Source organism: Chiloscyllium punctatum, chromosome 7 (genome assembly GCF_047496795.1).
Source record: "Chiloscyllium punctatum isolate Juve2018m chromosome 7, sChiPun1.3, whole genome shotgun sequence".
Classification (NCBI taxonomy): Eukaryota; Metazoa; Chordata; class Chondrichthyes; order Orectolobiformes; family Hemiscylliidae; genus Chiloscyllium; species Chiloscyllium punctatum.
In genome coordinates this window covers 55,322,104-55,394,192 of record NC_092745.1, presented here as the reverse complement: position 1 = coordinate 55,394,192, position 72,089 = coordinate 55,322,104, and the positions used below count along the sequence as shown (strand labels likewise).

Below are 72,089 nucleotides of genomic sequence, written 5' to 3'. Positions count from 1 at the left end.
GGTACGGTCTCACCAGGGCCCTGTACAGCTGCAGAAGGAACTCTTTGCTTCTATACTCAATTCCTCTTGTTATGAAGGCCAGTGTGCTATTAGCTTTCTTCACTGCATGCTTGCTTTCATTGACTGATGTACATGAACACCTAGATCTCATTGTACTGCCCCTTTACCTAACTTGACTGCATTTAGGTAGTAATCTGCCTTCCTGTTCTTGCCACCAAAGTGGATAATCACACAATTATCCACATTAAACTGTATCTGCATGGCAACAGTTGTAATGTGGAAAGCATGATCCTGAATTTGTGCATAGCAATCGTCTCCACTTCATCCGTGGTTATTTACATAGGATTATGAGGACTGAAGTGGGTAAAAGCTTCTAACATTGAGCATATGAACAAATGTGCTTGATTGACAGCTTTCTGTGAGATCATGAGAGCCAATATAATTCAATCGGAAATTGAATGCTTTTCGTTGTCGAGTTGACAGCTTTGGACTAAGCTTGCCCTATGGTTCACAGCTCATCTGAGAGGCTGGCAGACAAACCTACTGAGAGAGTGGGACTGACCACACAAAAGTGCATGGGAGTTTGAACTGACCATCCCACGCTGGAGCCAATTTAGGGTGAAGTGCAACATATGAGTTGGTTAACCACACTCTGATTTCTGCTCCAGTAAAAATTGCTGGAAAAGGGAATGGGAAAAGAATACCAAAGCTCAGGCCCTTTCGCTTTGTTTGAAATTGTAAGGGTTTTCGTGGTTATTACATCATTTCAAAGTTTATGGGATTCAATAAGAATTATTCATCCACCAGTGTGGGATGTTAGAAATAGATTTTCTAAGATATTGCGCTGCTGTTTTTGTTCAGAGTGGGAAGTTTAGAAAGGCAAAACAATTATTACATTGAAGAGATTTGGAAACCAAGCAAGAGAACCTAGTACATAAAGGGTTCAGAGCCTCCAGCTTTCTTTGGCTTTTCCAAATGGTCATGCTCTGAATGTCCAGTTTGGGCTGAGAGCGATAAATTGTGGGATTATTTTGTTGAAGCAGTTCTCACCAGTGTTTAGTCCCACAGGGCTTTTATCTAGTCAAGGGTAGATGGTAAATAATAATAAACACTCCAGAACCTGAAGACAGCAAAAAAGAGAAAAGTCAATGAGCATATGCAGACCAGTGGGTGCACTAATTATAACATTTTACATGATAGTCAATCCAAGCTACATTTAACTCCACAGCTTCAGGAGTTAATACTACAGTGTTTCCTCAAAACATTACTAATCAAGGTTTCATTATCATCTTATGATTTCCCGTTCTCTGCGCTTCTGGTAGTGTTAAAATACTCCCTTTCTGCACATAAAAGAATCTGACTGCAGGGATTTAACACTGTGCTTTAGTCATTTATTTCCATGAGTTTTGGCACATCTTCCTCTCTCAACTGTATCAATAAACCATTTCAGCAGTCTCAGAGAATTGCAGTGACCTTTTCACAATGATTGAATCGGTTTAGTTTACTACTGCAATAAATATCCTAAATGTCATACCTACGTCTATTTTGCACACACACATCACGCGGCGGCTCATGATGCTCTCACAGTAAACCAGGAGGAATAAATCAATAAAGGAATTGTCTTTCATTCCGTTTGGGTTTTTTTTCTTCAGAATTAGCCAGCTGTTCACTTTCTGAAAACGCAAATTTCCATTTGTGATGACATGTTTTATCAGTTTGAGTCAAAAAATGACACATTGATAACTAAGAACTTGACAATGAGGTACTGATGGTTTGGAGGGAGCCTAGACCCAGCATGAAGAATAACACAAAGGCTTAAGCTTCATGAAAGAGCTTAACTACAGTTGTTTTCATTAGTGCATGGAAAATTGAGATGGTACAAATTGATAGAAATGGTGAAAACAAATATTACAGACTCCAGTAGCTCAGTGGTTAGCACACCTACCTTCCAGCACCAGGGACCCGGGTTCAGTTCTACCTTTGGGTTACTGTGTGCTGTTTGAACATCCTCCCTGTGTCTGTGTGGGCACCTTCACACAGTCCAAAGGTGTGCAGGTTATGTGGATCAGCCACGGGAAATTGTCTAGGGAGGTGCAGGCAGGTAGAGTTCTCCATGGGAAATGCAGCGGTAGGCGTTTGGGTCTGAATAGGATATCCTTTGGAGGGTTGGTGTGGACTTGATGGGTTAAATGGCCTGCTTCCACACTGTAGGGATTCTACAAGAATTATACTGTAGAACGAAAGGAATAAAATCCACAAAAGCTGATATTTCCAAAACCGAAGGTGGTAAAGGACATGGACAGCTAAGTGGACTATACAGCAGCAGATTATATTGACTTCAATAGAACTGACTATCAGTCGGGGTGTAGAATTGGTCATTTTTCGTTTGCTTTTATGTCATCGCTATTACTTTTACCACAGGCAAGATAGCCACATGCCAGACATCTTGAGAGAGAGTTATATTCTGTGTTTATTAACATCTTTAAAAATGAGAGCTGTGATTACTTACTCTTCAGCTGGCATGAGTGTTATAAGTGAGAATTTATGTACAGCAATACCACGGGTGGTTTGGTGATGGGAAAAAAGAACAACTGTGCCGTTGCGTGCGAGAATTCTGAATAGAGAAAAAAACAATAAACATCAAGGGAAGTGGGTCAGTAATGGTGCAGTGGCAGTGTCCCTTCCTCTAATCCAAAACTAGGTTCAAGTTCCACTGCCCCAGAAAGTGTGTCATAGCATCTAATATACAGGGGGTGTTTCTCAATGATTAAATTTAAAAATTCTTCATTCTGTTTAATATCAGTTGTTTGTGCTGTTTGACCAATGCAGCAGAACTTGGTTTCATTAAATTATATGATAGGTGTTGCAGTCATTCCCCATCCTGCCATCTCAACGAAGCCATGCTGGTTGTTAGTGACAGCAATTCAGCCTGTCCCATACTCTCACCTTTTCACAATGGCCTTGCAATCCTCAGGTGTTCATCTAATTCATTTTTGAAAACGACATGTAAATCTGTGCTCACTCCACTTTCAGGCAGCGGATACATGATTCTAGTTACTTGCTACATTAAAACAAATGATTTCCCTTGTAGCCTTTGTTTTTTTTGCCAATTACTTTAAATCTGTTCCTTCTGTTTCTCAGCATCTCTGCCAAAGGGAATGACTTCTCTGTCTACACTGTCTACATGGTATAGTACACGTTCCTTCCCACGGTACTCCCTTGGCTCATGTGTTAAACATCTAGCACATCCTCAATCATCGTCCCTGATCCCCAACTATCTTCCAGACTATCTCTCAGGCCTCTATCACCAACTATCCCCTAGACCTCCAAAGGCTATCGTCCTCACCTTGACTACCACCGCAATGCCCTAACTTGCTTCCCTGAGCTCTGGCATGTCTTATTTGTATAGTTTTTTCCCTTTTTCTACAAACCCAGTCTCTAGAAGTGACATACACTTTTAAACATTTAACATTTGTTTGATCAAGCTGGTTATTTTTTGTTACTCTAAGGCTTTTTTGTTTCACAATGTTGACATTGAGTCTTAGTATCTGCAGTTTTGCCTAATCTTTATGTTGGCTTGTCACATGAGCCTACACAGTGTTGGCTGGTCTGCTGTGGCTAGGTTGCTCTTCACTGCTCAGGATTTGGCTATGAGTCTTACAGATTTCTGTTTTGATTATAATTTGTATTGCTTTCGCCAAAATCAAAGCTTCCTTTAAAAAGTAAATCTGGAAAAAGCTTGTCATTGTACCATCAACAATTTTGTCTTTTATGAATTCTGATTTCAAAAATTCACAGTCACATTCTCTGCTACTCTGTGAAAATTATTAATCATCAATGAATTTCCCTGAATGTTGTACACTTCTTTTTATACTTAACTGTTGAAGCATTTTATTTGTTCTCAGGTTAAAGTAATCTGCTATAACATTGTCAAAACTACCTGTCTTCTTTTAAATGTTCATGAGTTTCTAAAGTTATCTGTTGTAGAACCTATTAACCATAATAGTGTATTTGCTAGCTCTGCTTAGTATTTTGATTTGAAACAGTTCTATATTTTAATAACAGTTTTCTCCAAGATGTCCAATCTTGTGTTCTGTTTGGCCCCTTTCTGTCAACAAATCTAAATAAGAAATATCATTTTTCCTTTCATTTTGTCTTGGGTGGTTATCTATTCTTATTGCTTTAAAGATATTTTAAAATCTATAGCAACTCAACGTTGTTTGTCTCATTTTCCACCAATATAGAATGATTTTACAACAGATAAACGCTGATAGCTTTAAGGATCTTTTTTATTAGTCATTCTTGGAATGTGGAAATTACTGGCAGGCCTGTATTTTCTGCCCATCCATAATTGATCTGGAGGTGGTATTGAACTGTCCTTTTGACCTGTCACAGTCCTTGGACCATACGACTTTTAGGAAGAGTGAGCCTGGATTTTATGACAATGAGGGAATAATGGCATAATTTGAAATCAGAATGGTGTGTGGCTTGGATGGTGTTTTGCTAGTGGTGCCATTTCCATGTATCTGCTGCCCGTGTCCTTCTAGGTAGGAGAGGTTATAGTCCAGAAGGTGCAGTTGAAGGACCTTGGTGAGTTGTTGCAGTGCATTATTCAGAAGATAGACAACATTATCACTGAGCATCAGTGTGGAGAGAGTGAATGTTGAGGGTGGTGGATGAAGTGTTATTCAAGCAGGTTGCTTTGATATGGAAGGTGGTTAACTCCATGAGTTTTTTTGGAAGCTGGTGGAGAGAATTGCATGCCACTCCTCTCACACATCATGGGGAGACTTTGGGGAGATATAATGGATTGCCTTTCACCAGCTCTTATTGCTCTTGTATTTCTATGGTATAGGTCACTACTTTGCAAGTGTCACTTGATAGCACTGCCAATGACCCCTTCCATTGCGTAGTTGCTGATCAAGAGTAGTCTGATGGGTGGAACATGACCAGGGCATGCTGGGCAAAGCATTAATGGAATGTTGCCAGGGTGCATTGCCTTTGCAGTATCCAATGTCTTTAGGTGGTTTTTGATATAACATGGAGTGAATTGAATAGGTTGTCATCTGTGATGCAGGGAGCATCAGGAGGGGTCAAGATGTATCATCCATTCAGCACTTCTAGCTGACAATGGATGCTGAGCTACTGGACACCCCATCATTGAGAATGGGAGTCTTTGTGGACCGTCTATCTTCAGTCCATCCTTTGATTGTGCACCATCTTTCATAAATCAATGTGGCAGTAATGCTGAGCTTGGATCCATTGGTTGTGGAGTCATTTAACTCTGCTTACTGTATGCTGCTTTTACTGTTTGGCACGCAAGTAGTCCTGTGTTGTAGCTACTGAGGGTTGAAACTGTTCGGTATGTCTGGAATTACTCCTGGCATGTCTTCATTGGACTCTTCATTGAACCAGCTTGATAATAATGGTAGAGTAGGAGATATGGTAAGAGGTTGTGGGCTACAATTGAATTCAACTCTTTTGCTACTGATGGCCCAGAAATATCTCATGGATGCCCAGCTTTGTGTTGCTTATATTCAATCTATACCCAGATATTATGTACACTTGTTATCTTGTGTGCTTGCTCCAATTCACCAGCCAAGGAGGTTGGTAGGTAGCAATCAGCATGATGAATTTTTGTTCATGTTAAACCTGATGCTATGAAATTTCATGGGATCTGGATTCCCACGGCAACTGTGTCCCGCTTCTTTACCTCCGTGTCGCCACCTCTGCTGGGTCTGGTCTGCCAGTGGGACAGCACATATACAGAGATAGTGATGGTGCTATTTGTGCCATTGTCTGTGAAGTATTATTCTATGAGTATGACTATGAACAAAGAACAAAGAAAATTTACAGCCCAGAAACAGGCCCTTCGGCCCTCCAAGCCTGAGCCAATTGAAATCCACTGTCTAAACATGTCACCCAATTCCGAAGCATCTGTATCCCTCTGTTCCCCACATACTCATTCCTCTGTCTAGATGCATCTTAAATGAACCTACTGTGCCTGTCTCTACTACCTCTACTGGTAACGTGTTCCAGGCACCTACCACCCTCTGTGTAAAGTACTTGCCGCATGTATTCCCCTTAAACTTTTCACCTCTCACCCTTAAAGCATGACCTCTCGTTATTGAACCCTTCACCTCTATCTACCCTGTCTATACTCTTCATGATTTTGTAGAACTCAATCAGGTTCCCCTTCAATCTCCTTTTTTCTAATGAAAACAATCCTAACCTACATGGCCTCTCTTCATAGCTAGCACCTTCTATACCAGACAACATCCTTATAAACCTTCTCTGCACCCTCTCTAAAGCTTCCACATCCTTTTGGTAATGTGGCAACTAGAACTGTACACAGTATTCTAAATGCGACCAAACCAATGTCTTGTACAATTTTGTCATGACCTACCAGCTCTTATACTCAATACCCTGTCCGATGAAGACAAGCATACCATATGCCTTCTTGACCACTCTATCCACCTGTGCAGCAACCTTCATAGTACACTGGACCTGAACTCCCAGATCTCTCTGCTCATCAACTTTTCCCAAGGATCTTCTGTTTACTGTATAATTCGCTCTAGAATTAGACTTCCCAAAATGCAGCACCTCACATTTGCCTGGATTGAACTCCATTTGCCACTTCTCTGCCCAACTCTCCAGTCTATCTATATCCTCCTGTATTCTTTGACAGTCCCCTATGATTTCTGCTACTCCACCAATCTTTGTGTCATCTGCAAACTTGCTGATAATACCAACAGCGTCCTCTTCCAGATCATTTATGTATATCACAAACAACAGTGGCCCCAGCACTAATCCCTATGGAACACCACTGGTCACCTTTTTCCATTTTGAGAAACTCCCTTCAACTATGGACAAGACTGTGGTGCTGGAAAAACACAGCAGGTCAAGCAGCATCCGAGGAGCAGGAAAATTGATGTTTTGGGCATAAGCCCTTCATCAGGAATTCCTGATGAAGGGCTTATGCCCAAAATGTTGATCCTCCTGTTCCTCGGATGCTGCCTGACCTGCTGTGCTTTTCAGCACCACACTCTCAACTCTGATCTTCAGCATCTGCAATCCTCACTTTCTCCCTGTGCGCATGACTATGTCAGGCTATTTGCTTGGTTGATCTGTGCATGGGCGAAGATGTCTTCAATATCTATGCAGTCGTGAGTGGTACTGAACACTGTACATTCTTTGGTAAGCATCCCCACTTTAGACTATCTGACGGAGAGGAGGTCATTAATGAAGCCATGATTTCCACCAGTGGAAATTACCCCTCTAAACATTTCCTGTCCATATACCCATCCAGGTGCCTTTTAAATGCTGTAATTGTACCAGCCTCTACCACTTCCTCTGGCTGCACATTCCATACTCACACCACCCTCTCCGCAAAAGTTACCCCTTAGGTTCTTTTATGGGTGGCATGGTGGCACAGTGGTTAGCATTGCTGCCTCACAGTGCCAGAAACCCGAGTTCAATTCCTGCCTCAGGCAACTGTCTGTGTGGAGTTTGCTCATTCTCCCCGTGTCTGTGCGGGTTTCCTCTGGGTGCTCCGGTTTCCTCCCACAGTCCAAAAATGTGCAAGTTAGGTGAATCGGCCATGCTAAATTGCCCATAGTGTTAGGTGAAGGGGTAAATGGGTCTGGGTGGGTTACTCTTCGGAGGGTCGGTGTGGACTTGTTGGGCCGAAAGGCCTGTTTCCACACTGTAAGTAATCTAATCTAAATCTTTTCCCCTCACCCTAAACCTATGCTCTCTAAATTTGGATTCGCCTTCCCTGGGAAAAGCTCTTGTCTATCTATCCTATCCATACGTCTCATGATTTTGTCAACCTCTATAAGATCATCCTGCAGCTGCCAACTCTCCAGGGAAAACAGCCCTAGCCTATTCAGCCTCTCCTTATAGCTTAAACCCTCCAACCCTCGCAACTTCCTTGTAAATCGTTTCCAAACCCTTTCAAGTTTCACAACATCCTTTCTTTCGCAGAGAGACTAGATTTGCATGCAGTATTCCAAAAGTGGCTGAACCAATATCCTGTACAGCTCCAATATGACCTCCCAACTCCTATACGTAATGCACCGACCAATAAAAGCAAGCATACTAAATACTTTCTTCTCTATCCCATCTACCTTCAACTCCACTTTCAGGGAACTATGAACCTGGACCTCCAGGTTTCTTTTTGTCAGCAACACTACCCCAACCTCACCCCAGGTCCTGCTCAAATTTGCCTCACCAAAATGTCGCACCTCACATCTGTCTAAATTAAACTCCATCTGCCTCTCCTCAGCCCATCGGCCTATCTGAGGTATCCTATTTCACTGTCCATTACACTTCCAATTTTGGTGTCATCTACAAATTACGAGCCAAACATAGCCCTGGGTTGTTGCTGGGTACCTAGTCCATACTTGACTGGTTGCTAGGAGTACACAGAACCCTCCAGTGATGGCTGTCTTGAATTTTTCTTTTCTTTCTCTAGGTGAAGATGTGTTTGCCAACAATACACTTAGGATTTGAGTTTTTTGATGAGGTAACAGAGAAGGTTGATGAGGATCATGTGGTGAGAAAATTCGTAAAGCCAAAGTACAAAGGGATCTGGGAGTGCTAGTTGAGGATTCTCTAAAGGTAAACATGCAGGTTGAGTCTGTGATTAAGAAAGCGAATGCAATGTTGTCATTTATCTCAAGAGGGTTGAAATATAAAAGCATCGTTGTGCTACTGAGACTTTATAAAGCTCTGGTTAGGCCCCATTTGGAGTACTGTGTCCAGTTTTGGTCCCCACACCTCAGGAAGGACATACTGGCACTGGAGCGTGTCCAGCAGAGATTCACACGGATGATCCCTGGAATGGTAGGTCAAACATATGAGGAACGGCTGAGGATCCTGGGATTGTATTCATTGGAGTTTAGAAGATAAGGGGAGATCTAATAGAAACTTACAAGATAATACATGGCTTGGAGAGGGTGGATGCTAGGAAATTGTTTCCGTTAGGCGAGGAGACTAGGACCCGTGAACACAGCCTTAGAATTAGAGGAGGTAAATTCAGAACAGAAATGCAGAGACATTTCTTCAGCCAGAGAGTGGTGGGCCTGTGGAATTCAGTGCCGCAGAGTGCAGTGGAGGCTGGGACACTAAATGTCTTCAAGGCAGAGATTGATAAATTCTTGATGTCACAAGGAATTAAGGGCTACGGGGAGAATGCAGGTAAGTGGGGTTGAAATGCCCATCAGCCATGATTGAATGGCAGAGTGGACTCGATCGGCCAAATGGCCTTACTTCCGCTCCTATGTCTTATGGTCTTATGATGCAGTGTCCATGGAATTTCAAAAGGCAGTTAAGAAAACGTCACGTAATCAGTGTGTCAGCAAAGCTAAAGCTCATGGAATAAAAGGGTCAGTGCAACATTAAAATAGCGTTGACTGAATGGCAGGAATGGAAGACATGTTTTTTGAACTGGAGGAAACTGAGTAATTGTATTTTCCAAGGATTGGTGTTCAGGCCATTGTTTTTCTGGATTTGTTTTATTGACCTAGAACTGGACATAAAGGGCACAGTTGCAGGCAACACTAAACTTGGAAAATTGTGGGGACAATAGTGAAAGACTTTGAAAAGAAACAGGCAGAAGACAACTTTTTATACCGTTAAGTGGTTGGGATTTGCAATGCACCACTCTGGTGTATGATAGAGACAGTTTCAAACCTTGCTTCCAAAGCAACATTTGATCATTTTCTGAAGCAGAGAAAAGTTACAGGCCTACTGGGAAAGGGCAGGGAATAGGACTTGCCTGCTAAATTGCCCTTATAGAAAGTAAACTCTGACTCAATGAATTACTTGCAATTGTTCTGTCAAGGTTTTAAGGCATGTTTGAGTGATCAGGTTCTTAAACACAAAATCATTGGCTGCTTTCCCCCCTGTTCTTGTCCTTCAGTTTCCAAGTGTTCCCCAGTTTTAGACCACTTGAGGTAGATTTCTATGCAATGGTTTACAAACAAAAAGCAAGATTTCATAGGGTTACATAAATGCTTTTGATTTTACAATGCTCATTTAATTCTTTACTGAATACCACTGATTCATAATGGATTCAATTTCTGTCTTTGTTCTTTGTCCCAAGGGGTGAAGTGCCTGGAAACAGAAGATTGTGGGTCAGAATAAATCTAAAAGAAAGCTTTATACGTTACACTTGACATTGGAAGAAATATATTTCTTGCTGTGTGACTTCAATTCTTTATTTTCCATTCAAACACAAGGAAAGCCAATCTTGTCCTTTGAGATTACATCATAACTTAAGCTTTATTTCTAAAAATAACAGTTGTTTGTAAACTTGTTTAACTTTTGGGTATGCCAGACCTGATAGAGGCAGTGGGGTCGATTTGTCAACCTTTCAGAAAAGGCTCCTCAGTGAGTGAGTGCAATTGGTGATTTGTGTATTGAAAATATTGACAGAACCAACAACATCATATAAAGCCCGAATATCTGTTACTTCTCAATGTGTCATCAGTGTGTTGTTTATAAACCCACCATATTATTTGAAGTGTGTAGAAAATAATACAAAGTGATAGTTATGTAATGTAGGGAGTGGGGAAAACTAACCTTACCCCCTACCCTCTGTACAAAACAGATAGAGCGGCAACTAGAATTGCTCAGGCTTAATTACCTTGTTCAGGAGATTGCCAGGGTGAACAGTTGCCAATTTTGATCACAGCTACGGAGCAGATAGCAAAGATTGAAACCTGACTTGTCAGTGACCTACTTTTCCACATGGATGCTGGATTTCTGGTGACACCATTTGGAGCTAAATGCAATTTTGACTCAAAGGTCTTCCCAGGAAAACCCTCAGCCTTTCCTAAATCCTAAAGGTGGTTGCATTATTGGCCTCAAAGAGAGGTTCAAGGAGTTTACAAGGCTAAATTGTTTCTCTCCTTTGTGAACCCTTTCCAAGGTGTCCCCTTGGATATATTCCTCACTTGTGGACTGTGTTCAGGCTGACATGCTCGAATTTGCAGCAATTGATGTATGCTGTGTGGCCCCCATCAAGTATTCAGCTGCTTGTCACCTGAATAGTTGGGAAGACTTAAGTGAAGGGGTTACAACAGACAGATTTCATTGCTGGATTATGCGGCATAATTTCAAACTCACCTGGCAACCATTGGCCACTGAGGCAAAACTGGGCTCCATGATTTTTAGTTCCCTTAAGAAACTCACTCTTCATTTTTCCTCCCTCCTGAATTTTAAAATGCACCACCGTTTTGTTGGGATACTGACACTGTCTTACTCAAGAAATCTTGCTTCTTGTTTTAACTCTCCAAGCAGTGTTACCATCACAACATCCTGGTGCCCATCCGCTCATAACCTTCCAGCACAGGACAGTGGATTGTGATCAGTGGTCGGAATCATGGCTGAGTTCCCTCCCTTTACAACCCACCAATGTCCACCTTTCCAATCAAAATATTGCCTCTCCATGAGCTTCTGTTGTAAATATTGTCAGCATGAGAAAACCACACAAGAATATGGACTCATTTAGTGACTGTTTGAACCCATATGGAGCTGTTTATGAGAACATCCATCAAGTTATGCAGAAAAGAAATAGGCGAACTTTGGTAGAGTGATACATATTTACTTCATTCGGTTCCTAACTCTTCCAGGATAAGACAGTATGCACGAAAAGGCCACTGCAGTCATTTTTTTTAGCTTTACCAGTACATTAATGTTCTGATAACAAAAGAAGGAAAAAATGCAACACCCATATTACTGCAGATGTTTCACTCCCGATGGCACACTTTATAAAATCAACATGATGGTTTTGATAGTTAATGGTTAAATGCTTGCTTCTGAGTTGGATTAAGATTGAAATAAAGCATTGTTTGCATTATTGCAGTTGCTGGGTTTAAAATCACCATTTAAAATCATTGCTAAGATGATATAATGCCTTGAGTAACATGTATGCAGTAGAGGGCTGCATTTCTCATCATGTTATGAATAAAATTTTGGCTCTCTATAAATGAAGATGTTGATGCTATTTTTGTTCAGTTGGTTACTCAGATCAACAATTCCTCCATTTTTAGGGAAGAAAAGTATTATAAGGAGGAGAAGGGGCAATGATAGTATCAGTTTGGTCTTAATCACATTTGGACAAGCTCCAACCTCTTCCCCTTGAGCAAGCCAGTCATGGCATCATATCATCGATAGCAGCTGTCAGATCATGAAGAGTTCAAACCATTGGAAAGAATATATGTTATGCACAAAGCAGAATAATAATGAAAATGTTCACTTTCAATAACGAACAACACTTTGAATTTCAGTATCTGCTTCATTTCAGTGTTGAATTGAAATAGCACTTTGGTAACAACTTGACCTTTACCATTTGGTACCACAACCTCCAAACATGATTATTTTATGATTTTGCCTTCAGAAAAAAATTCTGTTAGTTAAAATGTTAAAAGTTAATGCACTAATTTTGAAAGGCATAAGTTTCTGGTTTGACTGATCCAGCCCAGAACAACCTTTAAGTGTCAAGCTAAATAATCGATCTGTAGAATAATCAGTTAAAGTTATTTGTGACAAGGTGGCATCCATATTGAGTCAATTTATTCTTATTTCGCCATGGCAAGACAAATGGAGAGAATAAAACTGGCTTACAGTTGCATTAGATAGAGCTTGGCACGATCTTTTGACCAAGAAAGGGAGTAATTAATACAGTTTAATCAGAAATGGAATTGCTTTCCTCAGGCAGGAATGACAGTATTTTGTATTAACGGCAAACCTTTAACTTGGCATTACTTAGTCACTGTTTCTCCATTGGATCCTCTCTGTTTAACCTTGGTAGTGTCCTGCACTGTGGGCTTTAGCCCTCACCTAGGTTTCTCACTGATTTCTTATGATAACAATAGAAGTCATGAAGCATTTACTGAGACTCTTGGTATGAAATTGTCTTTCAAGATAAGACTATGCAAGCTCAACTAAGACTATTAACACTCATGCATTACATGGAATATATTTAATAATGTGCATGCACTGGTTATACAATTGGCAGTACAGGAACAATTCTTAAGCACTTACTTTAAATGTTTTGACTAATTTTAGAGACATGGTTTATGAGATGGGCAAGGAATACAATTCAGACAAATCATTCCATTTCAATTGTTTGAGCAAACAATTTTTCTAGGATTTTCGTTTATGTTTTAAGTATGTGTTTATGGTTTATCTTTTCTGTGACACTATATCATATGTTTTCATTATCAGGATTACACGAGGACAGTATAGAACCTCATTAGTACAGTGTATAAGCCTATATTAACTTGCAACAAAGGAAATTTAAGTCATTGTTAAGAAATTCATAGTTCTATATTGAAGCTCATCTAAGCATAATACTCCTTATCATGACAGTACAGTCCCTCTTAAATTCAATCGACTTAGACAAATGATTGATGCACAAATTGAAATCGTTCTATCAGACAGTTCTTGATAAGTGCTGCTATGTGGGCTAAGCAGCATTTCTATCAGATTGTTTGACTTCCTTCAGACATTTCCTTTCTTAAAATGCTTCACTTATTCCAGCAAAATACAATACGTATCAAATTGGTAAGTGCTACTCTCTATGGCTGTTTCACCTCCATCCTCTTTTGTTTTCCTTCAAGTCATCCAACACATTCCAGCCATTCTGTGACAGAGTTGGTTTAATCTTGGCATCGCTAGCAGATGCCCATCATCTGATGGAGAAATACCAATATTTCCAGGTAGAAAAGTGTAAGTTTAGAATAAGTGTCACAAGTCTCTGAGATGATGTTGAGGCTATTCTGTTTCATGCTTATTGTCTGCTGACACCAGTAAATGACAAAAACAACATTCTTGTATAACTTTAAATGATATTTGGAAACTTTGACACAAAACCGTGTGGATCTATTGCATTATGTCTAACCTGCATTTGTTAGTCAAAATTATAATTGGATATATCTCAGCATGAACTGTTTGGATCTTTTACAGCAGTGGAAAAACCATGAATTCAGGCACTTTCTGGTTTACTAAGTTACTTAATTTGAGTGTAAAGTGTTAAAAAGGCCTTGTCTTTATGTTGAGTTAACTGATTATAATAATTATCATTTAGACATATTGTCCAAAATGTGTCTCAAGGTTCATCTTCCTTGCTTTCACATATGTTTGAACTAAATCTATTTGACATGATATGGTTAAAAATCCACTACAGTAAAGTGCCTATGATCAGCCTGCTTCTGTCAGTGAAATATCTGTGATACAATGCCGTGTTGCCACTGAAATATCGTTAATTATTGAGGAATTAATTTGCACACTCTCACTGAACAATGTGCTAGTTATTGGAAGTTATTTTTCAGGTAAAAAAGGGAGATTTGTTTTTTATACCTAATTGCTTTCGTGGAATTAGATGAATGATTGTATGAACTTGTGCCAGTCTTCATCCGAGTGTACAGTGCAGTCTACAATTTAGTTGGAATAACCACACCTCACCACAGTAAAGATGATGATCTGTATGAGCAACATAAACTGCCTGAATGAATGGTTTATAAAGACCCGTATCTACGTAAAGCTATGAAAATGTATGGGCTGCATCTGCTGATATATGCATTGCATACTCTGCCCATTGGCGTGCTTCTGTGGGTTAAAGTAAACTCTCAAAATATTTACTGTAGATTAAAAGCATACCCTTAGTGAAGTGTGATATATTCATAGTGGGCTTCAATAGTAAGTATACAAACTTTGATAAATCCAATTAAAAACCTTCCTTAACATTTGTTCTCTAAACTGTTACAGAGATTCTGTTTTCTCAATATAGGAATGATGAAAGGTGCTTGCTTAGAGAAAGGTCTAGGATCTCTTTACTTTCTGTCTTTTATCTACAGTTGTTTTTTTTTTCCCCAATTCTTGCCCTGATGGTGACAGTAATACTGAAGGAATGATTTGAATTGCCCAAAAATGTATTTGAAGCCACATGGTCATTTATCATTGGATATAATCTTTGGAAAAATAAAGAAAAAAAAGCACACATGAAAGACAAGCACAACATTAAAAGGTACACTTTCCCATAGATGGTACCTGTTTATTTCAGGGCTATGCAAAGACAAGTGTTAGATTTAATTGATGTCAGCATGGTGCCCAAAGCTTTAAAGAAATAACACTTGGAATATTTTGTTTTAGCTAACAGCAGTGAGAGAATATTCAGTTAGCAACTATGTAGAGATATCAATGATTTTATTCCACCCTCCCTTTGCACAGCCCAGCTACATTGTTACTTTATCAGCTCCAGATACAGTTCAGATTTCAGAAACCTGCTGAATGAATCCTTCTCCATCAAATTCAGCACTCTCTTCTGAGCCAGTTGAAAGGTTGAAGGTGAAGGATCAACAAGGCTCTTCATGGTCATCTCCTTGGTGTAGTGATCAACATTGATCTGCAGAACAGGAGGCGAAAACTCAAGATGTGTACTTGTTAGATTGTGAAGTATCATTTTTGGAACAGGATTGTTCATTAAGAATCTTTGGGTTAAAGTCAGATTTTTTTGTTGTGGTATTATTTTGTTTGATGCAGTGCTTTTGCCTGAAACATCAATTCTCCTGCTCCTCGGATGCTGCCCGACCACCAGATGATATCTGCCACCTCTGCCAGTGTGTGGCACAGACTATAAAAATTATTTGTGAAAGTTTACTCCCATGATTCCTCCTTTGTCTATATTGTGTCAAGCTGCTATCTAAAAATCAGTGGTCAAGCACAGACCACTAGTGAGTGAGTCTAAATAGAAAAGGTACATGGTTAATTAACAAGATGGATTGCTAAATGATATCAATCAGTACAGTTTACATTACTAGTCAGGCACTTTTGGGAATGGTACAGAATTACAAAGGACTTTTGGGAATGGTACAGAATACATCTGCTCCCTGCAAAGGCGAGCATAGAATTCCTGTCTTCATCCAAAGACTGGTCAGTTAGATTGGTCAGTTACTGATCAGCCATGACTTTAGAGACTGATGGAGCAGGCTCAAAGAGTTGAAAGGCTACTCCTGCTCCTAAATTTTACTTGGACAGTGCAACTTTAACATTCAGGACCGTTACTCTATGGAACACTTGCTTTAAAATCAAGTACATTTGGAAATTCAGCATGGTTAAAAACTGAACGTTTCATGTGATCTTTGCATTCAGAGTATTTCTGAAGACATAGCACTATAAGCAAACCTATAAATGGAAAGTACTTCATGCACACTATCAACATTATCATGAGGATTATTTATTTCATGATAAGAAAGTTTATGGATGTTTATAAAGGCTATTCTGAAGTGGAATAAGGATTATATTTTGTCAAGTTTTCCTATAAAGTATGAATTAATCATGTTATGAAAACATGTCCTGTATTCTTATTTGTAAGTAGAGAATTATTTTGTGAGCAGAGTTTACAATGGAGATCTTCATAATAACTGACCTCAAACTTACAATATGTCAACAACTGTCCCTTACACTGCCACTATGTTTCATAACTCTATCAATGTGGAGTCCCAATACATTCCAGATGTTATGATGTGCATGGTGTCTGATCACCATTGACTAATCTTCTCTGGGGTTATGATATAATTTTAACATTACCTCTTGCAGAAAGGCCTTATTGTTTCCCAAAGTAAATAAAACATTTTGGTCTTGGATCACTACAGATGGAAACAGTACTTTAATAATGTCTAGTCTCTGTTACTGCTTTTCATGTTAGAACCAACTGATTTTTAGATTAGATTACTTACAGTGTGGAAACAGGCCCTTCGGCCCAACAAGTCCACACCACCCCGCCGAAGCGCAACCCACCCATACCCCTACATCTACCCCTTACCTAATGCTACGGGCAATTTAGCATGGCCAATTCACCTGACCTGCACATCTTTGGACTGTGGGAGGAAACCGGAGCACCCAGAGGAAACCCACACAGACACGGGAGGACGTGCAAACTCCACACAGTCAGTCACCTGAGGTGGGAATTGAACCCAGGTCTCTGGCGCTGTGAGGCAGCAGTGCTAACCACTGTGCCACCGTGCCAGTTTTTGATAGTTTTATAATGAACCAGCTCAATCACTGCAATGCCTAGAAAAATGACATGAGTGTTCTGATTTCAAATCTGAAGCACAAAGCTATTAAATGCTGATTAAATTGTATTCTTCACTAAAATGACTTCCTTGATGAAGTGAAAGCCAGCAATAACTGTGTGAAGGGAAATAATAATAGATTCCCCATGTTCAGTTAGAAAGAGAGTAGTTCCAACCATCCAGCTCAGTAACGTCCTCATGACCCAGCCCATACCATCTGTCCACACCTTCCTTCCCACCTTCCACCATCCCCTCTGACCTATTACCTTCCCCCTACCTCCATCCACCTATTGCACTCTCAGCTATCTTTCCCCCAGCCCTACCCCCCTCCCATTTATCTCTCTACCCCCGAGGCTCCCAGCCTCATTCCTGATGAAGGGCTTTTGTCTGAAACGTCAATTTTCATGCTCCTCAGATGCTGCCTGACCTGCTGGGCTTTCTTAGCACCACACTCTCGACTGCTATATTTCCATGTCAAACAAAGGCACATTTGCACCTTCTCCTCTGTGGATTGACCAACCTCTTTTGGAGCCTCTTTTTCAATGAAATCCTCATAGATCTTCTTTGCCTTGGAAGCCAGCTTAATGGGTGATTTGGTTGCTTTGTAGTCCTCACAGGCCATCCAGAACTCAATGTTCTCCTCGCTATGTTCTGACTGGAGGAAAGCTTTGAAGGCAGCCTGCCCATCTGGAAACAAATCAGTGGAAAATATCTTTCTAAGTTTATCATGTTCACCACAGCCATCAGCTGGAATAGATTAAATGAGAAAAGTTCATGATTTAATCACAAACACTTTCATTCTACTGTCGATTAAATCTGGCTACGGTGTTTGACATTCTTGGCCATATGTGGTTGATACCATATATGAGAAAGTTTGGTAACTGTTTTGATATGGACCACTGCGGTGAAAAACATTGTCCAGATGTCAGCAAAGGGCAAACAACACAAGAGATGACCAACCAGCATCCCCTGATGTGAGCAACATTTGTGTTCAACTCTGCAGTTCAGATAACCACAGATTAAAATCTGCTTTTTGCGTTCAAAACTTTTTATAAGACACATCATAAAATGTAATTTCAACAAATGCCAATGTTTTGACATGTCTAGTTTCAGAGATCTTTTGAGCGCCAGAATGTTATCAATGAAAAATTAGGTGGAGGAATTCCATAAACCTGGATGGCAGGCAATTTTTTTAATGAGGTTTAATGGTCTGGGTGCCGTAGCTGAAGAAATAGCATAACCCTCTCGGCACTACAATGTGCCTGCCACTGCACCTCATTGAAGGCAATGGGAAGGAGCTACTGCTTGGCAGATAGGAGTAAAATGTCAGTGACAGGATGCTATCGAAGAGAACCTCAGGAATGATCTCCATCTGTCTGTTTCCAAGAGGAGGGTATTTCAGAAGGGGCTTGCAATTGGCCAGGGTGAGCTTGTCTCAAGGAAGATCTGCGTGGTCTTCCCAGAATTTACCCTTTCTGACCTAATTGCTCACTTTAGGCTGTCATCACCCGGTGCACTCAAACCACTACTTAAAACAACAGTGGGGTGATTTGTTTTTCATTGCTAGAAATGCTGAATATGACTTTGTTAAGCTTTTCTAAAAATTATGTACATTTACATAGAATTTACAGCACAGAAATAGACAATCTGGCTCAATAGTTTTATTTCAACAACCTAAACGAGCCTTGGAGTACCTTATTTATGAACCCCTCTCAGTATACCATTCTTTTCCTTTTTCTGATATGTATTTGCCTATCTTCCCAAATATATTTATACTATGCATGTCAACAGTGGTAGGACGTTCCACATTCTAACTGAGCAAATGCACTTTCCCCTTTCTTCTGTACCAACTTATTAGTGGCTATTTTATATTTGTGGCCCCTGGTTTTACACAATTCACAAGTGGAAACATCTTTGCAACATCCATCAACCCTCCATATAATTATATGGAGCTCCATCAGATCATTCCCCCAGTCTTCCATTTTCTAGAGAAATTAGCCTGCTCATCTTTCCTGCTAATTATAAATCCTTAGTTGTGGTACAATTTATGTAAATTATTTTTACTTCTTCTGCAATGTCTCTATATTTTGTAACAAGAGGAGAAACACTGTGTACAGTATGCCATGTGATCTAACTAAGGTTCTTTATGTATTTCCCATAACATTTAAACTTTATCCCTATAAGCGTGAACCTGAGTCCTTTGCATTTTGGGGAGCTAATGATTTTTGCGAATTGTGAATATGTACCCTCAAATTCCATTTGCTCCTTTGACCCATTTGGAAACTTATTTTACAAGGGATATGTGATCTCCTTAATCTTCCTATCAAAATGCACCACTACACTTGTTTATAATAAAATGCATTTATTATTTACATAGTCATCCCACAAGATTATTAGTACCTTAATTTATGAAAATGGTTTCCAAAACATGAATTATGGCTCCCCAATTTATTATCATCCACATATTAAAATTGTACTTCCAAATACAGAAGATTCACATGTTCCTTTTAAATGGTAGAATGAATTTGGGGAGTCAGGCACGTAGTTAGGTTCAGCAGAATTTCCAGCTTCTGATTTGCTCTCGTAGCCATAGTAACTGTACAGGTGGTCTACTTAATTTTCTGGTCAATGACGAAAATGTTTTTAATGGGGCATTTGATGGCAGTTGTCGAATGTTATGGGAAGAAAGTTAGACATATACTTGCCTGGCAGATGCTTGCCTCGCATGAATATTAGATGCCAATTACCTCCTCAAACTCAACTCTGGGTCTTGAACTGCTTCATTATCTGAGGAGTTGCCAGTGATATTAAACAATGTGCAATTATCAACAGGCAACCCCAATTCTGAATTTAAGGTGGAAGGTAGGTCATTGGTGAAGCAGCCAAAAATAGTTTGGCACAGGACACTAGCTTTATGGACTCACATCATTGTGACCTGGGGTTGAAACCTCCAGCAGTGAACTTTGTGTAAGTTATTACTCCAGCTAGTGGAGGGTTTCTCCACACAGTCTCCATTAACTTTAATTTGACTAGGGCTCCTTGACATCACTTAGGAGAAAGTGAGGGCTGCAGATGCTGAGATCAGAATCAAAAACTGTGGCGCTGGAAAAGCACAGTGGGTCAGGCAGCATCCAAGGAGAAGGAGAGTCAACATTTTGAGTATAAGCTCTTCAACAGGAATGTGGGGGGTCCCAAGCGGGGTGAGAGATAAATGATAAATGGGAGGAGCTGGGGCTGGGGGGGTGGGGGTGGGGGTGGGGGAAGGTACCTAGGAATATGATAGCTAGGAATGGATGAAGGTGGGGTGGGGGGTGAGGTGTGATGGTGATAGGTTGGAGTGGAAGGTGGAGTGGATAGGTGGGAAGGAAGATGCACAGGTAGGACAGGTGGTGTTGAATTGGCGGGTTGGATCTGGGATAAGGAGGGGGAAGGGAGATGAGGAAATTGATGAAATCAACATTGATTCGGTATGGTTGGAGGGTCTCAAGGTGGAGGATGAGGTGTTCTTTCTCCAGTTGTCATTTGGCAAGGATTTGGCAGTGGAGGAGGCCCGTGACTTGCCTGTCCTTTGCAGAGTGGGATGGGGAGTTGAAGTGATCAGCCACAGGGCAGTGGGGTTGTTTAATACCCCAAAGATGTTCTTGAAACATTTCGCAAGTTGGTGTCCTGTCTCCCCAATGTAGAGGAGACCACATCGACAGCAATGGACACAGTAGAGGAGGCATTTGGAGGTGCAAGAAAATCTCTGCCAGATGTGAAAGCATCCTTTGGGGCCTTGGATGGAGGTGTGGGTGCACCTTGACATCACACTTAGTCAAATGTTGCCTTGATGTTAGTTACTCTCATCTCACCTTGGGATTTCAGCTCTCGTGCCTATATTTGGACTAAGGCTATGATAACATCTAGAACTGAATGGTTCTTGTGGACTATTCAAACCTGAGCATTCATGAGTGGTTTAGATTAGATTACCTACAGTATGGAAACAGGCCCCTTGGCCCAACAAGTCCACACTGACCTGCCGAAGAGTAACCCACCCAGACCCATTCCCCTACCCTATATTCACCCCTGACACTATGGGCAATTTAGCATGGCCAATTCACCTGACCTGCATATCTTTGGATTGTGGGAGGAAACTGGAGCACCCGGAGGAAACCCACACAGACACGGGGGGAGTGTGTAAACTCTACACAGACAGTCGCCCGAGGCTGGAATTGAACCTGGGTCTCTGGTGCTGTGAGGCAGCACTGCTAACCACTGAGCTAGCGTGCCGCCCCTAAGTAAGTATTCCTATTCAACTGTCCAATTATTGCACCATGAATCTGCTAATGATTGAGAACAGATTGGTGGTACAGTAATTGGTCAAATTGAATTTATCCTACTGTTTGCAGACAGGATTCAGATGGGCAATTTTCCACTCTGGGTCAATGTCATTGTTGTCGCTGTACTGGAACAGCTTGATTAGGGGATTGCCCAGTTCAGGAGCCTAGGCCATTGGCACTGCAATCCGGTTATTAGCAGGCTCATACTGTCTACAGCCACTTCTTGATACCATGTAGAGTGAATTAAATCAGCTGAAGAGTGGATTCAGCTCTGGTGGAGCCTTTAGTCGTGAGTCAAGCCAGCTCATCCGATGGGCACTTCAGACTGAATGTGGTAACCTTGTCTTTTGCACTGATAGGCTGAGTTCTGCAATCATTGAAGATGAACATATCCAAATCCATCCCCCTCCTCCTGTGGGTTGTACAATCGTCTGTTGTCTTTCACAACTGGATGTGACAGTGCAAAGCTTTGATCTGATCTGTTTGTTATGTGATCATTTATCTCTGTCGACAGAGTGAGGCTTCCCTTTGAACGTGCATGCAACCCAGAGCTGGAGCTTCACCAGATTAGCGCCTTCTATTTAGATATGCCTGATGTTATGTCTGACATAGTCTGCTGCCACCCTCATTGAACCAGGGTTGCCGCTTGGCTTGAGGGTCATGGTGGGGTGAAAGATATATAACCAGACCACGAAATTACAGATTGTGGTGGAATGTAATTCTGCTACTGGGTCATTTCGCTATCATAAAAGTGCTAAATGAAGACAAGATGTTGTTATTATGCTACACCAGGAAATCTATGTTCTGAAAGAAACAAAGTGACTACATGTTTTGAGATTTTTAAAACGGATTATCAATAAGATTTCTTACAGTTGTTCATCAGAAGTTTCTCCAGAGATTCACGCCACTTCAGTGCCTCTAGTTGGGAAGGCCTACAAAACAAAACAATGTATTATTTTAAGAAAGTAAGGACTTACATGTTCAACCCACTTTCAAAAGGCTGTCATTAGATAAACAGTATGACTGAATAAATGTAGAGATAAATTTGCAAAATAGCTGTTGTGGTTTATTGGATATTATGAATACCAGCAGGTGATGAATTTTATTTCCATATCTTGATATTATACTTCCCATAACAATGGAGAGTGTCTCCCTCAAAAGAGCAGCTTGTATCTATACAGCTCTAGCAACATTCTCCTGGAGTGATTCACAGAGGCATACATCAAAATGGTTGCTAAGCTAAATACTAAAGAGGCATTTGGCTCACCTTATTTGGGTTTTGTGTATCACCACAGATATTAATGAAGTTGTTTTTTTGGCTTCTCTGTGCAGTTAAAATATACTTAGTATGTCTTGGTTTGGTTTAATTGAGCAGTTCTACCCACCAGGAATTTCATACGCAGCAAGCTTTAAAATTAGTTTCACTGCCTTCATTACAACATCTTTAGCATCTGTTTAACCATCAAAAATAACTGAAAGAACTGGGCATGCTGTAAATCAGAAACAAAAGCAGAAATTGCTGGAAAAGCTCTAGCAGGTCTGGTAGCATCTGTAGAGAGAAAGCAGTGGTAATATTCTGGATCAAGTAACCCTCCCTTAGAACTGATGGTAGCCAGGAAAATGTCATTTTATGTACAGAGGATAGGGGCAAACGGGTAAAGAGGAAACAATAGGTGAGAATAAAGCCCAAAGAGAGAGAAGAGTTGGAGTAGATAACAATCTGGCACAAGAGGGTGAATTATTAGTGTCAACAGTGTATTGTGTCTAATAGCAGACTATGTGATAACAAGGCCTGGTGTGTGGGGATTGGGGGGTGGGGGGTTGGGGGGGGGGGGTGGGGGGGAAGGACATGGGCGGGTTTAAGCACTAAAGTTATTGAACTTGATATTGAGTCCAGAAGGCTGCAGGGTCTCCAAGAGGAAAATGATGTGCTATTTGTCCAGCTTGAGTTTCACTTTGCTGGAGCACTGCAGCAAGCCCGAGATAGAGATCGTCAAACCATAAACCATAACCATCAAAAATATTGGGTTTGTGAGTGTTCCACACAGCAGTATTGAACAAGACAAATATTTTATGACATTACATAACAACCCCATTTCTCCAAACGAGACGGGCGAGGACTATTTTGTTTAGGTAACTGATCATTTGGATAACTGATCTGATTGTAAACAAAGAAAGCATTTATGAGATCATGTTCGGATAATCCGAAATTCAGATAATTGATGTTTGGATAACTGAGGTTGTTCTGTATAATGCTCTTTCCTATCAGATTCTGATCATACTGTTTAATCTTACCAAAGTTCCAGCTTTCTAATTGTGAAATTCATAGCAAATGTTTATGGACCTGGAATTCTTCCGCCAGGAGCTAAAAGTAAGCTATAGTTAAATTCTTGCAGGGCAGTTTGCTTAATTTTTGAATTCATAATTTAGGTGGAACTGAAAAGAGAGCCATTTCTTGCTTACAAGAATTTGACTCTACAGTACGTTTTGTCGGGTAGGTGAATTTATTTGTTCAAGATAGTCCTTTTCCCGGTCTAGATATTGTGTCACACACCTGTAAAAGTCATGGTGATTATTAACACATGATAAATGGGAATATCCTTTATACAAGGACTGCCAATGAAATCACCAGCATTTTTCTCTGCATTGTTGTTATTTATTTTATTCATATGCTCTGAATCTTTCCACACTTAGGCAAACAGGAATACTACCAGTTACCAAACATACAGAATGGGCGGTATAGTGGTTAGTACTACTGCCTCACAGCACAGGGACCCAGGTTCGACTCCAGGCTCAGGTAACTGTCTGTGTGGAGTTTGCACATTCTTCCTGTGACTGCATGGGTTTCCTCGGGGTGCTCTGGTTTCCACCAACAATCTAAAGATGTACAGGTTAGGTGGATTGGCCATGCTAAATTGCCCATAGTGTTCAGGGATGTGTAGGTTAGGTACATTAGTTAGAGGTAAAGGTAGAGTAATAGGGTAAGGGAATGGTTCTGGGTGGGTTACTCTTCGGAGGGTTGGTGTGGATTTGTTGGGCCGAAAGGCCTGTTTCCACACTGTAGGGATCCTATTTCACTTGCTCCAATGGTATGTAAACCAGAAAGCAAACAGCTTTCTCTCAATAATGATCTGGGAACCACTGGGAATGCATTCACAATTTTTATAGTTTGTTCCCAAGATTTTCTATTTCCTGCATCTTATCATGTCATCAATATTACTGCCACTGAGATTAAAGGAATGGTCTTCACATCCTAGCGATTAATTTAACCCACTTTTTGCCTTTAGCTGAGAAAGTTATGGGTTTAAATCCAGCGCCAGAACTTGAATGTAAAAATCTCTACTGAAAAGTCTCTAGCTACATTGTTGAAATACAGTGGTTTAGATCAGACATGAAACTGGAGCATTAGTCAAATGAATCTAAAAAGGTCTAATGTATGATTTGAAGAAGAATTACTGGCTAATGTGCCTTCCGTAATATCATCAAAAAGAGACTAGAAGGTCACTTATTGGAGATCTGTAGGATTTTGCAGACATAATGCACTGTAACATCCAATTTTTCATTCTTATGTAAATTACTTTCAAAGATGACATGTTGTATTTGGCGTTTTGCACACATTTAACACAGAAGAAATGCAAACAGTCAGAAATGAATTATCTTTATTTACATGAAATCTGTCAGCAGATAGCAGTCAATACTAAATCAGGGTTACAAAGTGTCTTTTTATGTGTCGAGCAGGATTGAATTATTCATTATTAAGGGCAGGTCAGTATTCCAAATATAAGGAGGCTTGAGATAATCTTTTCCTCTCAACTGCTGTTGTATTTTGATTGAAACTGTGTTTTATCCAGAATCAATTTTACATGAAATACTGTCTCGCCTTAGCATCCAGATTAAGTGGCATTCAGGTTAATTTAGCAGGAAGTTGCTGCCTAGTTATTGCGGAGAGAAACACTCACTTCATGATCACCCACAGAGTGATTTCCAAAGGCCCAAGTGCACAATTCATATTTTTTTTCCCCTCAAAGAATCACAGTCTCACGCAACTTTGATTTTTGGATCATTAATCAGGACTATCCATTTAATAGACGAGCAATTCTCAACAGTCCAAAATTTACTGTTCCAGACCAATGAACAGCGCACACTTAGGCTTGCCCATGTCTCTAATGTTGACAATATTTGGTGCCACAAGTTATTGGAAGTGGGACAGGGAAATGGTGCACTCCCTTTACAGGAAATCTGGAACTTGAGTGATCCAGACAACCCACTGTGGAGCTCATTAAATAATGAGATTGTAGGACTGTGAAGTTATCAGCACATGGACAAAGGAGGAAACGTAAATCAGAGTGTTGAATTCAATATCGAATCCAAGTACAGAAAATGGAAAAAAAAAGAGGAAAAACAGATTAGATTAAGACAAGCAAGGAAAAAGACAGTATAAAAATGTTTTTTAAAAAACATTTTCAGTGAATAAAATCTAAAAGAGCACGATTCTACACTTACCTTGGTTTTATTTTACTTATTTAACAGAAAAGCAACACATTTTTAAGCTCTGATCCCCAGCATCTGCAGTCCTCACTTTCTCCTCGTGGTTATTAATACATGTCACAAGATTAAAACAGTACTTAACTGAAAATGAACAAGCCATGTGGTAAGTTTCGTTTGTATCTCCCATACATTTCATTATATTTTGATGCCTCATCAGACTGCACAATGTTACTTTCATAATGTTAATTACACATCAGCCCCTCTTCAAAACTTGCTGTGAAACACTATTAACCTCACCATTATTTTGGCAGCAATTTCTGGCCCATTATCTACCCAGTGATCAACAAAATCCATTTAGTGAACTTATTTTGACCTGTTATGAGAAGGCTCAATCACATGAAGATAATGTGAGTGTTTAATTCCAGAAAAAAACTCTGCTGATGTCAGATTCAGTGATGTGTCATGTGTGCAGATGTGATCAACAAAATGCTTGCTGATGATACAAACTATAACCATGACGGAGATTTAAATATTCACTTGCAATGTTTTGTCTCATTTGTTTGGGCTGAAGCCTCTATAATTATCATTTATCCCATATGAAAAATAAACCAGAAATTAGCATTTTAAAAACTGGAAAAATTCAGTGGTCAATGTGTTACTAGATGTAGATGAAAGTTTAGAATTCCTCATTTAAAAAAAGTGGCTGATCCTTTACATGTGAAATTTCTTTGAAAAAGAAGTATACATTTTATAATGGGAGAGTGAGTATCAAAATGAGTTTGAGGAGTGTGTTTCTTTCCCTGGAATCTGGTTCCAAATGTAACTGTCAATGGAGGAGGAGAAATTCCTCCATAAAGTTTCAGTTGTTACCGACCCTGAATGTGATAAGGCAACGAAAATACACCCTGCTTTCTCCTTAACTTTGACAACAAAAGCATAAAGTGCTTAACTTGCTTTGGCTCCAAAGCTATCCAGATTTTTAAAAAATCTACACCCAAAGATTGTATTTTATTCTGTAGCTAACTCTCAAGTTGTACATGTGTGATCAGAAGCTTGAATATAAGAACAACTAAAACACGTTATGACACCAGATAACCACAGTGTAAGAAAAGACCAAAAAAAACCAAGTTCTCATTCAATTTTTTGAACTTTTCTCTTTCTCACTATTCTATTTTATTTTCTGTTTCTTCATGTATCTTTTGTTTAATATGCTATTTTGTCTCTCCCTGGCATCATTACTACAGTGTTTCCCTTTTTTTTGTGTTGCATTCTTTTCTATATCCCACTTAACTATCTGTTTTTGCCCTTCATTCTCCAGCTTTGTTTTTCCTATATTTCTCATTTGCCTAGATTCAATGATCTCTGAGCTAATAGACTCCATGCTACCCTGAAATAGATGCTCATCTGATGCATCAATGGTAACTGAGGTGGTGATGGTCGAGAGTGTCAAGTTCCTGGGAGTGATGTTCATCAACAATCTGTCCTGATCCACCCCCATCGATGTGATGGTCAAGAAAGCACAACAATGCCTCTACTTCATCAGGAGGCTAAGGAAATTCGACATACCCACAAGGACTCCTACCAATTTTTATAGTTGTACCACAGAAAGCATTCTATCTGGATCTATCAGTGTGGTATGGCAACTACTCTTCCCAAGACCATAAGAAACTACAGAGAGGAGTTGTGAATACAACCCAGTCCATCACACAAACCAACCTTCCATCCATTGACTCCATCTACAATTCTTGTTGCCTTAGGAAAGCAGCAAATATAATCAAAGACCCCTCCCAATGTGGTTAATACTCTCTTCCACCCTCTTCCATCAGGGAGAATGTATAAAAGTTTGAACATACCTTTACACAGTTTCAAGAACAACTTCTTCTCCACTACTATCAGACTTTTGAAAGGACCTCTCAAATGTTAATTCTGATCTCCTCTCTCTCGTGTGTACCTTCTCTGCAGTTGTATTCTGTACTCTGTTCTGCTACTAGATAACTTTTTAATGGAATAATCTACCTGTATAGTACGCAAAAAGTCACTTTCCACTGTTACTCAGTATATGCAACAACATTAAATCAACCAAAGCACCAACAGAATTAGGAATGGGAGTTCTTCATAATACCAAAAATGTAATTGCGTTTTTCCCTCTGAAATCTGTGACATTCCTTTGGCAATCTGGAAGTGAAAAATGCTTTCAGAAATGGATTGCCAAAAAAAAATGCATTCAGTTCAGGGTTACCTTAGAACATTGGTATACCTCTGGACATGGGTAAGTTGTTCCCTTAGATGGGAATAAGCAAAAGTACATTTATTTACATTATAGCAAATTTGCAGTTGTCATTTCGAAAATAAATTGGGCAAATGTTCACGTTCATTGGTCTTTCTGATCAACAAATATTTAGTAATTAGAACAATCTGGTTAAGGATTGTACAAAATCTGGAAATGAGAAAAGCAAACTACAGTTATGAAGTACTTGTTAACTGAAAGAAATAAACTTTATGGTCTTGTGGTTTTCTAAAATGCAAACAGCTGTTACCAGCAACCAACACTGCAATTTTGCTCAGAATTGCAACGTATTTGTAACATTGTCATAATATGTTTTCCCTGTGGAAATAAGGAATATTTCCACTGCATGTAAGTCAGTATTAATTAATTATACTTGTTGCTGGCTCCTCCAAACTGGCTTTATCTGTCTGAAAGTCTTTACAACCAATTAATGGGGAGGGATGGAGATTACCAGTGGGAAGGAAGAAAACAGATATTAAAAACAGAACACCTCTAATGGACTTGAATCAGTTGCACCACATAACTCAAAAAACTAGGTATGCAACTAATCTTCAAAAAAACAGACAGCCAAAGCACAAGTGACATAATTGCATTTTAGAAGGGTTTTACAAGAAATTATGTTCTAAGTCCAATTGGCCCAAATACTTGCATCTTCCATTGATGTCTCTCATTCACCCTTTTTCTTAAAAATAAAATGATCTTTTTCTTTGCTTTAACTAACTCCAATTTGCTGCTTATCGCCTTTTTCTTACTTTTAGGTATTCCAGCTTGTTTGTTCCATGATAATTGCTGATTACTGTAATGGCATGGATTGTTCTTGCTAATAAAGGTACATCATGCATAATGCTGTATACAGCAACAATGCAGCCTGCTTCCATGTTCAAGCAACAGAGAAACAGGTTCATTAAAAAGGTGCAGATACAGAACTGTAGTTCTTTGGAAAGATCCTTAACTATTTTACTACATGTCATTAGATATTCATAAATGCTAAAAGATTGTAATCACTTTTTATAACTTTAACAAGGATTATTTAAATTAGATGCCAATTTCATAGAATTGACAGAAAGGTAGAAACAATGAGTATGGAAAACTGCAAATTTGTCTGAGGAGTTAGAAAGTAGTCCCTAATCAGGGAAAATCCATTTCACAAACTGGGGCTGATGCTGTTGACACTACCATCCCAATATAGTATAAACCACATCTGTGAGGCAGTAAAAGATTTTCAATTGTTCATTCAACATGGTTCAATCCTAAAAGAAGTTACTTGCCTTATACAACAGCACAGCATGGGCCTCCCTCCCTCACACCCTAACCCTAACCCTAAAGACTTTCAGAAACCACAGAATATATCTGCTTTCTTCAGGTATTTGTACAGAACTCAACTGTCCTCACCAAAGACTGTGTGATGCCAACGGTTTGGCTGAAGCTCAATGTAACATGAACATTAACTCCTTCAGAATCAATAACTTATTTGTGTGTCTTATTAGTGGAATAAAAGAAATGAACTTATTCGTTTGAAGACAAGGCAAATGTCATTCCATGCAAAGGAGCAGATAGAAAAAAAACAATTGTTGGGCTCTTACTCAAATTCACTATTATTTCTTCTTGTTGATTGTATTTGTAGCATTCTAACAACCATGATGCTTGCTTATGCCTTCTAGTTATATATACGGGTTTATGTAAGCTCTTTGTAATGATCTAGGAGACAGATCTGTGGTATTCTCTGTAATTTGCAGCTTTATCTCCATGTGACCTCCATCTAGCATCAATAAATCATGTTAAATCATTGTCATTTGTTTTTCCATTATTTTGTATATGGAATAATCCATCACAGCAATGCCTAACCATTTAGAAAAAAACAGGAGATGCAGCTCAGCAGTAATTCACTTATGCAAGTTGCTTCAGGGGATTGTTGTGAAAGCATTGTGGTTTTATTTGCTGTAATCTGTTAAAACACAAAGTGTTCCCTTCAGGCAACAGTGTTCGTGCCAAGCAACTGAAGACATCTGAATTTGTTTCGCTGCATCTCAGTCATTTTATTTACATGTGTCAGGTTTGCTCACTGGGTTATACTCTCTCTTCTAAGCCAGAAATTCCTGGGTTCAAACCCCATTCTCAGACTTGAGTGACACTTCTGTTGTACAGAGGAAGTATAGACTCAACAGGGGAACCAATCATAGGTGCAAGTTATATTTGAGGAAGGGCAAGAGCCTTTACCACGAAATTCTCAACTAAAACCAAAGAACCAAATATCTCTTCCCTCCTCTCCCATCTTTCCCTATCATTGCACTTGTTCAAGTCTCCAACCTTTCCTGAGTTCTGATGGATGGTCATCGACCTGAAACGTGGGTGGAATTAAACGTGGTCAGCAAGGGGCTCATAATCCACAATAAAATCTTGTGCTGCCTAAGCTGACCTGACCTCTGAATATCCAGATTTAAGGCTTCAGAGAGCTGCCAGCATTACTGCAGTGTCAGTATCACCACTGAAGAAGTGGCCACTGCCAACACTCTACTGGGATCTGGACAGAGAATTAGTCTTGGATCCCTCTGGAGAGAGGTAAGGTGGAATGGGATGGAGTTTCCAAGGATCGACATGCTGACTGAGTTGGGGAGGGAGATCTAAAACAAAGCAGACAATTGACTTCCTTCAGTAACCTCTCTGCACTGCACTCCCTTCCCCTCTTCTAGGGGTGTGGTTTCTTAAGTGGGCACAGAGCACATTTCAACCAGGGCTACCACCACCACCACCAGGTGGCCTCCATGGATAAAGTGACCTTCTCCCAGCCCAGCAAGATGAGGCCAGGAATGGGCCTCCAGGCAGGAAAGTGCCGAAAAGTTTTTTTGCCCAGAATTAATTGCAGTGAAGCTGGATGGCTGTGAGATCTCCACCATACCTTCCTACATAGATCAAACAGACCACTACCTCCGAACCTGCCTTTTGTGGTGCATTTAAGTTCTGCCTGTTCAATTTTTTTTCTTGCTCCATCAATGATACCTGAGCATTTCCAGTTTATAGATTATACAGCTGTCTATTTTATTGCCATTTTGCCATGGCTCTGTGCCATGTTTGCTGGCAAGTTTTCTTCACAAGTAACCCATTGGCTACGATTGTGAAATGTTAATGTGGTGAAGCTAATCAGCTTGTCTCAAAATGTTGTGTTATTGGGCATGAGTTTCCACATGATTGTTTAAAAGAGAGATCACGTAACATGCTCAATAAATATTTCATCAAAAGTAGACTTCCTGATTTTGTTACGGCAACAATGGTGTGGCCAGGTGTTGAGAGAGTTTTCCTGGTGGAATAGAAGAAACCTGGAGAACTTTCCTGTGGCTCACTTTGGTTTGACTGACGAAAACTGCTTTCTTAAGACTCTAGTCTATAGGAACATTCCAGAAGACCTGCAGTTTCTGGATTGCATACTCCTGGCATATTATTCACCAAACACTAGATGACTGCTAATGGATTTAACACGTCATATGCAACAACACTGCTTTGAACGGTTTCTGGTATTCTTTAATGGAATGTTCCAGAGTTCCTTAACGTTAAAGTAGCTAATTATTGCCATGCCAGCATTAGTTTTTGTTTGGCTAGTGAAGAAATCACACATGGCAAGGACAGATTATGTTCTGATTTTCGGATAAAGCTTGAAGTTGAATTTGCATGATTCTTGGCAAAGTCCAAAACATCTCATTTCAGATTTCTGATAATCTAATCATCCGGAAAACATGCTCCATTCTGGATGTTATTCAGGAGGACATTAAAGTTCTTGGAAACCAAAAAAAAACTGTTCTAAACAGTAACATTAAGACAAAGATAGATAGATTTTTGAACAGTAAAGGAATTAAGGGTTATGGCATGCAGATTGGTAAGTGGAGCTGAGTCCACGAGAAGATCAGCCATGACCTTATTGAATGGTGCAGCAGGCTTGATGGGCCAAATAGCCAACTCCTGCTCTTATTCCTTATGTACTTACGTTCTTATTATTTACTGTCATTCTGAATGATCCAAATTGGCATGGTTAATAAAATTTAGTCAAGAATGGGTAAATTAAACAGACTACTTGGGGGTTAAATCCACCTAAAGTCTAAATAGATGTACTAAGCAACTGAAATATTTATAGGACAACATTTCCTGGCATTTATCTAGATAGGCCTGCAGTTACACTTCCAATTTTCAGCATTTTTTACCATAATTTGTTTCTGGCGACAGTCTAGGATGGAATGCTAAAGAAATGATTGTTGACTTCAAGACGGTGTCTATTAGCAAAATCAGATATAATCCACTTCAAAGCAGCCAATGTCCCAAATCTCAAATTCAACATTCTTTTCGTAAATAATGGTGTATTCCTTGCACTCTGATCTTCATCCACTTACAAAAAAAAAGAGTGAGCTTCATGGTGGAGTTTCATGCACTTGGAGGGATCTTCTATTAGGAGAGGCTGGCAAGGTTGGAATATCTTTTCCCTGAAGTATAGGGCATGGACAGATGGCTTCATTGAGATTTATAAAATCATGAGAGGCATAGAAAAGCTGAACAGCCAATGACTTTTTGGCAGGGTTAGGGAGTCCAAAACTAGACGGCATAGATTTAAAAAAAGCAGAGAGGGGAAAGATTTAAAAAAGCAAAAACAGAAATTATGGAAAAGCTCAGTAGGTCTAACAGCATCTGTGAAGAAAAATCAAAAGTCAATGTTTTAGGTCCAGGGACCCTTCCTCCGAACCAGTGGGGGCTTGCTCTGTACCACATTTGTAGACAATTCGGAGGAAGGGTCACTGGACCTAAAACATTAACTTTGATTTCTCTCCACAGACGCTGCAAGACCTGCTGAGCTTATCCAGCAATCTGTTTTTGTTTCTGATTTCCAGCATCCATGGTTCTTTCAGTTTTTATTTAAGATTTAAAAGGCGCCTGATCAGCAATTTTTTCAGCCAGGTTGGATGTATATAGAACGAGCTGCCCGAGGAATTGAGAAAGGTGGATTCAATCACAACATTTAAAAGACATTTGGACAGGTACATGGATAAGAAAGGTTTAGAGGGATATGGGGGCCAAATGCAGGCAAATGGGACTAGTTCTGTTTAGTAAACCTGGTTAGCGCATTAGTGTTGGGCCGAAAGGTCTGTTTCCATGCTATAAAACTCTTAAGTGCATGTATGTATCTCAATAATCCTGTCTTTGTGTGAAACCTGGGAACAAAATTGGAGTTAGAATAAAGGCCTTGCTGTTGGAGGTCCATAATTCTGGTTTTCAGTTGACCTTCAGTTTACATAGCTCATCTCAAAAATAAACAGGGTCTTAAAATGCTTCCAAGTAATGGTTAAGTAACATCAGAACCCCAGCACTACTTTTTGTTTGAACCTATCATATTCCTCATTCTGCTCATGGATGATGGTGAGATAGGTTTAGCAGGGTTGAAATGGTGATCTGGAAGCAGATCTCGCAATTATGTTTTCCTTGTTTTGGAGAGTCAGGCAATATGCACGCTGATGCCTTCTGTTACTTTATAACTTTGCTACCGAGAGCTGTTGTGTCATTCCCTTTGCACTGCTGGTATGTGACGATTGTTGGATTTCAATCCAACCCCAAGTGGTCGGCTGCCTATTAGAAGTATGTTTAATGCTGACAGTTTGCCTAGTCCGAACAAGTGAAAGCCAAGCAATAAAATGGTTTGCATCTCCTTTCACCAAATAGGTTGACAACTCATCGTCTCACTGACTCAAAATGTACCTTAAAGATGAAAAATGCCCCAAAATTTCCAATGGTGAGAGAGTCAGGGCCTGAATGGACCCAAAATCAGAAACAATATTTTGCAAAATAGACAGGGAGAGGTACTCCTGAACTTTATGCATGCTGTCCACCACAATAGCTAATCTGTTAAAATTGCATTCAAATACCTTGGTAGTTTTTTGGAAAGAATTAAACATCTTGTTTAAATCCTTAAATGGCCTGAGTAGGAACAATAACACTGAGCTTTTTAAATCAAGTTACCCTGTCTATTTTTTATTGCTCCTGTTACCTTAATGCCACCTACCAGCCGTAGTTTCACAGTAGTGTGAGAGGGAACTCATATTGATTGCTTCAGTTTGTCATGATGGAATCGGATAAGTCTAAGTTTGGTGCTTAAACATTGATATCTGTACACACCCTGTGACAGTTCATAAAATTGTTCATGACTTTGACATAGAGTTTAGCTCTCTCCAAATACCAGTCGTTTGGTAGATCACTAGAGTTTAAGTGTAACTTCTAGAAAATGTTTCAATTGAGTTTTATACTATTTTGCATAATCATCAGTTCAAGACTAACCCTTCTGCATTTTGTAATAGCAATAATTTTTCTATGTACTTAAACTTTTTAACCAGTACACTGCATTATCATCACCACAGTGTTAACATTATCAGTGGTGTTAAGGAAATAGCCAAATCTCTTCTAACCATGAGACTTGTTGATAGCAGTCTCAGAATAATTAGGCTTTGAAATTTTGACATTGTTTGCTCACAATAATAAGTGTAATAAGTCAACTGCTTATTAGACCTGTTCAGAACAGAATAGTCTAAAATCAACAAGAAGCTCTAGCCTTTCAGCTTCCTGTGGAAAAGTTATCAAATTCACTTTTTAGCAAATGGTTTTGTTTTGGCAAAAAATGAATACAATGAGCAATTGTTTCAACAACGTTTGAAGAGATTCAATACAAGATGACAAATGTGGATTTATCAAACAATAACAATTATACACCCATATTTAATGGATACAAGAGTGTCTACTTGCTGATAATAATAAATGAGCTTGATTATCATCTATTACCTGTGGGGCTTGGCTGATTTCTCAGCTTTATCTGAGTACGGGATGATGTACTCAGAGATCATCTCCGGCTTCTGCAGCAATATGCCTAACTTTGATTTTATTTCTTTGGCCCTGAAAGATAAAACAGAAAAATTAATGTTGTTGGTTGTTTACTTCATGAAAGATTAGATTTCCAAATATTATAATCAAACAGTTGGTGGATTGAAATTTGGACAGCTGTCTACTGTCATGTCTCAACTGAGACAATGTTGATGTTTATCTGGCTCTTCAACTCCCATGTAAAAATCATTCTTTCGACAAATTAAATAATCTCAAATCAATTTAGATATCTACTTTTGTTTACTACAAAGCCTTATTTATAATCTCAAGCTTAAAATCTGGCTATAAAACAAAAAAAAAGCATTGAAAGAGTTAAAAGTCACTTACTCACTACCAAAGATGGAACATGGAGTTCCACAAGGAACATTGTTGGGCTACTGTTCTTTGTAATTTACATTGCTTATGTTCAAAACAATCAAAAGTACAATGTTTATATTTGTGGAGGACATTAAGTTAGGTGGATGTAGTTGATACTGAGGAAGAAGAACAAGAAGAAAAGTAAACTTGCAGAATGGAAATGTATTTGAATATAGAGAATGGTGATGCAGTGCATGTGGGTAGGGAGCCACAATGTCCACATACTCCTTTGAATAAGAAGAATCTATAATGGTAAGGGAAGTAGGACTGGAGAAAACTGCTGCTCAGAAACAAGAGTGATGAACTTAGAGCATGGATCAGTACTTGGGGCTACGATGTTGTGGCCATAACGGAAACAAGAGTTTCACAGGGGCAGGAATGGTTGCTTGATGTTCTAGGGTTTAGAACGTTTAAAAAGAATAGCGAGGGTGGAAGAAAAAAAAGGGGGTGTAGCATTGTTAATCAGAGAGTGCATCACAGCTACAGAAACGAAGGTTGTTGAGGAAGGTTTGTCTACTGAGTCAGTATGGGTGGAAGTTAGGAACAGCAAGGGAACAGCCACTACATTGGGGGGTTTTCTGCAGACCACTTAATAGCAGTAGAGAGATTGAAGAACTCCTAGGCAGGCAGATTCTGGAAAAAAGTGCAGATGTAGCAGGGTTGTTGTTACGGGGGTTTCAACTTTCCCAATATCGATTGGAACCTCCCAAGTGCAAATGGATTGGATGGAGCCGTTTTTGTCAGGTGTTCAGGAGGATTTCCTTACTCAGTATAATCGACAGGCCGACGAGGGGAAAGGCCATTTTGGATTTGGTGCTTGGCAATGAGCCAGACATGTGTCAGATCTTGCGGTGGGAGAGCACTTTGGTGACAGTGATCAAAACAGTCTCACATTTACCATAACCTTGGAGAGGGAAAGCAGCTGTTACTGAGGGAAGATATTTAAACTGGGGAGAAGGGCAATAGGGAAATCCCTGGCAATTACAGACCAGTCAGTCTTACGTCTGTGGTCAGCAAGGTTTTGGAAAGAATTCTGAGGGATAGGATTTATGACTATTTGGAAAAGCAAAGTGTGATTAAAGGTAGTCAGCATGGCTTTATGAGGGGCAGGTCATGCCTCACAAACCTTACTGAGTTCTTTGAGGAGGTGACAAGACAGGTCGACGGAGGTCAATCAGTGGATATGATGTATAAGGACTTCAGCAAGGCATTTGATAAAGTTCCCCATGGTAGACTCATTCATAAAATCAGGAAGTATGGAATACAGGGAGATTTGGCTACCTGGATACAGAATTGGCTGGCTGACAGAAGACAGAGTGGTTGTAGATGGAAAGTATTCTGCCTGGAGGTCAGTGATGAGTGTGTTCTTGGGCCTCTGCTCTTTTTAATTTTTATAAAAAGACTTGGATGAGGAGGATGAGGGGTGGGTTCGTAAATTTGCAGATGACACAAAGGTTGGAGGTGCCGATGATAGCATCAAGGGCTATTGCAGGCTGCAGTGTGATATTGACAGGATGCAGAGCTGGGCTGAGAAATGGCAGATGGAGTTCAACCAGGATAAATATAAAGTGATGCATTTTGGAAGGTTGAACTCGAATGCTGAATATAGGACTAAAGACAGGATTCTTGGCAGTGTGGAGGAACAGACAGATCTGGGTGTGCAAGTACATAGATCCCTCAAAGTTGCCATCCAAGTGGATAGGGTTGTTAAGAAAGCATTTGGTGTTTTGGCTTTCATCAACAGGGGGATCAAGTTTAAAAGCTGTGAGGTTTTGCTGCAGCTCTACAAGTCCCTGGTGAGACCACACTTGGAATATTGTGTCCAGTTCTGGTCGCCCTACTATAGGAAAGTTACAGAGGCTTTGGAGAGGGTGCAAAGAAGGTTTATTAGGATTCTGCCTGGACTGGAGGGCTTGCCTTATGAAGAAAGATTGAATAAGCTTGGACTTTTCTCTCTGGAGAGGAGGAAGAGAGGAGACCTGGTTGAAGTGTACAAGATAATGAGAGGAATTGATTGAGTCAATAGCCAGAGACTCTTCCCCAGGGCAGGATTGACTGGTATGAAGGGTCATAGTTTTAAAATATTAGGAGAAAGGTATAGAGGAGACATCAGAGGTAGGTTCTTTATGCAGAGAGTTGTGAATGCATGGAATGCATTGCCAGCTGAGGTGGTGGAAGCAGAGTCATTAGGGACATTTAAGCGACGGCTGGACATGCACATGGATAGCAGTGAGTTGAGGGGTGTGTAGGTTAAGTCATTATATTTTACATTAGGATTAAGTCTCGGCACAACATCGTGGCCTAAGGGCCTGTTCTGAGCTGTACTTTATGTTCTAACAGCTTTACTGACAGAGACCATTTGGGTCAAATGACTTGTTTCTCCATATGCTCTTTTTAAAATGTGTCTGGTGGTAGGTATGTCAAAAGATGTATGTCAGCTCTTTGACTATTGAGTTACATCATTGCCTTGAAATCAATATAGATAACATTGACAAACATGGCTTTCTACCAATTAAGATAAGAAACTCAAATAGAACGTGAGAATGAAACTTCAGCTATGTAACAAAATTGCCTCCCTCACCTCCTTGTATTTAGGTTGTAAGTAGTCAATTGGACTGAAATCTAGTGAAAATCTTTATGGAGAAGAGGACTGTGGCCAAGTTCACAAGAAAGGAGATTTTTATCATATACCCGAGATGACGCAGTTTGTTGAAACCAGATATTAAATATACATATGTATGTTCTTTATTACAAGCCAGAAGGAAAACAATACCAAACTATTGATGGTATTGTACTGAAGAGTGGCACTAATACTGAGAGCATGTTTTATCTACTTGGAGTCATATCTTTCTGACTGAGGATAATATTTTCCTTGGCAGACAGATTCATGATACATACACGTGAGGATCATTTCATGCAATGGTTCTGGAATTCATTCAATGTCATTGTTACTGATGACTGCTCTTGGCAAATAAACTACAATGGAACTGATGGGAAATTTCCCTTAAACTTCTAGATGTAACATATATGATCCAAACCTTTTAAGAGGAAACTAGATAAATATGGGCAAGATAAACAAATACAAGGGTATGTTGGTTGGTTCAGATGAAGAAGAGTGGAATGAGGTTCATAAAGGAGCATGAAAATTGCAATGAAGTTGTCGGGCTAAATTTCTTGCGTCTGTGCTATATGTAAGATGCTAATAAAGCAAAGATTATGGCTTCCAGAAAAGGACAAACAAATAAATGAATGTTATCAAGACTTTGAGGAGTAACAACCACTATAACAACTTGGTGATCAGCAAATGATGAATGCTCCAGTTATACTGTATTATCCTGCATCACAGCTTTTTAACAGCCTGTGGTGAACAACCCATTCAGATCTTTGCTGTTTATCAGCCACTGTTAAACAGGTTCTGAACAAAAGCAGTTGACAGAAGTTGCTGGAAATCTGCAATAAAATCAAAAACACTGGAAAAACTGAGCAGGTCAGGCAGCAGCTATAGAAAAGGAAACGGAGTTAATGTTTCAAGTCAATGATCTTCTATTACATCCCTATTCCTTGTTCCTCAGATGTTGCCTGATCCATTGCATGATTTTCAGCATGCTCTTGTTTTTTTGAATTTCAGCTTTCTACAACCAGCTCAGAACTGCTGAAGTGCAAACACTTATCGTTAGCCAATTGAGTTGGGCCATTAAATAATGGTACCCTCTGCTCCGAGTCTCAAGTCAAGGTCTTGATGTTAATTCAGGAAGGATTTTAACATTAACTGAGCATACATCATCCAAATATGGAGGCATTTTAAGCCTGTGCTAGCTTATTGTATACAATGTAATGTGGTCTTTACTACCAGAGTTAAAGGATTAGCTTCTTTGTAATACATTCAGAAAAATAATGAGCATTTTACGATTAATCTCCAGAACAGCAAGAAAAAAATACAAAAGCATGATTTATCACCTTGAACTGCTGTTGGTCGTGATAAAAATGTCCATATTGTTCTTGGTGCAAACAACAATGGTACTGCTCTCATATATGCCTCTATATACCTCTTGTCAACACATGGGATTGGGTGCAAGAAAAACTTGGAGAATCTAGTACATATTTCAAACAGGAATACATCACATTGTCTGCCTGAAAGGGCAATAGATGCAGGGTCATTGAATACTTTTAAAGCAGAGTTAGGTAGATTCATGTTTGGAAAGGGAATCAAAGGTGGATTTGAACATGGAATTTGCAACATAAACAGATAAACCATGACCTTATTGAACGGTGGAGCAGACTTGAAGGGCCGAATAGCCCATTTCTGCTCCTAAAGCATATGTTTGTAATATTCTGCCGACAGGCCACACCAGCAAAATAGACTTCGTGTTTGCACTTGTGATTTACCGGTGTTCCAAACGGATTTTAAATTGCCGCTCATTTTTATTTACGTGTAACCATTAAACAGTGTATGTTACAGGGAAACTTTTAGACTACTTTAAGTGTCTGTGCTGTCAGCCTCTATATCTATGGTTGTGCAACCTCCTCAAATGCTTAACAGAAAGATACAACTGTGCATGGGGCCCTATTTGACAGGCTGAATAAGCAAAATTACCTCTCGATTGTCATGGGAATTGGAGTAAAATATGATACAGTTTCCCAAAGTCAGTAATATCCTTGATGCCTGCTATTTGTTGGTTTTGGCAAAGTTTCCACAATGCTGGAAAAGATGTGTGTCCTGAGGGGCATTTGCCTATTTCCTACAGACGAATGCACACTGTCTGAGCATCCTGTATAATATACAAGTTTGAAATATTGACCGTGTGAGTGATTCTCCAGAGCATAGAAAATAAAGGCATGCAAAATGTAGCAGCAATATGTATGCACAGCTGGATCCTGACAAATGCATGACAAGCTTGACAGGACACTTTGTGTTCACCTTACGATATTTTGTCAACTGGTTGTGAAAAATGTTGCCTGCAAATATTCCTCCATGAAGTTAATGGCATGAAAATTACAACTGGAAGCATGCTGCTTGGCCCAACTTGCTTGTGCTGGAGCCATCCTGCCCTCAAGAGATTCTCTTAATAGCAGTCTTTATCTTGCACACTTTCGTAGTCCTCACGGGCTGTATTTTATGGGGTGAGTGCAACGTTGATACACCCTCCAAACTGTTACATTCGCATCCTCTCCCCACCCCCAGTTATGGCATATTGTGAGTGGGCTAATGAAATTGAGAGAGTGTGAAATGTCTCACCCTCATTAGGAGGAGGTCCTACTTTCGGGAGTTGCGGCCAAATGGATTCGTGTAGTCAATAGGCTTGCAAACAAATTTATTTATTGCTGATTTTGGCACACACTCCTTTACTTCCCATCTAGTGTATAATGGGGAGCAAACCATGGATGGTTGTGGAGAGGTTGGGCCAACCACCAGACCGGTTTTGTGACCCGCCACATTCCAGATCATGTCAAATCAATCCCCATGTGCCTTCCCTGCTGCTTCCTTTGACCCGTTATACTTTTAAATGTTGACATGGGCTGGATTTTCAATGTCTTCCCAATAGTCAGATGAATTCAGGATATTGGACCCCTGCCTCAACTGTATTGCTGACACAAAACTGCTTTTAAAATACCAATGCCCTAATTGGGTAGGAGCCAATCCCTCTGCCCACTCAGTGGCACTAAGTGTATTCAGTGGGTGGGAGAAGCCCACGTTCCCAATGCCAGTGAAAGAAGTGAAGTGCAGGCATGGCAGGACCTGGCACAACTTTGCTGAGGAAGCCAGACAGATCCTTGGAGAACTAGCAGCATTAAAAAGGTATGGAATGGACAAAGTGGTCAAGCTGAAATAGTGAGCATAATCTAGCACTGGGCAATTGAAGACAAGATCATTTTAAAAACTAGAGAAAAATAAAATTCTTCCCACAGCAAACCTCCAAGCTGTGCACTGATGCAATCAGGCTTTCTGAAATCTCCCAATTTTTAACAATTGTTATGAATAAAATCTATTTTTGGGATGTTCACAAGTCCTTCTGTTATGGGTGAACTTAAATGAAACAAGGGTATCACATATATTCTCCAGACCCATTGAAACTCAATGTCTTTTCAAGAAAGGCATTCAATGGTCATATGAATTGAATAGGAATTCAATTCAGAAAACTGCAACCATCTCAAAAATAGTATGGATAATCGACTAAAGGATGCATAGGCCAACCCAGTACTATTTTGACAGGAAGTCTTTGGGCTTATAATATGGTACGTTACATAGTTAAAAACAGCCACAGTTTTGCCTGCTTTTAAAAAGTAACTGAAGATGCTGTTCAATCACAGACAGTGATACCACAAGTGATACAATCTGATGATCACCTGAGAACCGGCCCAAAGACCGTGGACGGCATGGTGGCTCAGTGTCAGGGACCAGGGCTCAATTCCAACATCAGGAGACTGTCTGTTTGGAGTTTGCAAACTCCACCTGTGTCTTTATGCGTTTCCTTCCACAGTCCAGGTGAGGTGGATTGGGAATGCGAAACTGCCCATTGTGTCCAGGGTGTGCAGGTTAGCTGAATGGGAAATGAAAGGTTACAGGGATGGGGTAGGTGGGAGTAGGATGCTCTTTGGAGGGTCGTTGTAGACTTGATGGGCTGAATGACTTGCTTCCACACTGTATGGATTTTACGAACAATGAAGCTGAGATAAAATAGTTATACTTTGAAACAGGGAGAAGGAATATCCCTCAATCTATTCTAACTGCAAGTTCATCTGCTGATTCTTCAATCATGGCTAACTACAAGAAACCTCAGTTATAGAAAAACATCTACTTTATCTCTCCTTCATTCCAGTTAAAACATCAATTCAGCTAAGAAACTACAGGCTCACTGTGGAAGAAACTGAAGTATTTATAACTTGCAATGTTTCTTCAGTATTTCCTGAGTATACATGACCCGGTACATGGAGGGTCAGGTTAAATAATCTCTGGGACATGTATGTGATAATAGGTAATTTTTTTTTAAACTTTGCCAATTCTGCTGCTGACATTTTTTTAATGTAGGAAATATCACTCCAAGAATCAGAAATTCCACAGATCTCAAACATAAGTAAACTGCTTATGGACAACAATGAAATACATATATTGTCCGTGATAGCATAATGTGGAAAAGTTTGAAACTATCCATGTTTTTGTAGGAAAAATAGAAAAGCATGATACACTTTAAAACAAAGGAACTAGGAACTTTAGGATTCAAAGGAATCTGATGGTCTTTGTCCACAAATCACAAAAGGTTAACAAGCAGGAATGACAAGCAATTAGGAAAGCAAATACTTTTGCTACGAATCCTTTGGGGCAATTGTAATACCAAGTTGCACCACTTGTAATTTCAAGTACTCACACACCTATAGGACAAATGTCAACATAAACAAAATGATCTCATGCCATCACTTAGCAAATCAGGAACTGGAATTTGTTTAGGGACTATCAAACCATTGGAATTGCATGTTGACAGATTATATTTTTATAATTAATGCATTTAGACTGCTAAATTTCTGAAAATTCACTTGACAAAAGTGATCGAAGTTTATAGCACTTTATAAGGGACTTCTATCAGTAGCTTTATTTTGCAGAAAGAATATACACAATCATGGTATATTTAACTACAGAAAAGTGTACTTTCCTTAATAACTGACTTTTTAAAAAAGAATTGTAACCTTGGCAATGTCACGTTGTGGACAATAAGTGGCAATATATTAGTAACTTGTAGAAAGTTTTAACTTTTGTCCTTTCCTCGGTCCACAAAATATCAGCATTATTAAAGATAAACCTGTCAGAGTAAATCGATCATCTTGGCCTGGAATGTCAATGTACAAATTACTTAACTGGAAAATAAACTGCTATCTAACACATTGAGAGATGTCCCTCCTTGACATTTAAATGCTGGAACCATTTGTGAGATGATAAAATCACTGTTTATTTGATAGTTTTGTTTAAGTTATTATTTCCCATTACGTGCTCAATTTTCTAGGGCAGGTTTTTGATCAGCTATCAAGAGTGCCAGGGGATTTCAGAACAATCTTTCCTTATCTTAGTCACTTTAAAAAGAGAAGACAGGAGTTCTTTAGTTTCCAACAACATTAACAGAAATGAATTTGATTGCTGGTATTTTCTGTTGTCCTTTTAGTTACAAAACATCTTCAAAAAGTAACAAAGTTACAATCTTGTAAAAAAAAAGTATTTAATATTAAAGTTGAAAAAGATGTTTCAACTAACAGACTTCTTAACTCAGTTTTATTTAAGTCTTTTGTCCCTTTGGAGAAATGTGATTGTACTGATCATTCAGAATCGTAGAATCCTATAGTGTGGGAAGAGGTTATTCAGCTCATCAAGCCTGCACTAACCCTCCAAAGAGTATCGACTCAGACCCTTTGCCTCACTCTATCCCCATAACCCCACATTTATCATGGCTAATCCACCAAGGTTACACATCCCTGGACTCTATGGGCAGTTTAGCATGGCCAACCCACTAAACCTGCACATCTGTGGAAGGGAACCTGAGCACCCAGCAGAAACCCACTCAAGCATGGGGAGAATGTGCAAACTTCACACAGATAATCATCTGGAGCTGGAATAAAACCCAGGTCCCTGGCACTGTGAGGCAGCAGTACTAACCATTGTGCCACCCCTTATTTATTTCATGCTGAATTTCACGAGAACAGTTAATGTAAATCAATGTACTATCAAGGTGGGCAGAAAGAGAAAAGGTCTCAGTGATACTTAGGAAATATAATAACTGCTATAAATTAAATTCTCCAAACTGTACAGCAAGTTAGCTGTAGTTTGACTTGTTTCTATATAGATATTGTAATGACAGCGTCAATTATGTATTTGTCAAAGCCTGCCAATGGTATAAACAAAAGTCAGTTCAGTTGTGCTATAATTAACTAGAGAAGGCAGTGTGCAGATTGTAGCAATCAAAAATTGTGGGAAATATCAGTATTTCAGGATCAGGCCCCGAAGGGCAGTTAAAGTCAAACAGATTGTGGTGGGTCTTGGGTTACATGTGAAGCATACCAGATAAAGCTGGAAAATTTCTATCCCGAAAAGGTCATCTGTGAACCAAATGGCTTTTTATGACAATTGACAACAGTTACATGGACTCCATTTCGATAGCTTTTCATTCCAGACTTTTACTGAATTGAAATTTCACCATGGAATTCCGAAACATGTCCCCAGAACATTGATGTGGGTTCTGCGTTATTGGCTTAAAGACATCACCACTATATCATTTCCTCTCCCAGTCGGTCAATCAAGTCCGGCCCTGTCTCTGGACATTCTCCATATCACTACACTTCTTTTTCAAGGATTCGTAATACATTATTGCCATTGAGTCTGTATTGACCTTACAGACAGAGCATCCCAAATCTTAACATTAAACCTAACTCTGCCTCAGCAAGTCTCCAGTCATTGGTCTCTATTTTTCTGCCTCACTTTATCAACCCCTCAGTCATTGGAAGTAGTTTTGAATTATTAGCACTATGTTATTATTTCTTAAATTTTGATCAAATCCCCTCTTAACTTTCTCTACTGTAAAAGAGAAAAATTCCAACTCCTCCAGTTTACGTTCTAATCCAGCCTTAAATAAGGGAACATGCAATAAAGTGACAGCTCCCAAAGTTTGGATTAGCCACATGATAGCAATGAACAAATTGGAGTTAACGTTTCAGGTCCAATGACCCATCTTCAGAATTCTGAGAAAGAGTCAATCAACCAAAAACCATTAACTTTGCTTTCTTTCCTAGATGGGATGGGCTCATGAAGGGCAGATCATGCTTAATAAATCTTTTGGAATTCTATTAAGTCATTACAAGCAAGGTGGACAACAGGGACCCAGTGGATGTGGTGTACCTGGATTTCCAAAAGGCTTTTGTCAAGGTGCCACACAAGAGGATGCTGCACAAGATAAAATGCATAGTGTTACAGGTAAGGTATTAGCATAGATAGAGGATTGGTTGACTAACAGGAAGTAAAGAGTGGGGATAAATATGTGCTATTCATCTGGCAATCAATAATTAGTGGTGTGCCTCAGGAGTCCATGTTGGGACCGCAATTATTTACAATTTCTATGATTTGGAGTTAGGCACCACATGTGAATTGGCAGTTTGCCGATGACACTAAGATGAGTGGCAGAGCAAAATGTGCAGAGGACTGGGAAACTTTCACAAGAACATAGATGCTTTAAGTGAGTGGGCAAAGGTCTGGCAGATGGAATTCCTGATAAAGGGCTTTCGCCCGAAATGTCGATTTTCCTGCACCTTGGATGCTGCCTGACCTGCTGTGCTTTTCCAAAACCACTTTAATTTTGACTCTGATCTCCAGCATCTGCAGTACTCACTTTCACCTAGGTGGAATACAAATGTTAATAAATGTGAAGTCATCCATTTTGGTAGAAGCAACAGTAAAAAGGATTACTTGAATGGCAAAATTTGCTGAATGCTGTTCTGCAGAGGGACCTGGGTGCCCTTGTGCATGTATCACAGAGGGTTGGTCTGCAGATACAACAAGTAATTAGGAAGGCAAATGGAATTTTGCCCTTCATTGCTAAAGGGATTGAGTTTAAAAGCAGGGCGTTAATGTTGTAGCTGTACAGGGTGCTGGTAAGGCCACATCTGGAGTACTGCACAAGGTTTTGGTCTCCTTACTTAAGGATGTACAAGCACTACGGTGGGTGGAGAGGAGGTTCACTACTTTGATTATAGAGTTGAGGGGGTTGGCTTATGAGGAGAAGCTGAGTAGATTTGGATTATATTCATTGGAATTTAGAGGAATGAGGGGGGATTTTATAGAAACATATAAAATTATGAAGGGAATAGATACGATAGAAGTAGAGAGGAGGTTTCCATTGGCAGGTGGGACTAGACAAGAGGGTATAGTCTCAAGATTAGAGGGAGCAGAGTTAGGACTGAATTGAGAAGGAACTTCTTCAACCAGAGCATTGTTAATCTATGGAATTCCTTGCCCAGGGAAGTAGTTGACGCTACTTCAGTAAACATTTTTAAAGCTAAGATAGATAATATTTTGAACAAAGAATTAAGAGTTACTGTGAGAGTGTGGGTAAGTGGAGTGGAGGCCATGAATAGAAGAGCCATGATCTTATTGAATGGTGGTGCAGGCTCGAAGGGCCAGATGGCCTGCTCAGAGTTCTTATATTATGCTCTTATGTTCATCACAGATGCTGCCAGACCTGCTGAGTTTTCCAGCAATTTCTGTTTTTGCTTCTAATTTCCAGTTTTTTTTTGTTTACTGAAAAGTTAAAAAAGGTTGATCTAACGAATATCAAGAAATCTTTGAAGAAATCTCACTATCCCATGCCAATCATTGAAGACATTTTGCCACAATTTCCCAAGGCAGACAAAGATCTTTACTAAACCTGACATTTACTGACAGTTGAAGCTGGATGAAAGTAACAGCTTTCTAATCCATTCTGGATGCCATCTGGGAGAAATAGATGGTTGCACATATCTGTTTGGCATGTGTTTGGTATGAGTATTCATGTAGACAGCAGGAGTTTGAAATAACCAGTAACCCATCACCAAGTCATCCTTTATTTACATGTGGCAGGTCCTTGACACTGATCCAGCTCCCTCAGAACCAGCTCTCAAGGTGAACAGAAACGCTGACTCTCCTATGTATATCTGTCAGCCAGAGCTCCCTAACTGGGGCTGTTAATCTGGTCCAAAACAGAGAACTCATGTTCGATGAGGTGCACTTGGTTGGCCCTATTACAACAGTACATCCTACGCCCTGAGTCCGAGGACAGACTAATTTTTTTTAAATTAAGCTCCTCCTGGGGCACCTTAGCACTGAGTCAGGTTCTTCCAACTCTGCCTCTGATACAGGCCAAGTGAAATGTACAGTAGCTCGCCTCTTGTGCCAGGAGTTTCTCTTCTTCAGGCAGCAAAGGTGTTGAGATGGCAACATCCATCGTGTCCATCTCAGATTTTGAGGTATCTTCAACGTTTGACAGAGAGGGAAAATCCATGGTCTCCAGAACACAGTCAGAAAGGCTGTTAAGGAGCCGGGCACATTTTGTTCCCGCACCTGTTTGGGAGTTTGCAGCTTCCATATGGTCTGTATGCCTGTTCAGAACCAATCGCACCAACCCAAACTTTACACATCACCTGACTTGACCTTAAGACATTTAACGTTCTGACCTCCATTGCACTCTGTGGCAATGAATTCTACAGGCCCACCATTCTCTGGCTGAAGAAATGTTTCCTCATCTCCATTTTAAATTGACTCCGTCTAATTCTAAGGCTGTGCCTACGGGCCCTAGTATCTCTGCCTGACAGAAACAAACTCCCAGCATCCACCCTTTCTAAGCCATGCATTATCTTGTAATTTTCTATTAGATCTCCCCTCAACCTTCTAAACTCTAATGAATACAATCCCAGGATCTTGAGCTGTTTGTCGTATGTTAAGCTTACCATTCCAGGGATCATCCGTGTGAATCTCCGCTGGACACGCTCCAGTGCCAGTATGTCCTTCCTGAGGTGTGGGGCCCAAAACTGGACACAGTGGGGCCTAACCAGAGCTTTATAAAGTCTCAGTAGCATATTGTTCCTTGTACATTCCAACCCTTGAGACAAATGACAACATTACATTTGCTTTCTTAACCACAGACTCAACCTGCAAAAGTTAATTTTTAGAGAATTCTGGACTAGCACTTTCAGATCCCTTTGTACTTTGGCTTTAGGAATTTTCTCACTGTTTATAAAAGAGTCTGTCCCTGTATTCTTTTTTCCGAAGTGCAAGACCTCACATTTGTTCACATTGAAATTCAGCCATTTCTTGGACCACTCTCCTAAACTGTCTAAGTCTTTCTGCAGCCTCCCCACCACCTCAGAATGACCTGCCTGTCCGCCTAACATTTTATCATCAGTGAACTTCGCCAGAATGCCCCCAGTCCCTTCATCCAGATCATTAATATATAAAGTGAACAGCTGCAGCCCCAACACTGAACTGTGGGACACCACTTATCACTAGCTGCCATTCCAAAAAAAAAGAACCTTTTATCCCAACTCTCTGCCTTCGGTCAGACAGCCAATCCTCAATCCCTGCCAGTAGCTCACCTCGAACACCATGGGTCCTCACCTTATTCAGCAGCCTCCCGGGAGGCACCTTATCAAAGCCATTTTGGAAATGTAGGTAGATAACATCCACTGGGTTTCCCTGCTCTAACTTACTTGCTACCTCTTCAAAGAATTTGCACCTCATAATCGATCTTGCCTCTTATCAATGGCAGGGCCATTCCGGTGGTTCCTACACCAAAAACATTGTTTCCTGAAGCAAGTGGCCTCTCTTGCTTAGTAGAGTCTTCTGTCTGGCATTGGCATTCCTGATACCTTTCACCCTCCCTTCTACAGGTCCGGCGAGATCAGATTTAACCAGCTGTGGGGTTTTCTCCCCATTAGTAGCTCTGATGGAGTTATTCCTGTAGTTGCATGAGGGGGTGGTCATGTAATCAAATAGGAACTGGTACGGTTGGTATCTAGGTGAAGCTGTAGGCTGTTGCTTTAAGCCTGCCTTCAAAGTTTGGACTGCTCTTTCTGCCAGACCATTGGATGATGGATGGTGGTCTGGAACTGTCCTTAAAATGATGACTGCCATTCAACTTTTGGAAATACTCAAGATTCCCTTCTGGCAAACAATGGCCCGTTATCTATGGCTAACACTTCCGGGAGTCCGTGTATTGCAAAAGATGTGCACAGTACTTCTTTTGTTGTTCTCATGTTTGACGAACTAACTGGAAGCACGTCCAGCCATTTTGAGTGGCATCCACAATCACTAAGAACATTAAATCCATGAAAGGATCTGCACAGTCAACATGTAACTGAAACCACATTCCCATAAAATGGAGCTAGGTCTGCAACCAATTCTGGCCATCAGACATAACCTCACTCCTACATTTTCAGTTTGGAAACCCCTGGATGACTCTGGAGTGAACTTTGTTCAGAACAATCACTCTTGTTCCCCATTATAAATATGCCATTGTCTACAATGATCTGGTCTCTCAGAGTCCAAAAAGGTTTCAATTCTGGTTGAAACAGCTTTTTGGTTTGCCCCATCACCACCAGCTGTTTCAGTTTTGCCAGGACTGGATCTTTCTGCATCCAACGTCTGATATTGTCAGCAGTGATTGGAAGGGTGTCCAGAAAATTGCATCCGCTTTTACTACTTGGCCTCCCAGATGGTGTTCCAACTTGAAATTATACACAGTTATTATTAGAGCTCACCGTTGAATTCAGCCTGAAGTTATGAATGGTGCTGCTTTGTCTTCTTTAAGTAAACCTAGCAGGGGTTTGTGGCCCATTGTTATTACAAATTTATGACTAAGAGGAATTGGTGGAACACACTGACTCCAAATATAACTGCCAAACCTTCCTTCTCTATCTGCGCACATTTACACTTGGCTACACAACTATTTCAATGGCTGACTTTTTCCTTTTCAAAAAAAAGGGAGTTGATGCAGAGGTGCCAGAGTGGAGACCACGTTATATGAGAACTTTCCATAATAGAGCATCAGCCCAAGGAAAGACCTCAGCTCTGGTACAGACATGGGAGCTGGGGCACTTTTACACCCATTGGAAGATAAAGTGAGGGTGATCAACTTGGACTACACAGCCAACAAGACTAAGTAGGTTACTTTGGGTGCCTGGAATACACAGGTTTTTTCCTTCTAAAAGGTGTACACCCACCAGGGAGGGACATCTAATGACCATGTCCTGGTTCTCCAAGTGCTGCTTATTGGTCTTCCCTGTTAATACAACATCGAGATACATGGTAACCCAAGGTAGACCTTGTAAAAACGATCATCTGCTGAAAAATTGCACAAGCTGATGATACCCCAAATGGCTGTCTTGTATATTGGTACAAAACCTTATGGGTATTAATTATAGCATACTCTGAATCTGCATCTAACTGCAATTGGAAATATGCATGCCTCATGTCTGGATTTGTGATGACAGTCTCCCTGCCAGCTCTCCATATAAATCCTCTATCCATTGCACTGATTATTTATCCAGCTGTGAAAAGCCATTCACCATTTGTTTAGAATCCCTAGGAACAAAATGAGTCGACCCATCGGGCTTTACAACCAGTACACCTGGTGCTGCCATTCCACAAAATGGTTGGATGACTCCTCTTTCCAGCCTTCTGATCTTTGCCTGTAAGGCAAATGGCACACGGCAGGCCTTCTTTATGAAATTCCTTCCTGGTCAGTATGCAAGTTGGCCTTGGATCCTTTGATTGTCCCTAGAGCTTTCTGAAGTACTTCCAGATCTTTAATTAGGACTTCACTCAGCCAACCATTTTTGAATTGAAAAATGACAAGCCAATCAAAGTGAATCTTTTTCAACCAATTTCACCCCCTCTGGCTTGGGCCCCAAGCCTTTTACAAATATCAGTGATAACTGAGACAGCTGCTTCTCATAAAGACCCGAATTGGAGTTGTACCCTTAGTCTGTAACAATTCCTTGGTATATGTTCCTAGTCTAGCGGAGGTCTTGCTAGAGTGTAAGGGCTGGTGGTCTAGAGCAGATTTTGTTAAAGACTGGTTCTGCAATCACTAAAATGGCCTTGCTGCTATCGACCTCCATTAAAACCAGGTGACCATTTAACCAGACATTTAATTTTGTCTGGTTCTGACTTGGACCTTACTAAGAAATTTAATTGTTCTGAATTTGAAGTTGTGGACTTTCCAGGGTGTGCACTCTCCCAGCTACTGGACTAGCAGTGCTCTTACTCAGTCTTGGTCTAGTGGGACTCTTTTGCTGTCTTGGGTCACATGCTGGCAGTAACTACAGTGGCTTGCTGGCCCAGATCCTGATGAAATTTTAACCGTTTGGTCGAACCTTGCCTTGGTTTTTGAGATTTTATTATGGACTGACCTAGAGTCCCTCTATTCAGGATATGTCCTGGAGTGAGGCAGTGCAATTGCCTTCAATCAAGTGATGTTCCCCAAGCTCGGTCAGACTGGCGAGGGTGTCCACTTCCATCAGCATCCCCTGCAACACATATGCTCGATTGCTGCATTTTCTAATAAAGTCATTTATAGTGCTTATTTGAAGTCCATTTGGGCTTCAGCTGAGGCACTTTTGCATGGTTGCATCATTAATCCCATATACAAAACACTCAGCATCTCATTAAATGTTAAACCAAAGTTGCATACCACTACCACTCATCTTAACCTAGTTAAAAATCCTCCAACACTGCTTGTTTTTTTTTTAAATTTTATTTTTTTTTAAATTACAAAAGTTTAAAAAGGAGAACAGTTAACATTTACAGTTGTATACAAACAATTTTACAAGAGAGAAGCAGCAAAGCCAGGCCCCAAACCCTACCATTCAACCAGTTTACAGGGAGACGAGGACAAACCTCAAATCCCAGTTTCACATATGACAAGACAGCAACACTTGTTTGTGTCTGCGAGCCAGGACTTCCTGACTGGACCAGATTAACAGCTCCAAAATCAGGGAATTCATACTCCATGACAACCACCTGGCTGATTCATTACAACCACTACAGAGAGATTGTTCTTTACCTTCCCCAATTGGAAGCTACTGTAGATGATCTGCTAGTCTATGGTCTTGGAGACAAACTGGAAGAAACCATTGCAGATTACAATCAGAATTTTGTTTGACTGCTGGAGAGAGCTCACCAGATGAAACTGAACAAAAAAAAAATTGAAGAATTCTGAAGTCAAATACAGTCAGTTCTGTTATAACATGTCTTTCTTCAACACAAATTGACTTTATGATTGAAGGATTTACACTATTTGTAGACTGAAACTTTCCTTACCTGTATTGGCTATAACATGATTCTGGTCCCATTATTTTAAATGGCAAGGCTATTACACAATTTTCTTAAACGCTAGATCGAATGAGAACCAAGCTATCACAGGCTGTATACTGACAAGAGACTCGACCCAGACCCTGACAAGTTGAGCTGTAGCAGAGGTGCATTGATCAATGGATATAACAAATTGTGGCACAATTTTCATATGTGTGAAATATTTAGCAAAGTTCTTGGTTGATTTATCATTGGAATGTGAGCCTCCAAGCAAGCTCTTGCGAATGATGTACTGTGTTATCGGGACATGGCTAAGAAGTAGCTTTTCCCCAGAATCAAATAGTTAGCAACAATAACAATGCAGAGGTACTGAGATATTAGGGTGGAAATCACCTTGCATGGGAATGTCACTGAGAAAGTACTTTGCAGCAAGGATCGAGCAGTTACATTTGTATCCAGGATATTTAGTACAAACTGAACAAGGCTAAATAAAAGTGTGCCTGGTATTGCCTCTTATTGTGAGCATTTTCATCAATACCTTTTTGGGAGAGATAAAGTTACAGTAGTGTCCTACCACAAGCTACTTCAATGTATCTTCCTCAACTTAGTTTTATTTGGTTTAAAGCATCTGCAAAGAATGTTACTTTGCAGAGATATCATCTCAAGATCAGACTAAGCAAAGGAAATAGATGTACATTGGTAACATGCTGTCCAGAGCAGCATATTGTTATGAAAAAAAGTTAAGGATTCAAATATAAATTGTGAAACTTCCCAAATTAACATGAGCACCATACTCTAGAAGTCATCAACCCAGCAGAACAGTGGAATCTGAAAGACAAACATCTTGCACAATTCAAGCAAACTGTATATTATGATGAAATACTGCAGGAAGTAGTGATAAGCAGTTCTAATGAGCGATTCACAAAAATTAATAGGATTGTGCAGCATCTGGGGTGGCCTGAGATGTGTTCTAAATGTGTCAAATATTATTTGCCCTTAAATCCCTGATGGACAATACATGTTCATTTTGTTCCAGATCATGGCTTTTCCTATTATCTACATTAAAATGACTGGATTGGAAGATTATAGTTAGCACATCTGCAATTTCTGCTCATATCCCTCAGCAGATTAGAGTGCATCTCAATCAGGCAAGAGTGAGTACTGCAGATGCTAGAGATTAGAGTCATAAGTGTGGTGCTGGAAAGGCACATCAGGTCAGGCAGCTTCGGGGAGCAGGACACTCAACATTTCAGGCAAAAACCTTTGATCAGGAATTAGGGCTTTTGCTCAAAAAAAAGTCGATTTTCCTGCTCTGCATCTCAATCAGAATGGGTGACTTATCCACATTAAGTACTTTGACTTAATTCAGTTTTTCACTAATTTAAATTGATTGCTCTCAGGTTCAAAAGCTCTCTACCCTAGCATTTTGACTTTGTTTAAAGTCCTCCAGAATGGAGAATTACAAAGATTCACAATTTCTCTTGGATTTCAGTCTTATGTTGTCAATTCATTACCCTGAGAATATGAGTCTCTAACTCTTGCAGTCTCTACACAAGTAGGCACCCCTCAGAATCTTAAGTTTAAATAATAGTACTTTTGATTCTTCTACATTCACTTAGAAGCTTCTATTTTCTGCGACATATGCTGTCTATTAAAAATCCTCTTTCAGGCTGCTAAGTGATCAGTTGGGACTTGAGCCCAGACATCCTGGTTCAGAAGTAGGTACATTACCAAAGTTTATTCTTTTTAGAGATGCTCTGACACAAATCTGGATTTTTTTTTTCCTTTAACCACCAAATCACCAGTGTTACAAGTTAAAATGTTCACCTAATCAGCACCAGGAGCAGTGCAATATGACTGCTGTTTTATTTTAAAATCTCCCTCAAAATTAGCAGTGTTTAAGTCAAAGTGAAGAGCCCAACTCAGTTTGTTTTTTTAAAAACCACTGATCCAGAATGTTATTGCATACCTCTGAAGCCAGGAGAGCTCAAACTGTGGTCTCCTGGGTCAGAGGTAGGGACACTACCACAAGAGCCCAAAAATCCTTGGATGTTTAAACAGCACATCACACACACCTCTAGAGACTGAATTAGTACTTGTGTTATATTTAGTACCTGTCACCTGAGTACCATTGACACTTAATTCAATTAACAGATTGCTGAGAGGGTTAATTAAAACTTGGTGAGATTGGGTGAAATATCAGTTCAGTTCCCAGTAATATATTGCTCCTGGATTTTCATGCCAGTGATAATCTGATATCATACCATTTACATTAACTTTTCCCCTAGTTTTCTGAACATATTTGTCTAATTGATTGACCTTTTGTCCTGAATTACAATCCCACCTGATAGGTGATGACGATGACAGTGTGCATAGAAAGGTCAATCAGTGCTCCATATAAAAAAAAATATCTTCCCTGTAGAAAAACTATTTGCAGATGTCTGTAGCATTTCATAGAGTGAAGTCTTAAGCTGACTTAATTCTTGTAACATGTTCATTTTGCTTTGTCTAAACAGATATGAGGTATAAGGAGGATATTACTAAAAATGGAGAGGGTTCAGAAAAGGATTTCCAGGATGTTGCTGGGAGTGGGGGTTTGAGTTATATAAAAAAAAATAAGCTGGATAGACTGGGACATTCTTTCACTGGAGGGTAGGAGGAGGGATGACCTTATAGAGATTTATAAAATCATGAGAAGTATTAAAAAAAGTGAATAGTAAAGGTCTTTTCTCTATGGTGTGGGAGTTCAAATGTAGGGGGCATATTTTTAAGGCGAGAGGAGAGTTTTTAAACAAGACGGACATGAGGACTAATCACTTCACACAGAAAGTGAGTGGAGTGAACTACCAGTAGTAGTAGTGGATGAACCTACAAATACAAATTTAAAAGACATTTGGATAAGTACATGAATCAGAAAGGTTTGGAGGGAGATGGGCCAAATGCAGGCAGCTGGGACTAGCTTAGTTTAGGAACATGGTCAGAGTGGACTAGTTGGTTCAAGGGCTTGTTTCCATGCTGACTGACTATGACTCAGAGATACTATTTCTTCCAAATGTGGTGGCATAGACTATTATAGTGGTGTAAATGTAATTATATTAGAAGTTGAAGTGAAGTAGGGAGAAAACATTGGACTGTAATCAAATGAACATTTTCTGAATTAGCTCAAGATATTTTTTCCATGAAGATGGATCAAACAGGCAATTGGACATCAAACATAGCAAGCAAGCTGCAGATTATCTCATTCAGCAGATTTGATCGGAGATTGAAAAGCACATAACTCCTTTTCAGAACAAGTTCTGCTCAATTAATATTTACTGGTCATCAATGGATCCTTGTGCCTCTGTTAAAATGTACATATACCTAATTTCAAAATATGTTCCATAACAGTTTTGACAAAAGAAACAGAATTATACTAATCTCAGGTGTGAGTTGCATTTTGTAAGTGATGATTAATTATACACTTTACTTGGCTGGATCCAATTTGTTGATCTTTACTCCCCATCACCTAAATTTAATGCATACTTTTCCCCAGTTGATCAACTTACTTGGTACTGGGCTCCAGATAAGCAATCAGACCCAATGCAACAAATTGCTTGATTTTACACACAATAATATATTATTGTCTAAGTCTGAGACTGTTGTATTGAAAATACAAGGCAATAAAAGTGCTAAAATCTGAAAGGCAACAAGCCATTTGATACAATATTTGACTTGCCATAGTTATAGGTATTTAAATACAATAATGATAAACTTACAAAAAAAAGTTAAGTTCTGGATATTGTTTTGTATAAGTCCTAGATTCGAGCTAATTTATGAAAAATTAAAGCATACCATTCACAACAATTCAAAAATGAAGTACAAGAACATGGATATAAATAAGTTAAATTCTTGGTCAATAACTTAAGCCAGTGTTGTAGTTAATTTGCTCACCTTTCGAGGCATGTTGCTGGTAATGCAGCCAATCCTTTGCACATTTTGGCAGCTCCTTTGCTTTGGTGCCTCTCAGCAAGATAAAATTGCTCTGAACTTGAGCTTCTTCTGCTGCTTGCTGCTGTGCCATGTAGATTATATACAGACTTTCCTCCCTTGAGTGACGCTGGCTGGTCAGCCAATTAAATCTTTCAAAAGTGATTATAGTCCAGGGATCGCATGAGTGCCTCACTCTAAGGAGGGATCTGCAGACTACAGCCTCCAGCAGTGTGCATAGAAAGGTCAATCAGTGCTCCATAAAAAAAACATATCTTCCCTGTAAAAAACTATTCGCAGATGTCTGTAGCATTTCATAGAGTGAAGTCTTAAGCTGACTTAATTCTTGTAACATGTTCATTTTGCTTTGTCTAAACAAATCTTCAGCATAAATCTACTGTACTTAATGATCTGCATACTTTGAATTTAAAATAGCACTAAGCAATGAGTTTTTCCATGCTAATGAAAGCAAACTGCTGAAAGAATTTCCAAAGACAAAGAGGGCATGCTGAAACCAGACAACTTGTATGTGGTAGACAAAACGCGTTGATGGCAAAGGAAGTTGTAACTTGAAAATTATTTGTGAATTTTCCCAGACAACAATATCCTCAGAGCAGGTTGTTAGCTCGCTGTGGGCCAGAAGTAAGTTGTTCAGCATTCAGCACAGAAGGGAGAACCTAATTTTGTAAGTGCAGCCCTTCATCAGAACAGTACACAGTTATCAGTAACATCTGCTGCTTAGCAGAGTACAGCAAAAACAACAACAAAAAAAGAGGTTTTTTCCCCCAGTTTTTACAGTGGTTGAGTAGAATGGGTGCTGGAATGTTTGTGGTTCTTTTCATTATAGATTTTGACAGGGTAGAGTTGGGGCTCGTGATACTGAGATTCTCATCTCTGTGTTGTAGAGATGTATTTGAATATTGCAGAGATGTACACGAGAGTGTAAAATGATTACAAACTTCATTTCAAAACTTTATTTTCCAGCGGAAAATGTTTTGGAATGTATGCTGAACAATGTTTTGGAATGTATGCTGAACAATGTTGTAAAATTTGCTGTTATTCCTTTTTACTAAATGTGTTTTTGTAACAGTGTTTCACCTTTTAAATTTCTGAACAGATGTGCTCCAACTTGGCCTTCTCCAACTTAATTGGACCAAAAGGTAATTCACTAAAAATCGGAGAAATGTAGAATCAAGCTCATCTTCCCATTCACACAATCAGTCTCTTAACAAGTGATGATAATGTGATTTCTTTTGTTCTGAAATATTGCCTTTCATTTACAGATTCAGGTGTCTATCAACATCCTGCTGAGGTAAATCTCTCTTTTTCCTTTGGCTTATCTACTCTCTCTAAATTGTCAGACTAGTTTCACATGAGTTGAGATTTCCTCCACCTAAATATTGGGAAGACTGAAGTCATTGTTTTTGGTTTCCACGCCACTCTGTTCCTTAACTACAGACTCCAGGAGATGGAGGAAGACTGAGAGTTGGAGCTCAGATTCTACAAGATAGAGATTGCCACGCCAGACTACAACTGTATGTCCCTTTATCAGCACTACATTTCACTCTTCACTCTTTCCCCTCCTTCCCAGAATAACAATGGGCTTTGCTTTTGTCCTAATTTTCCTCTCCAACAGTCTCTACATTTGAAGGAGCATCCTTTGCCATTTCTAATACCTCCAGCAGGATGCCAACACTAAACACATCTTCCCTTGTCAACATTCTACTGGGACCATTCCCTCTGTGGTACCGGTCCACTCCTCCACCACTTCTAACACTTCCTCTCTTTCCATGGTACATTCCCATTCAATCACACAAGGTATAACACTTGCCTGTTCATCTCCACAATTCTCAAGGTCCCAAATACACTTACCAGATGAAGCAGCATTTCACTTGCACTTCTTCCAATATAGTTTACTGCATTGTCCCCTGCTCACAATTTGTTCTCCTTTACATAGGCAAGGACAAGCACAGACTGGGAGACTACTTTGTGGAAAGCCTCCATTCTGTCTGTAGGAATGACCCCATCATCTCAGTTGCTTGCCAGTTCAACAAACCATCTTGCTCTCGTACTTGCTGCAGTGTTCCAATAAAGCTCAACATAAGCTGGAGGACCAACATCTTTTCCAGCTGGGCCAACATTTATTGCCCTTGAGATGGTGGAAGTGAGTTGATTTCTGGAACTGCTATAGTCCAGTTCTGCAGGCCTGGCCTACAATGCCATTGAGAAGGAAGATCCCGGATTTTGACCCAGCGACAATGATGGTGACATGGTGATATTTTTAAAGTCAGGAATGGTGAGTCATTTCGAGAAATTGGAAATTGTGGTGTTCCCATGTGTCTGCTGCCCACCTCATTGTAGACTGTAGTGATCAGAGGTTTACAAGTTGCTGTCAAAGGAGCCTTGGTGAATTTCTGCAGCATGTTTTGTAGATAGTACACAGCTACTACTGAGTATTGGTGCAGAGGGAAATCAGTAATTGTAGATGCGGCACCAATAAAGTGGACAGTTTTGTTCTGAATGATGTGTTGGGTGTTGTTGGAGATGCACTCATTAAGCAAGTGAGGAGTATTCCATCATATTCCTGATTTGTAGATGATGGACAGGCTTTGGGGAGTCAGGAGGTGAGTCAGATATGCCAGGATTCCTAGCCTTTGATCTACTCTTGTGGTCACAATATTTATATGGCTAGTCTAATTCAGATTCTTGTCAATGATAACCACTTGTGAAGAATTCAGTGATGGTGGTGCCATTGAATGGTCAAGGGGCAATTCTTAGATTATCTTTTGACGAGATGGTCATTGCCTGGCATTTGTGTGATGCAAATGTTACTTACCATGTGTTATCATAAATCTGGATATTGTCTGTATTTGCTGTATTTGAACGTGGACTGCTTCAGTATCTGAGGGGTCATGAATGGTGCTGAACGTTTTGCACTTATTGGTGAACATCCCCACTTCTGACCTTAGGATCGATGGTAGGTCATTGATGAAGCAGCTGAAAATGACTGGTCTGAGGACATTCGCCCCGAGGGACTCCTGCAAATATATCCTCAGGCTGAGATTATTGATCCCTACCACCCACCCTCCCTTTGTGCTAAATGCCACTCCAATCAGAGGAGAGTGTTTTTCTCTGATGGCCATTAACTCTGGTTTTGCTCAGGCTCCTATTACCAAATTTGGTTAAATGCGGCCTTGATGTCAAGGGCAGTCACTCACACCTCACCTCAATTCTAGAATTCACTCTTCTGTCTATGTTTAAAACAAGGTTGAGATGATGCCAGGAGCTGAGTGGCCCTGGTGGAACCCAAACTGAGCATCAGTGAGCAGGTCATTGCCAACCTGGAACCACCAGCTACCTGCTCTGAGTTTTATGTAGAGAATTGTCCACATCAGACTTCTCAGTGTTATGTGGAACAATAGGAAACTCTACATAAGTGAAGTAAAAAAAAAGGTATAAATGTATGTAAATAAGTGCCTTGTCTCCCAATTCAAACTGAAGGGGGGTGATAAACTGCCCCGTGTTTACCATGGAGCAAGGCCCACATCGGGAGAGCCAGCAGTATCCATTTTAAAGCAACAGTATTCATTCTAAAACAGCAGCTGCCAGCCCGACCACATGATCGGGAGAAGGGGGGCCCAAAGACAGATCCGAATACATACCGGACCAGACACTAGTCAGGACTCCAGACAATGGTCATGACTCACAGATCGAAACCCACCTTATAATCTCGTCAAGGTTCCAACTAACACACACCCATAACCTGATCATGCAAAACAGTCCTGCACAAAAGGCAAACACCAAACGAACAGGATGAATCTAACAGACACTTTGGAAGTAACAAACCGGGGTGCTAGCCTCCAGCCCTCATGGAGAGACAAGCAGATAGCACCCGGACCCATGTACGTAAAGATAAACAGCACACCTTTTGTGTATACTGCCAACTCTCCGAGGACGGCAGGAAGCTTGACATTCACACATACTCCAGCCATGATTGCCACCATTCACACTCATTCATACCCAATCTCCTACACCCTGACTCATGAAGTATATAACTTGTAACATCGTGCGGGGAAGGGGAGAGCGATCGAGATTCGGACCTCAGTTGGTCTCCACCGGTGTTAAACACTTTAATAAATTACCGATTGTTGAACCGCACTCTGGGCTCGGACTGAGATCATTTCATCCGCGCTAATAATTGGGGGCTCGTCCGGGATGACGACAGCTGCTGGATCTCTGCGAAGGCTCAGGGTGAGTATCTTTACTCTTTTACCTCTCCCGTAAAGGTTCCCCAGAGCCCCGCAAGGGACTCCGCTGCCGGCCATTATCCGAACCTGGTAACAGAGTGGGTCCGGCAGTCAGGTAACGATAGAGTACTCTGTAAGAGTGTGTGTGTGTGCGTGTGTGAGTGATCCTCCGCGGGTGGGCGATTGGGATCGCGAAGCACTGGTAAAGGTGTGCATGAGACCGTTTTGATTTTCGTTTACTGTCATTTATTGTTGACGTGTTCTAGTAACTGATGGACTGAATTTCCCTGGACTGACAACTTGAGGCACGAGACCTCGACAGATTGACCCCCCTGTGTAAAACACCAACAAACAAAGCCTTCCTGGATAACCTCTGCAGTGGGAGTTTAGGGGATCCCATTATACATTGAGCCCGGTTTTAATTTTGGCGCTATTCCTTGAGTCCGCGGTAGGGTCTGGAAGGCCTACGCGTGCGACAAGACGAGAAGTCCTCCAAACCAGCCCGACGAGCGGAGCCTCTGGACCAAGCTTTCGCCCATTGCCTCTGCAATCCCGGGTGGTGGCCTCTGTGGGATTAGCGCGAAGAGGTCTGAGTTCATGCCCCCCACCCCCCCCTGCACATAGGCCCCTGATTCACGCCCAGTGCTGGCGGGTACACACGGCCGCTGAACTTCAGACGGTGAGAGAAAGACTCACGGGTTTTTTTTTAGGTTGCGCGCCCTGGTACAGGCCCGCGCCTCGCCCTTTTTATTTCATTTTTGGTTTTTTTTAGTGGTCTGCTGGTCTGCGCTCACGCCGTTTCCCCCCCTTGCACACGGGCTCCTGGTTCACGCCCGGTGTTCGCTGGGCACGCACGGTCAGTTGGGCGTTAGGCAGTGAGAGTGAGACTCACAGTAACCCGGGGTCGCGCGATCGGGTATAGACACGTGCCCCGTTTGTACCTAACCCACACCTGCCTTCATCGACCCGGGGGGCTAGGTCCGATTTCAGGGAGTGGGCTCCCCGACTGGGAGGTGAATAAGTTAGCGCCAGTTACATCTCTTGCGCTCCCACACTGGTAGTGTTGTTATTTCTAAGTCTTCTTTCCATTAAGCCCGCTGCGCACTCCCCCCCCGCCCACCCCCCACAACATGGCTGGCTGCGCGGCCGGCGATTTAGAATGGGGGCCAGAAGGCTCCCTTACACGTTTCATAGCCGACGAGAATAAAAAGGTCATCAAGGCTATGCTCCGATCGGGCTGGCGGCCCGTCGATCCGCTGGATGCCCAGGGGAGTGGTGGGCCCGCCAGAAAAGGGATAGATACGAGAAAGCCTGCGTCCTTGTGCTTCAGGCACATGTTAGGCTCGCTAGCAAGGTCCAACTATACGTGCAAGATAAGCAGAAACAGGCCTCAGAACACCTCGAAGCCCAGGCGCTTGCCAACCGTATGATCCTACCGACATTATCTGAGCCTCCAAGCGCCCCGCCGTCCCCCACCTGGGACTGGGAGGGGCTCGTGGACAACACAGGCCCCCGGGAAACACACACAAGCCTAGCTCACGCCGCCCTGGTTAAAGTTGAATATACCCCCGGAGGTGGGGAGAAGGGGAAACCAGCGTCCCAAACCCACAACCCCCACTTTAAAATGACATATGTCTCCTTAACCCCGGGTGATTCCAAGAAACTCCTGGACAGGCTCCCCACCCTCAAGACCCACCACAACAATGCTGAATTTTGGCAGCGGCTAAGAGAAATGCAGATCTGCCACAACCTCCACAATAGGGACGTGGCCGGTCTGGTCCGGACCAAACTCCCGGAGAACCTGTGGTCCAGGCTCCGATCTGTGCACCAGAATGGGTCCTGGTGCGCCAACCTCAGCGACAGCCGTCGCAAACAGGAGGCCGCTCTTGCAGACTTTAAGGCCGATGTCTGACACCCCTGTGTCAGAATCATCTCCGATGCCATCGTGGGGGTACAGTTACTGCTAGTTCTGGCCTGGCTCCTGGTGGCATGTCACTCATGCCGCCAACATAAGAAACGAAAGGCCAGAAAGGCCATGCTCCACGCCATAGACTCCTGGCGAGTAATCAGACACCACGAGCTCACGGGGCTCGAACTAATGTAACCATCTCCCGGGACTATCCAAAGGCCCCATGACTGCAGCATGACGGCCGGCGGAATGTACCGGGCAGGGTAACAGCTTTTAAGATGTCGGCTTCGGGGGTGTGGACGTGGCCAAACTGTTGCCGAAAGGGGGGACTGAAGGGGTGTGATAAACCGCCCCGTGTTTACCATGGAGCAAGGCCCACATCGGGAGAGCCAGCAGTATCCATTTTAAAGCAACAGTATTCATTCTAAAACAGCAGCTGCCAGCCCGACCACATGATCGGGAGAAGGGGGGCCCAAAGACAGATCCGAATACACACCGGACCAGACACTAGTCAGGACTCCAGACAATGGTCATGACTCACAGATCGAAACCCACCTTATAATCTCGTCAAGGTTCCAACTGACACACACCTATAACCTGATCATGCAAAATAGTCCTGCACAAAAGGCAAACACCAAACGAACAGGATGAATCTAACAGACACTTTGGAAGTAACAAAGGGGGGGTGCTAGCCTCCAGCCCTCACGGAGAGACAAGCAGATAGCACCATTTACCCATTTACGTAAAGATAAACAGCACACCTTTTGTGTATGCTGCCGACTCTCCGAGGACGGCAGGAAGCTTGACATTCACACATACTCCAGCCATGATTGCCACCATTCACACTCATTCATACCCAATCTCCTACACCCTGACTCATGAAGTATATAACTTGTAACATCGCGCGGGGAAGGGGAGAGCGATCGAGTTTCGGACCTCGGTTGGTCTCCACCGGCGTTAAACACTTTAAAAAATTACCGATTGTCGAACCACACTCTAGGCTCGGACTGAGATCATTTCATCGGCGCTAACAAAACCTTGTTTACACAGTTGACTTCCTTTTGCTCAGTGTTGAAATCTCATTTTTGAGATTTCACCATATTTTCCCATTTAGCAGCTGGGAAACATTAGCCCAATGTTTCTGCTTAAACTGTGTGTGCTAAAACTGGGGCAGAATTATTTAAAGAGTCTTATTTTAATTCCACAAGGATATCATTGCAATTATGTGGAGTGGTCATATTTGAATACTTTAAATAAAGTTATGTTGTGAATTCAATTCCCATTTGGGTTGGTTGGCTGGCAGAACAAATTTGACTAGATGTGAAGGACTGTAAAAAAGTCACAATTAGCTTCAGGCTGGAGATGAAACAATTCTTTTCTGTAACTCTCTTATTTAACAAGAAAGTTCATGATAGAAGTTGAAAAGAGCTTTGCTTCTCCATGTGATTAAGAGCAGACAATGTAAGGCGGGACTTGGTCTTGAACCTCATGACCTCCTACTTGGGCGTCCATCTGTCTACCATAGAAATTGCTGGGCCCCTCCCCCCCACAGTTATGATCTGGATTAAAAATGTAATTGTACTGGAGATGAGATTCCGAAAGTTTAAATGCTGTGACGCCCTGCAAGAACATCCTGTTTTTCCAAGTAGAAAGCAATCCTAGAAACAGGAAGTTCTTTCCAAGATGACTGTGCATTCTTTAAAGTAACAGTGCATCAATTAACCATCTGAGCGCAGCTTACAACTTAATATAGATGCGGACTACAGCCTAATTTTGTTTTATCTCTTTGGATGGAGACTGTGCTGTTCGTTTTTCATTGGAAATGCAGGGAGGTCGAACTTCATTAGTGCTAAAGTAGTTTCTCATGAGTCACCATACTAACTGTGTGGTGTGGTTGATTTTGTTAGACAAAGCATGGAGAATAGATATGTATCATTACCAAGGTGAATATGTAGCTCTTAAAATGTATATCCTACATTCATTACAAAGACATTTCTTTCACAGCAACTTTGTTATTAGAGTTTTAATTCTTGGCTTAAAATTATCAAAATTCTGATGAAAGATCAAAACCTGAAAGGTTAATTCTGTTGTCCTCTCTAAAGATGCTGCCAGAGATGTGCAACAGATCCATCATTTTCTGTTCCTATTTCAGCATGTAAGTAGTTTCTATAGCACTGCACGTAAGCCGGGAGATACAGGAGTGTTTCTCTTAGGTTCCTCTTATAAATATTTGCTGTAATCCACCAATTTCCCTCGATCAGGTCTATGATTCTCCCTCTCTGCCTAGTGGTCATTCTGATATTGATTCCCTAGCCATTATCCTCAACTGTTTTTAAGGTGAACATTTGAAAACAAAGTGATTTTTTAAATTCAAAGAGTTGTTAATTTATGGAACTCACTATCAAAGGAAATGTCTTTAGATACTTACTAAATAGAAGCAGACAAGGACATGACAGAGAAGTAAATACACCATATCCAGAAAAGCTGATTGATTGGAAATTGATGTGTGGTATACTGTTACAGTTATGAGATTTACAAGATTATAATATTTTGAGACTGTGTGTTGAATTTAAGGTAAAGTGATTGGGATCAATTGACCTGTTCTGAAGTCTGCACAGCAGCAAGTTCAGGAGGTTTGGTTGTGAAAGATTAAAGGGGTTTCAAATTATTTCACTGCGAAGAAATTGTTTACACTTGGAGACAATGACAGTAGGCTGTTACTAATAGTAGATATGTGGCGAGTTTTGAAAGTCCCAGAAAAAATGTTAAGAGGGCTAGGTTGTAAACAGTTGTGCTTTAAACTGCCTATGTATACCTAAGATAGAGAGTTGAGGTCTCAAGGAAAGCTAATCAGCATATCTATCTGGATATAAAGCCCCACTGATTCATATTATAATTGAAATGAGCTTTGAGATGTGAGATGTATTTTTCTTAAATACTTTAGAAAATCCCAGGAGATGGATAGCAGTTATGGGCAGCAAGATGCTTTGGTATGCCCAAAACACAAAGGTGGAGAAAATATCCTATCAGGTCAAACTAGCAACTATCATAAAAATAGATAGTAAGAGTTTCTTTAACTATGAAAAAAGGAAGAGGAGGCAATAGTGAGCATATGTCCCTTAGAAAACGAGACTGGGGAAATAATAATGATAAGCAAAGCCTTGGGGACCAAACTTGCACCCCAATATGCCAACAGTTTCATGCACAAGTTTGAGCAAGACTTCTTTGCTGCACAGGACTTCCAACCAGCACTATACACCAGATATATGGATGACATTTTCTTCCTCTGGACCCATGGGGAGGAGACACTGAAACAATGGCACAATGATATCAACAAGTTTCATCCAACCATCAGACTTACCATGGGCTACTCTTTAGTATCTGTCTCATTCTTGGATACACACATGTCCATCAAGGACGGTCACCTCAGTACTTCACTGTACCGCCAACCCATTGATAACGTTGCACTACTTCACTTCTCTAGCTTTCAGCCTTAACGTATTAAAACAGCCATCCCCTGTGGAGAAGCCCTACGCATACACAGAATCTGTTCAGATGAGGAGAATCGTGACGGACACCTTCATAATGACAGGGTACGATGCTCAACTCATTGATCGCCAACTTCGACGTGCCACAGCGAGAAATGGTAATAACCACCTCAGGAGACAGACATGGGATGCAACTCATATGGTACCCTTCTTTGTCAATACTTCTCAGGAGCAGAGAAACTACACAGTGTTCTTCGCAGCCTGCAACACATTATCGATGAGGATGAGCATCTCGGCGAGGCCTTCCCTACACCTCCATTTCTTGCCTTTAAACAACTACAAAGCCTTAAACAGGCCATTGTTTGCAGAAAATTGTCCAGTCTTCAGGACGACAACAACCACAACACTGTACAATCCTGTCACATCAACTACTGCAAGACATGTCAGAATGGCGACATGGATACCACCATTACAGGTAGGGACACCACCCACCATGTACACGGCAAGTACCCATACGCTGCAGGCAACAATGCCCCAAGGCATGGTACATTGGCGAGACCAAGCAGACACTACAATGGATGATTGGATATCTTTGTGCAACAATCGTCAGCCAGGAGTGTTCTCTCCCAGTTGGGGAACACTTCAGTGGTCAGAGACATTCGGCCTTAGATCTTCAGGTGACCATCCTCCAAGGTGGACTTTGGGATATGCAACAGTATTGAGTGGCCGAGCAGAGGCTGATAGCCAAGTTCGGTTCTCATGGGGATGGCCTCAACCAGTACCTTGGGTTCATGTCACACTACAGGTGACCCACTACGCTATACACTCTCACACACGCATACAAGCACACACACTTACATACTCACACACTCATGCAGACGCTCTTTCATACACATATTCTCTCTCAGACACACATGCATACACCCCCTACACTCACACCAACACACACACCCTCTTACAGGCTCATCACACTCATGCACACAGTCTACCAAGCACACACACACAAACACACGCTCTCTCATGAGCACCTACACTCACATGCATATACTCACACTCTCTCTCCCTGACATGAGCACGCGTGCATGCACGCATACACATACATGCGCACACACACACACACACACACGTACGTCTATGGGGTGAATTTGCATTTGCAGAATTGTATTTGCAGATACATTCTATTTTTGCTCAAAACGCACACAACCTGTAGATAATCAATGCAGGCAATCAGTCCATATAACATTTTATAAACTATTACTTTGGAAATAGAACCAGTCTGACTCAAGATCGGTATACAGACGGATTCTAACCTCGCACCTTTAATGCATTGTCTGTGTTGCGATGTCACCTTTTTTTTATAAAACCTTAAGTTATCTTGAGAATGTAACTTACAAGAAGTTCTGAGATTTACATATTAATGAACCAAAACCTGCAACCCATTTAAAAGAGGACAGACTTAACAGCAATCTAGGTTTATTCAATATATTATTTCAGTTGCAGAAAACTGTGATGTTTCACTCTAAATTCTGTATCATATGATCCTTTTCCATAGCTACCTGATGAAGGCGCAGTGCTCTGAAAGCTACTGCTTCCAAATAAACCTGTTGGACTATAACCTGGTGTTGTGTGTTTTAACTTTGTCCACCGCAGTCCAACACTGGCACCTCCACATCAGAGCAAATAGATGGCAGGGGACTTGAGCAAATACTTTGCACCAACATTGAAGGTAGAGGACGCTGATAGCATTACAAAAATACACAATTATCAAGAGGCTAATGGTGGGGAGAAAATAAGCATAATAACAATCAATAGAGAAAAACTACGAGGTAAACAGCTGGGGCTAAAGTCTGATAAGTCTTTTGAAATTGATCAGTTGTTACAGAATAGAGGGATTTAGGAGTCCTTTTGTAGAAGTCACAAAAGGATAGCACACAAGTCCATCAGAGAATAGGGAGGATAAATAGAACATTGGCTTTTATTTCAAAAGGAAATATAAAACAGCATAAAAATAGTGATACCCTGTGAAAACTATAAAAGCACTGAAGTGACCACAGCTGAAACACAGTGTACTATTTTACTTCCCTAATGTAAGGAAAGATATATTGACATTGGAGGCAGTCCAGACAAGGTGTATTAGGTTGATTCGGGTATGGAGGGATTATCTTAATGAGGTAGGGTTGAATAGATTGGGCTTGTACTCATTGGAGTTTAGGACAATGAGAATGATCTTTATTGAAACGTATAAAATTCTTCAGGGGATTGACAGCCTCAAATGCAAAGACATTGTTTCCACTTATGGAAGAGTCTAGGACATAATCTCAGAGAAAGGAATTTAAAACAGAGATTAGGAAGATTTTTTTTTCCCTCATAGAGTGGTGAATCTGTGAAATTCTTAACTTCACAGGACTATCAAAACTGGAACATTGAGAATCTTCAAGGTTGAGATAGACAGATTTTTTTTATCAATAAGGGACTCAGAATTAGTAGGGTAAAGGCATAAAGGCAGCCTTTAGCATTGTCAAATCAGCCATGAACTCATTGATGGTGGAGCAGACTCAATGGGCTTAATGGTCCACTTCTGCTCCTGTATCACATGGTCTTGTGATCTTATGATTTCTATGATGAATCAATATTGTGTTTAATTGGTTTGCAAGTGGTTAATCTGTTGGCTGTTCTTCTTCAACACGATCATATTAGTGATCTACAATGTAAATTTCATCCTATCTTCCAACCAACAGCTGTCTCACTTAAGCATCTACATCAGTTTACATGATGCTTGATAAATATAGTTCTTACTAGGCTGAGAGAATGGAAGTAAAACTGATTACATATTAAGTGACATCCACAGCCATATAGTGGAGGTAACCAGGATCTCAGCCACTTGATGAAGAGCTATTGAGAGACCGGTATCTTCTTTTTCAGGGATGCCCTATCAAGTCATCCCCAAGATCAAGGACCCTGGAAGTGGAAGTCCCATCCACTTACAGTTGCTGGCCAATCAGAAGCTTGCAGATCTCAAAGTTCATCAGTGTCAAAGAGGTTTATTGGCATTGTATGGATGAGGCCTAAAATCAGTGTTGGAACCGAGGTCAACAACTGAGTGATAGCAGGAAGAAGCCCCCAAGAAAGGGTCATGGAAGCTGAGCGTGAGGGTGTTGGTAGCAAGGCTGGCTTTCTGTGAGATCGCCCCCTTTCCAATTCTTCAATCAGGCTTTGGGTTCCTGACACTGAAGAACCCAGCTCCCTCACCAGAAGCCCGTAAGCAAACTGCCAGTGCTTTCTATACAGGTCCCATGTCTGGTACAGGACTGCCCACTTCTGGATTAACATTAGGGTGAGGCCCTTAAGTGAACATTGTTGTATGGGGCAGATGGTGCCAGTGGGGTTGGCTGGCATCTAAGGTAAGCTCTGCTATTTAAGGTACAAAGGACTATTTTTGGAAGCAGGTAACCAATGTTTGTTCGCAGTCAGTTCAGGTTACTCAATGTGCTGAATCCATGCAGTTAACAGTAATGTGTCCAGCCTGATGTCTCATGAGAAACAATCACATAATTCAGATGAAATGTCACTAGCTATTAAGATGTACATAATTTTGTTATTACTTTCATCAAGAACGAGCCTTCCTTCTGCCGAAGACTTTGTATGGACATCCTTCCCTTGGTATCAGGAACTCAGACTAATGCCAATAGGATGGCATTTCAGGTACTTCTAGTGGACACGGGCATAATATATCCCATGCTTACAATGGTGAGGTTTTGTAATATATAACAAGCATTAGCTCCTGACCTAACGGCATCAGTTAGTGGAAGAATGGGAATGGTCTGACTGAACTTTGGCAGAAGCTGGCAAGTGGTAAGGTACTCATGTACCACCCTCCAGCTTGATTCCTTCCTGCCACCAAACTTGTCTAAAGTGCAGGCATTAAATTCTAGCACCATTGAGACTTCTTATTTTATTCTGTTTGTTCTGATGCCTTCCCATCTCATTAGATTAATCATAAACAATACTACTTGGAAAATGTAAAACCAGTTAGGGGACAAAGAAAGATCATTTGGAAAATCTCAAAAACCGTAGCAAGGATCTTGAGTTTAATAGTACCACATATGATTTTCCTCACTGCAATATTGACTTTAACTACCTTGGACCTGAGCACTGAAACTTCTTTGCCATAAATCTCTTGACATCACCACACAAGGGTGGCATGGTGGCTCAGTGATTAGTATTACTGTCTCACAGCACCAGGGACTTGAGTTCTATTCAACCCTTGGATAATTGTGTTTGTGGAGTTTTCACATTCTCCCTGTGTCTGCATAGGGTTGCTCCTCTACATTGGGGAGACAGGCCGCCTACTTGCGGAACATTTCAGAGAACACCTCTGGGACACCCACACCAACCAACCCAACCGCTCTGTGGCTGAACACTTTAACTCCCCCTCCCACTCCGCCAAGGACATACAGGTCCTTGGCCTCCTCCATCACCAGATCATGGAAACACGATGCCTGGAGGAAGAGGGCCTCATCTTCCGCCTAGGAACCCTCTAACCAAAAGGGATGAATGCAGATTTCTCCAGCTTCCTCATTTTCCCTCCCCCACCTTATCTCAGTCCCAACCCTCGGACTCAGCACCACCTTCTTGATCTGCAATCTTCTTCCCGATCTCTCCGTCCCCACTCCCTCTCCGGCCTATCACCCTCACCTTAACCTCCTTCTACCTATCGCATTCCCAGCGCCCCTCCCCCAAGGCCCTCCTCCCTACCTTTTATCTTAGCCTGCTTGGCACACCTTCCTCATTCCTGAAGAAGGGCTTATGCCCGAAACATCGATTCTCCTGCTCCTTGGATGCTGCCTGACCTGCTGCGCTTTTCCAGCAACACATTTTTCAGCTCTGATCTGCAGCATCTGCAGTCCTCACTTTTTCCATAGGGTTGCTCAGGTTTCCTCCTGCAGTTCAAAGATGCACTGGCTGGTAGATTGGTCATGTTAAATTACTTCAGTGTCCAGCAACCTGCAGGCTAGTGGGTCTGGGTTGAATCTCTTTGGAGGGTCAGTGGGGACTTAATGGGTCAAGTGGCCTACTTCCACACTGTAGAGGTTCTAGCATAACTTTTTCCTTTTTATAAGACTCTCCCTAAAACTGCCTGTTTGGCCAAACATATGGCGACTTGTCTTAATATTTCCTCCTGTTGTTAGGTACCAAATTTTGATTTACAATGCTCCGGTGAAGCACCTCAGTACATTTACAATGTTAAGAATGCTATTTCAATGAAAGTTGTTTTGCAGTACTGGTAATATTTAGATTAATGTGACCATACAAAAATCCTCTTTATGCTATCTTTAGGATAATGCTTACCTGTTCAAAATAATAACTTCTCTACAATACTGCACAAAGGACTCACATAACATAGCATAGTACAGAAAGGAGAGAGTGGAAGATGAGGTCTGGAATTCTCCCAGCTCCTGAACAACACGGATATTGATGCATTCCTTGGGAAAACATGGCAAGATTTGGGAAATTAGATTCTTCGAGTCGAGAAAACATCATCTGATTTTACACTCAGCGTTTGAACAGTGGGATGAGAATCTTGCTAGTGAGAGGCAATGGTCCTACTTGTAGGCATTTACATCGCATCAGGACCGAACCTGGCCTCCTTTATAAGTAGTTTGTTGTCCTTTAATATGGTGGAGAGATATAGGTGGTGACAATTGCCAAAAGAGTCAGGGAGGGTAGCTGAAAATCACCTCCTGCTCCTCCAAGACTCCACCTTGTGAGCACCCCAACATTTCAGGATACACTCCACATTACTGGATGAGAAACACATGAGCTGGTAGCTAGGACCCACATCAGTTGTGAAGCAGCCTTCTAATTGTGGACTTTCCAGCCATTAAAGTACTCATGATGCAGCGAAGGTGCAGAAGAGCTACAGTCATTTGTCTTCCATGCAGTGCTGTGCAGATGAGGGAGGGACAATGGAGCTTATACTATATTTAGAGGGGCAGTCAGATCACGATGGTAAAAACAATAACTGCAGATGCTGGAAACCAAATACTGGATTAGTGGTGCTGGAGGAGCACAGCAGTTCAGGCAGCATCCAAGTAGCTTCGAAATCGACGTTTCGGGCAAAAGCCCTTCATCAGGAATAAAGGCAGTGAGCCTGAAGCGTGGAGAGATAAGCGAGAGGACGGTGGGGGTGGGGAGAGAGTAGCATAGAGTACAATGGGTGAGTGG

At 40.9% G+C, this 72,089-nt stretch overlaps 1 protein-coding gene across 1 annotated transcript; it reads right to left on the bottom strand.

Moving 5' to 3' along the window:
• Window positions 1-15,025: 15,025 nt before the first annotated feature.
• On the bottom strand, window positions 15,026-56,366 carry LOC140479663 (regulator of G-protein signaling 5-like). The gene is made up of 5 exons (XM_072573608.1): window positions 56,185-56,366; window positions 34,983-35,093; window positions 22,274-22,335; window positions 17,605-17,771; window positions 15,026-15,415 (listed from the first exon to the last, which is right to left on the bottom strand). Exons 1-5 carry the CDS (start codon window positions 56,226-56,228, stop codon window positions 15,254-15,256), a joined length of 546 nt encoding a protein of 181 aa, XP_072429709.1. The 5' UTR covers window positions 56,229-56,366; the 3' UTR covers window positions 15,026-15,253.
• Window positions 56,367-72,089: the final 15,723 nt, after the last annotated feature.

Coding starts and splice junctions, on each gene's coding strand:
- LOC140479663 (XM_072573608.1), bottom strand. CDS start 56,228: ATGTGCAAAGGATTGGCTGCATTACCAGCAACATGCCTCGAAAG. Junction 22,336..34,982: donor AAATCAGCCAAGCCCCACAG/GTAATAGATGAT, acceptor TTTGTTTTGTAG/GCCTTCCCAACTAGAGGCAC. Junction 15,416..17,604: donor AAAAAGAGGCTCCAAAAGAG/GTTGGTCAATCC, acceptor CCTGTTCTGCAG/ATCAATGTTGATCACTACAC.